General features: G+C 35.5%; 7 protein-coding genes across 7 annotated transcripts; 4 read left to right on the top strand and 3 right to left on the bottom strand.

Moving 5' to 3' along the window:
- The first annotated feature begins 11051 nt into the window (after positions 1–11051).
- On the top strand, positions 11052–12739 carry LOC126688569 (uncharacterized). Its single transcript, XM_050383306.1, has 3 exons — positions 11052–11238; positions 11342–11430; positions 11533–12739. The coding sequence occupies exons 1-3, from the start codon at positions 11173–11175 to the stop codon at positions 12326–12328; spliced, it is 951 nt and encodes a 316-aa protein (XP_050239263.1). The 5' UTR covers positions 11052–11172; the 3' UTR covers positions 12329–12739.
- A 1030-nt stretch (positions 12740–13769) lies between these two features.
- On the bottom strand, positions 13770–18116 carry LOC126688568 (uncharacterized). Its single transcript, XM_050383305.1, has 2 exons — positions 17090–18116; positions 13770–14266 (listed from the first exon to the last, which is right to left on the bottom strand). Exons 1-2 carry the CDS (start codon positions 17320–17322, stop codon positions 14209–14211), a joined length of 291 nt encoding a protein of 96 aa, XP_050239262.1. The 5' UTR covers positions 17323–18116; the 3' UTR covers positions 13770–14208.
- Positions 18117–30903: 12787 nt separating this feature from the next.
- LOC126688566 (actin-related protein 2/3 complex subunit 2B) lies at positions 30904–39079 on the top strand. The gene is made up of 10 exons (XM_050383303.1): positions 30904–31081; positions 34399–34465; positions 35115–35322; positions 36472–36638; positions 36882–36959; positions 37087–37219; positions 37587–37678; positions 37791–37847; positions 38067–38121; positions 38746–39079. Exons 1-10 carry the CDS (start codon positions 30933–30935, stop codon positions 38928–38930), a joined length of 1191 nt encoding a protein of 396 aa, XP_050239260.1. The 5' UTR covers positions 30904–30932; the 3' UTR covers positions 38931–39079.
- LOC126688567 (uncharacterized) lies at positions 35445–44696 on the bottom strand. Its single transcript, XM_050383304.1, has 2 exons — positions 43704–44696; positions 35445–36032 (listed from the first exon to the last, which is right to left on the bottom strand). Exon 1 carries the CDS (start codon positions 44571–44573, stop codon positions 43707–43709), a length of 867 nt encoding a protein of 288 aa, XP_050239261.1. The 5' UTR covers positions 44574–44696; the 3' UTR covers positions 35445–36032; positions 43704–43706.
- A 7382-nt stretch (positions 44697–52078) lies between these two features.
- On the top strand, positions 52079–53106 carry LOC126688565 (protein PROTON GRADIENT REGULATION 5, chloroplastic). Its single transcript, XM_050383301.1, has 2 exons — positions 52079–52485; positions 52826–53106. Exons 1-2 carry the CDS (start codon positions 52207–52209, stop codon positions 52928–52930), a joined length of 384 nt encoding a protein of 127 aa, XP_050239258.1. The 5' UTR covers positions 52079–52206; the 3' UTR covers positions 52931–53106.
- A 2713-nt stretch (positions 53107–55819) lies between these two features.
- LOC126688564 (eukaryotic translation initiation factor) lies at positions 55820–61687 on the bottom strand. The gene is made up of 5 exons (XM_050383300.1): positions 61413–61687; positions 60762–60930; positions 60515–60640; positions 56211–56276; positions 55820–56125 (listed from the first exon to the last, which is right to left on the bottom strand). Exons 1-5 carry the CDS (start codon positions 61628–61630, stop codon positions 56078–56080), a joined length of 627 nt encoding a protein of 208 aa, XP_050239257.1. The 5' UTR covers positions 61631–61687; the 3' UTR covers positions 55820–56077.
- Positions 61688–64284: 2597 nt separating this feature from the next.
- LOC126690130 (uncharacterized) lies at positions 64285–67540 on the top strand. The gene is made up of 3 exons (XM_050385263.1): positions 64285–64356; positions 66167–66959; positions 67101–67540. Exons 1-3 carry the CDS (start codon positions 64285–64287, stop codon positions 67538–67540), a joined length of 1305 nt encoding a protein of 434 aa, XP_050241220.1.
- The last annotated feature ends 3735 nt before the right edge of the window (positions 67541–71275 follow it).

Genomic DNA, 71275 nt, shown 5'->3' with positions numbered 1-71275 from the left:
ATTCATTTGAACGTAAAATAGAACCTGAAATCATTTTACGCCCAAAATGCCTTATTTTATGGTCAACGCGGAATACCAATTCCATTTGACCCAATTTTCAGTACCTACCAAACAGAGCTGCGGGTGTAAAAGCATTTCTAGAAATACTTTGAAGCCAAAACGAACGCAACCTTAGAGGGAATTGTTTTCACACTCTTGTTAATGTATACTCCGTACATACCATGTCAATATTTTTATGGTGATGTCCTTTTTTATTTATTATTTATTAATATTCACATTTGAAACTTGAGATGAGTCATTGTGTAGATACAATGTACAATAAGTAGTGTAAGGGGGGTGGGCTGTGCTAGTGGTGTTGGGCTGCCTCTTGCTGTACTAAGCCCAAGTTTTCTGGATAAGAGAGTCGGGATCGGCCCAGCTTCAGCTTAAGTTAGTCCGGCTTGTGCGCAAACTAGGTCAAATCTGCTAAGGACGTGCTCATGGCAAGTGAAACTGTTTCAGACAAATTGTGGCAAACAGACATAATAATAATAAAATAAACAGAAAATATCTAGCCACTTTAATGGGGAATTGACTGAATAGCCCTTAACATCAATTACAATAACAATACTATTTGTTTTCTTTTTACGGAAGAGAAGGGAAAAAGAATAACAGGGAAACATCAAATGTCAATAATCATGGGTTAATTGGAATACTGGAGGAATTCGACCGGATATTCAATCCGCGGGAGCAGAACCACAAAGGGGAGAACGTCCCTCCTCCAAGCAGTCAATCTCTCAGGAAAGAATCCTGCCGTAGAGGTTAACAGCCCTGAGGGAAATGGGCCTGAGTGGTCTGCGTAGGTACTTTCGAGTTTTTCTTACAGAGGGCCGGGTTTCATGAGGGAGAGAAAGGATTAATCTACCGGTGCATGCCCACCTTTCTAATTCTCACTGTTTCTTTTTCTTTCTTCTCACTTTGTTTTCTTTGCTATTTCTTTTAAGTTTTCTATTTCCTTCTCTAAGTTCCGTTGTTCCTCCCCTCTGTTCACGGCAAGACCGTCCTTTTATAGTGCCTGCCGTGACCCGATTTTACTATTTTGACCCTTAACTTCCTTTGTCTGGTCTGGGTGTACTGGCCGACCATCACTGTTCCACCTGTGTGTCGTCCTCCCATCGCCAGACAAGGAAGTGTATTTTGTTTGCTAATCTGCCGTGGCACCCTTTCCTGCCTCGGTCTGGGTTATTTCTCTCTCTCTATCCCTCATGGCATGCACCTAATGGTTCCAACTCAACTTGCCTCTTTTGGGTAGTAAGCCATCCCAGCAGGACACCTCCCCGAAAGAGCCTGAGCCAGAACCATAAAAATAGATTTTTCCCCTCTCCCCACCACCAAACCATGCCCTCTAATCCTCTGACCCCCCGACCTCACCATGCTCTGTATTGGCTAGGTACAGGCTGGTGGTGTTTGGGCCTTGCGCATGCCTTCATTCCATATGTGTCCAAAACTTGCCTACTACCCATTCGTCTGCCCTGATCTGGAGGCTCGTCGTCCGTGTTTTTTGACTTCTTATGTGGGCTATTCTTTGTTTTCCCACCCCATTCAAGAGCTGGGCTTTGTCTGATGATGGGCCTTACATTTCTTTGGCCCATTCCTTGGTTTCCTTTATTTCTTGCAATGTCGTACTGTTATTCCTGCTGGGCCTCTTTTGGGCCAGCCGTTAATTCCTTCTCTCAGTGGCTTGGCATGGCCATTGTTTTGCTTTTACTTATGGGCTCCTATGTCCCTTTGGGCATCTTTGGCTCGTTTGCTTTCTTTGGGCTTTCTCGGCCCTTTTGCTAATTCCACACTCCCATGGGCTTTTTACCAACTTCATTGGACTTCCCTGGCCCAATAACCTTATTCTCATCCTTGGGGTTTATGGGCCTGCCATGAACCCCTTACTTTCTTAGTTTGCATTACCTTGGGCTTGCGGCAGCCCTTTCTCGCTTTTCTACTTCATACACTGCCTATGGGATGCTATTTCTTTCTTTCTGGGCTTCTTTGAGCCCACTTGCCTCTTCAAGACCCATTTGTTTATTTCTTGGGCCTGTGATCCATTATTCCTGCCGCTTGGGCCTAATGGTTTTGCTATCTACTTTGTCAATTCTTTGTTGCCCTTGTTATTGGGCTTTCTTTCTCACAAATGGCCCTCAACAAGTAATATATGTGTGAATTAGTGCCTATTCCCGTTTGATTCCAAAGAAAGAATATTATTGGGGAATGACATGGGGCGTGGCTGGTTGGCCCGCCATAGCTTGATAACCTCCAAATTTTTCGATTAAGGCATTGTTTTGTTTCAGCTAAAATATTTTCCAAAAATATTACTCAATTTTCCACATTTGAGGTTGCTAAAAATTTTGGTAAATCGAAATAATTTGTTTATTAATCAGGAGGGGCTCAAGATGTTTTACTTTTACATGATTATCGCTTAGGGGTTTAATTTATTGAGATATTATGAATATTTCATCTTCAACTCAAGAAAAAAGTTGTTTATACTTATTTATTTTTGCATATGAGTCAAGTTCAAGACTAGGTTAAAGACCCGTTTGGTAACGTTGTTCTAGTAACGTTATTTGTATTTTTTGGAAATACGTGTGGGTGAAAAAGCGTGTGAAAATACGTACAATGTTGTTTAAACAATGAAAAATGTTGTTTAAAATACCATGCCAAACAGCCCCAGTATTCGTGAACAAACTCCGTTAAAATGAAAATTATTTAGTATTTACACTGACCTTCCCTAGATGGCAAATTAAAGTGTTTTAAAAATCTTAAATTTCTTATTTTACCCTCCTAACACTTTGTTTGTTTTGAATAATTTTTTGAATTTTTTTTTCTTATTTTAAGGTGTTTGTTTGCATGTAAAATATAGTCAAACTTGTAAAATATTTTTCATGGACTGTAAAATCCTTTATAAAAAGTTGTAAAACGCTTTACCTTAAAAGATTTGGTAAAACATATTACAAAAACGTACAATGGCTTTTCCTCACCCCATATAATGACTAGGTCACCAGTCTGGTGGGCTAAGGCCCTATTTGGATGGTGAGTTATCTATCACTCATTACTTATCACTCAAATATCATCACTCATCACTCATCGCCTTATAACTCATTTCTTATCACTTAAAAATCCCCAAGATACATCTAGCTATGTTTGGCACTACAACTCGATTGAGTTTTCATTCCCAAAACTCAAATATTTTCACTTTATGTGGGACCCATGGATTGACTAAGTTCAAACTCTCTTCTTCTCCTTTCACTTCTTTTTCTCTAATCTCTCAAACTCTCTCTCTCTCTAGCTGGATTGCTTCTTCTCATTTCTCTGCTCTTTCTCTAATCTCTCGGACTCTCTTTCTCTAGCCGGACCCAAATCAAAATTTAATTTTCCATAGCCACACCATAGATTCGAACCTCACACCCTCACCCACATCTCAAAAATCCAAACCCCACACCCAAATCTCAAATTCGAACTCCACACCCACAAAAAAAAAAAAAAAAAAAAAAAACCCAAACAAACTTGATCTTTCCAAGGAGATGGAGAGAGAGCTTAGCAAATTCTACCGTCTGTGCTGCCAAGATGACGACCCACAACCCAGAACCACGAGACTCACTGTCGAGACGGAGACGGAAATGGAGAAGAAGGAAGACTTGAGCTTCAGCTGGAATGGCAGACTGAGACGAAGAGAGTAATGGGTTGTGTTAATGGCAGATGGGTATGGAGAGAAGAGAGTGGCGTGGGAAGAGAAGAGGAAGAGGAGAGGAAAAAAAAAAAAGGAGAGATAGTCTGGCAAGGAAAAGACAAGACACAAACATGGGCCCCACAATATGAATATATTTACAAAAATGTCATTGTAACTCTGTTTCCATAACTCAAAAACACCAAAAATTTGTTTTCATTTTCACTAACTCATAACTCAATTTGGTGAGATATGAGTGGTGGAAACAAAAAATGGAAACTCATCCAAACAAGCCAATGTGTGGGACCCACAGATTTTGAGTGATAAGTGATGAGTAATTGAAAACACAAAATCAAAACACCCCCAAGTAACCAGTGTCAACAATTTGGTGACTAGAGTTACCACTTTGACAACCAGTGTCAGTGGTCTAGTACCATTCTGGCAATCGGTGCCAAAGATCCGATAACTGAAACTGTCGTTTTGGCCACACTAGTGCCGACAATTTAGTGGCCGAAGACATCGTTCTAGCTACCAGTGCTTGTGGTTCAGTCACGAGACCACTGATGGCTGAGCCATTGATTTTGTGGTTTGCCTAAAAATATTTTACTTATCATACCAAATACCTAAAAATATTTTACTAAAAATGTTTCACATGCAAAACATTTTACTTCAAAACAAACGAAACTATCACCCACACCCTTTCTAATAAGAAATTCATTATTACACTCACCTCCCTTCTAGTTGGTATTTAATGTGCTTGTAGTGCTGTAGTGGGGTAGAGATTGGAGAGGGGGTTGAATTTCATATTTTCATTTTCAAAGAAAATAAATACCAACATCTCTTGTGGTGGTGGAGAGTGATTCTAAAATTTATATTTAAATTCACCTAGACCAATCAATGAGTGGAGACTAGTAAATATTGTTGTAGATGTTAACGTTTTAGTCTCAAACCAAGTGGATTGGCTTTTCAGCTGGGTTCCCAGAAGTGCCAACAAGGTGGCTTGTTCTCTCGCCAGGTGGTCTTTGGCAAATTCCTTTTGTGGTTTCTTTGATGTTGAGCATGGGCATGGCCCTCCAAACATTGTAAATATTATTAGGGATGAGGCCTGTTTCTCTGTGTGAGCTTGGGTTCCTTATTTTCCCTTTTTCCCGTCTTATCGTATCTCCCTTTGTAGGTTATTTTTCCCATTGTGGTTGTGAGTGACAAATATTTTCTTACCCTATTAAAAAAAAAGGAGAGTAGTTTTTTAAATACATTTGCTATATTATTGTATATCATTTTCTCTCCCTAATTATGATAGTTTGTCAATGATGCCAATCACTACAAGGTTGTCTCGAATTGATTTTGGTGCCTTCGGATCCAACTATCTATGCTCTACTACGACTATTTGGAGCCTTGAGCTTACTCCAAAATACAAGTGCCATCCACCATTTGAATTTTGATAACCAAAATATCAAATAGCAACATTTTTTTTTTGCAAGTTATTTGGTTTGTCGAGGGTTCTTTTTATGTTTCTTGTACCTTAGACACACGTCTTGATGTTATTGGACAACGCTTAGTCTAGGCTTTTTCTAAGAAGGTAGTTGGGTCTAGCGCTCTGCGGAATGGGCTCCAAAGTTCCATTCTATCGCTGCCAGTTTGTGCATAAACGTTGAGTCCAAGTCCAAGGGAAGACGCTGTAAAGTGGGCTTATCCTCTGTTTCTGCTGTAGAAGGAACTTTTCTCCAGTTTCTGCCACAAGACTGACTTATCTGTTGTGCGATAAAACTTTCTGCTGTGCAGTAAAGCTTTCTGCTGCGCAATAAAGCTTTCTGCTATGCAGTAAAGCTTTTTGCACTTTTCTGCAACGTGAATGACTGCTCTTCATTTTTTACTGCAGAAATATTTTTCTACTTCATGTACATAAACAAATCTGAAACCCAAAGAAAATACCAATCAAGCAAATGTTAGTTTACATGGATTAACATATTCTTAAATATATACATACATATATTCGTAAATACACTTATACGTATTCACATATACATATATAAAATATATTTTGCAGAACATGAGATACAATGTATACATGTGCTTATGGCAGAATAATGATTAGTTTGTGTCAAGAGTAAAACACATAATAACAAAGAAATAAGAAAGTTTCAGCAAAAAAGGTTTAGCTAGTATAATAGCTAACACCGTAAAATAATAAAAAGGTGCTATAGCAAAATAACTAGTACAGCAAATAAAGATACCACAGCAAGACAACCGATGCAGCGAACGTGATAAAAAACGTGCTACAGCAAAATGACTAAATACAGTAAATATAAATTTTAATGAGTGAAATCAAATATATTTGCAATTGAAATGAAGTATTGAATTTTCCCATAGGATAAGTAAACCAAGAAGGAACCCAAACCCTAACTTAAACAACCTTGTCATAGGTTTTTGCTATCAAAGTTGTGCATTTTGGAGAATAGGTCTAAATGGTTACTAGCTATTACTTTTAGGGACTTCAAAGAGTGGATTTGCTAAGAGGGAGGGAAAAGATGGTCTATTGATGCATGTCCCTATTCTTGCCATGTTTTCTCTCTTCTTTTTACCACTTTCTTTATTTCTTTCTCTCCGTTCTTTTACTCTTAGTTTCTTACTACTCTCTTGCCATGAGTTGTTCCCCTTTTGGTCTTTTCTTTTCTTGGGTCCCTCTCTCTAGGTGACACTCTCTCTCTAAGTGCCTCCCTTAGGTGCCTACTCCTCTCTTACCATGGGTTCCCCCTTTTAGGTGATTTCCCCTTTATCCATGGACACCTCCTCCTTTTATAGTGAACTGATTCAATGAAATTTCTCCCTTTTACCCCTAAGGTTTCACCAACTGTTTTTGGCTTGTTGTGGGCATTCCTTCAGACCTACCCACCAACCCACTGGTTGCTTGGCCATTACCTCTGCTCAGAATACGTTTGCTGCACCACTACTCATTTCATGACAAAATTCCATTTTGTTTGTTCTTGCTGTATACCTCTACCTCTATATTCAAATGGATAAGGATTGGGTTACCTCACTACCTAACTCTATGGCATACATCAAATGGTTTCAACCATCTACTACTTATTTTGGGTAAGATACTATTCCAACAGGGTATATTCCCAAAAGACATTACGGTTGGAAACTAAATATAGATCTCTTTTCCCTCCACCACCAAACCACACCCACTGAATCCCCTTGACCATCGGCCCACCTCCCTTGTATTGGCTGGGTACAGGTTGGTGGTACTCCGGCCCTTCTGTGCTTACTCCACTATCTTCTGTTTTTGTCTTCTTTGTCGTTTCTGCCATAGCAAATTAGTTTTGTTTCATTTTGCTACATATTTTTGTCTTATTTCATCATGCGTTTCCTGCTATGTTTGTCATTTCCTTTGGTTTGGTTTTTCTTTCCTTCACGCAATTTTTGCTACTGACACTTCCTGTTGTTCCTTGTTTCTTTTCATCGTGCTTCTTCATATTAGTTTTCATGTCTATCTTTTTATACAAAAGGATTTGGGCCTTTGTGGGCCATATAATGTTGACTAGATCAAAAGGGTCTTGGGCTTAATTTATCTTTATTTGCCGAAACCATTCTGCCAGAGAACTATATTCTGCGGTAAATCTGTATTCTGCTGCAGATTTGTATTTTACTGCAGATTGCTTTCCCTTGCATTTCTTTCTTTGGACCTCTCTTGCTCTTTAGTCTTCTTAGTAGGCCTTTGGGCCTTGCTTTTCATTGAGCTTTCCTCCGTATGGGCTCTTGGGTATGGATCAAAAAATGGGCATCAACAGGTATCATATTTGCTCTATAAGACTTTCCAAATTTTCTTTGTAAAATGCGTTAGTAGTATCATAATAATAATAAAAATAATCTGCAAGACAATTTTAAGAGATATGTCAACAATTGTACTCTCTTTTGTTTCTACTTAATTTCTCTTGATAGGCATGATGTTGGTCTTCATTCATATCGTTGGTAAGGACCTTATTTGAATTCTTCTTGGTGAGGATATAGAAGATGGCTTAAGCAAACAAGAACCTTGTCTTTTCCATCTCTTAAAATGGATTCCCTTGAAATGGAACCTTGTCCAATATTGTCATTAACTTTCTCAAAATGTTGACTCTGTTGCATCTCCTCAAAATTATTAGTGAAATTACAATGAAAATAATATTTTGGTTATGACAAAATTTGGAATATTGGTTGAAAAATAAGATTAGACTAAAACACCTAGCTCTGTTTAAGGAGATTTAATCTCTTTATGGATGGCAAAGTCCAAAAACCAGTATAATAGTCCTTCTCTTTTAACTTGTCTTCTTTGCTAACTTTGTACAGGTGATTAAGCCCAAAATTTTATAAATAAATTTTAAAAAATTAAATAAATAAAAAATCTTTAGCTCAAGATCTCTCAAGTGTGAAAAAAATGGATTATACATGAAATATTGATGAGTTTACCACTCACAAAAGAAAGAGAACTCTTTTCTTTAGTATTCTCTTATTCGTCATTTCATTAGGAAAATTATTAATTTACATTGTATAATTCATGTAAGATATACATTGTAAGCTGGTTGGTAGTCTTAGAAGGCATTTTTCTTGTAATAAGTTCAATCTCCCTCCTATTATTGCTGATGTTTGTATGGATGATTGTACTTCTTTTGTTCCTCAATTTTTCTTTCTTAATAAAATTTCTAGTTATAAAAAAAAATGTGTACAATTTTATACAAATGTGTACAACATTGTACACTTTTTGTAAATATGTACAATGTTATAAACATTTATTTAGTCTACAATATAAATCCTACATGAACCGACCAATAATTGCCCTTTTCATTGTTGGTTTAGCCTGGATGCAAAGCTTTATATTACTTTTGTAACATTTTTTCTCAAAAAAAAAAAAAAAAAAAAAAACTTTTTGTAACATAAAATTTATTACTTTTGCAACTCTTCTTGACTAAATTATGCATATTTTCTTTACTTCGTCAATTCTTCCTCTAGTTTTTTCTATGATTTCAATTCTATTCTATATGCTCCTCCAGGGGACCACGCCATTTTGTTGCCATTTTGCAACGTTATTATATCTTCTTTTAAGTAAAGGACTACTTTCGTATTCATAGCACTAAAAGTCTAAAACCGAATTTTTCAACTTACGTTTATACTTTTTCTTTTTTTTTTTAAAGACAAATATAACGGAGGAAAATTTAAATATTTTTTGAATGAATAAAATAGGAATATTGGAAAAAGGAAAATAAAATTTGTTTGTTATTATATTTTTCCATCTCTAATGACAAGATTTCAACCTAATCACGTCCCTCAAATAGTACGACCAATTTACCATTAAATTAAAAAGACTTTTTTTTACCATAAAACTGTAAGGAATAATAAAAGTAACAGTGATAGAATTTTTTATTTTTTTTTTTTGGTATCTTTTGATGTTTGATATGATGGAAAATATTGAACAATTTTTTTTTTTTTTTTTAAATCAAAGAAATATAATCCAAAATTTACGGGATTAAACAAAAAGTCTTTCTCTATTCTCTTTTGCCCTTATTCGATCAGTTCCTTTGTGCAATCAACACCACTATCATCTCTTCTCAACCCAAAAAAAAAAAAAAAAAAAAACCACTATCATCACTATTATTGCCGCCACCATCAACATTATCGTTGTCACTTATCACTGCTACCATTGCCTTTTTTGTCAACACTCAACACCACCACTACCATCTTAGCTATCACCCCCACCACACCATCGCTGCTATCCTATGCCCACCACTACCACCATCATCACCATATTACCTCTGCCACCCCTACAACCACAACACCTCTAATGCCTCTAGCACACCAACATTTTTTTTTTTTCTTCTCAATATACTTACATGAAATATTAATGATTTTTTATATGAGCTAAATAGCATAAGATGCTTTGGGGATTTTTTTTTTCAAAATTGCAACCAAGCACAGCGAAACAAATCATTGTTCTTGCTTAAGAAAGCATTTTGTGATGAAAACAAATGAAATGTAATAAAAAGTAAAACAATTTCATTCAATAAAAATTAAAAAAAGAATGTACGTTTTTGGGACAATCTTATTGTTAATCTATCTATCTATCTATCAATATATATTAGAGAAAGTTATTATAATTTGAAATTAGAATCTAATTTTGCGTCATGTCTAAATTTATGTGAGGAACACATCATAATTATCCACTTAAGTTTGTGCCTATGTGTCCACTTAAATTTTTTTAATTTTTGTACTAAGTGAGTTAATGAGTGCAAAATACTAAGAATCTATTATTAATGAATTATAAAATAATATATAAAAAACCAATCACATGTCCTCAATAAAAATCACCACACATTCTATTTTATTAAAAATTAGAAAAAAAAAAAAAGATGATTAAAAGTAGTATTAAATTTAGGTAAGAATTTTAATATATGACTAATTATATTTACTTTTAAAAGATAATAAATTTGACTAATTATTTATATTTTTATGATAAAAATTGTGTTTAATTTTAAATATATATATGTATATATGTGTTACAAATTATTTTTTTAATAATTTGACTAATTATTTATATTTTTATAATAAAAATTACGTTTAATTTTAAATGCCATATGCTAGTTTATATATATATATATATATATGGAAATCCATTCCTCAAGGCATTTATTTTTTGGCCAAAAAATAAAAAAAAAAGTGTAGAGGATGGGACCACTCCTACGTGCCTAAAAAAATCAAGAAATAGATGAGCACCAATGCGGTTGTTAGTAGAGACACTGATCAGTCCAAGATTGGAGTCTTGTTGGCCCAAATCACTTGCCATTAGGCTACCAGTCACATTGGCCCTAATGGCAATTTGACTTTCATGACCAAAATTGCTTTAATATTGCAGCAGTTTAAATGCTCCACGGAGTCCAAAACCCCAAGTTCAATACCGTTGCTGTTTTACATTGAATATATTTCACTCACCAGTCACCACCGCCACCATTGAATAAGTTCTGGCTCCAACCTGTGACTTGAGAGTGGGCCAATGGACAGCTTGTTTTAAAAAAAAAAGCATCAAACAAACACTGCTCCTTTCATAAACTCCCTCACATGCCCAATAAAAAGAACAAAACAAGAGTATATAGCAACGGGCAAAAGTATAATAAGAGCCGCATTTTTTTTCTTCTTTATTTAGTTTTTTTTTTGTTTGCAATGTAGATCTCAGACAAAGCTGTTTTGTCACTTTTCTTTTTTATAATAAACTCGTGCACCCACCTCACCTGTTCCATCATCATTAAAGTCCAACGTTTCTATTTTCAAAATCCGTTGGAGCCAAGCTCTGCTACATTTTATATCAATGCCCCCCCCCCCCCCCCCCCCCATTTCACACACACTCTCTCTGTCTCTCTCTCTCTCTCTGGCCTCTGCCACTCAAATCATGAAGACCCTTTGAACTACATTCCTCACTCTTTCTGAACTTTTAGCAGAGAGCTTTGTTAATGGGGTGTTTTCTTGCATGTTTTGGTTTTTCCAAGAAAAGAAAGCGTCGAGTACATTCCAATAAGGTTTCATTGATTACTTCTTTCTTTTTCTTTTTTTCTATCTTTATTTGCGTTATAATTGTTTAATTTATTGTTGAACAAGTTTATGTTTTGCACTTTGTTGCAGAAACATGGAAGTTATAAGCCTTTGGATTCCTCTTTCCCTGTAAATCTTGACATCAAAGAGGACCCCATTTGCTCAGATTCTGGGTTCAGGTTAGACATTGACTCTCTCTCTCTCTCTCTCTCTCTCTCTCTCTCTCATTTCTGATATATATGTTAGATGATATTATTGTCCTTGTTCTGTTTGTTTCTTAGAGACAAGCCTAAGGAGGAGTCCAGCTTCAAAATCAGGAAGAAAGTCAGCTTTAATTTAAATGTTCAGACCTATGAGCCAATTCCAACTGATTGTAGTTTGTTGGAGAGTGATGAGGAGGGAGAAAAGGGAAAGAAAGGCGAAGAAACAGCGAAACGAGGCCTAATCCCTTCATTTTCTAAATGGCATTCAACAGCCCTTACTACGGGCGCGTACCCTTCAAATTATAGGTACCAAAATTGTACATACAACTATGACGATGAGGATGAATTAGAATTTGAGGAAATTGATTTGGATGATGATGATTACGAAAACGACATTGATGACTACAATGACAGTGATGATAATGAAGGTTATGGCAACAATGGCATTCATCATGGTGAAAGCCAAGAAGAGGATTCTGGGCAATTGGAGTCTTCAAATATGGAATCACAGGAAAGAGTTTCTTTGACTCGGTTGGCCAAGGATAAAATCAATGTAAATCCCCCGTCCGCTTCAAATGCTCGAGATAGAAGTCAATATGTACATTATGTGCTAAACCCAATAGAAAATCTCTCCCAATGGAAAGCAGTCAAAGCGAAAGCAGCACCACCTAAGCACCAGAGGAAGGAGAACATAGAATTAAAGGAAGAGCCACTTATATTCATTAGTTCAAAGCCAATTTTAGATCCATTGCCTTTCTCAAATCCAAGTCAGTCCAAACCTCTAATGCAAGAGATTGCTGTTGATTCCAGCCTTTCAAGCTGGTTGGTTTTACCGAAGTCTAATAGGTCAGAGATCACAACCCATTGCTCTTAAGGCCATGTCAGTGAAGAAAACTATATTGTATGGATCAAATTAATGGAGAGAAACAGAAGGCAGAGCAATTTTGGAAATCAGCAAATTAAAGGCCAGCAGAATTTCTTATTTCAGGTCCTGAGGGAGTTAATTGAGTCATATGGAACAGGAGTATCATATGAAGCTCATCCAACTTTTGCACAACCATTAAGAAAGGACAATCGGTAACTAATTTTGGTACGAAGATGAACAGCCAAAGCTAGTTTTTCTTATCTTTCTTGGCTATTCATATAGGGTGTGAACAATCTGGAGTGTTGTTTTTGTTTGTGTTTGTGTTCCTGATTTTTTTATTCTCCTCTGATTCTTTTGTGGATGTTGATGATGTTGGATAGTTTCTCTTGTATTGTTTAATATCATCCTGATTTATGAAAATTGCAAATACAAGAGTGATTTTACAAAGTATTGGCTTAAATAAGTGTCCACTTTGATTAAGAGAAGAGGCAGGAGTCAATTGTCTCCTCCTGGTATAACTTATAAATAAACTCAGTTAATTCAATCTGAATTTAAATCTAACTAATACACTGCCCATAAATTTTCATATTAATTAGCTGAGATTAATAATGAATGTCCACAGCTCAGTATATTTGGTAATTCCATTCATAAGTTAGTATTGATAACGTGGTTGTAAAGTTAAAAGGATCCCTCCGTGGAAACAATGATCCTGCAGGTGAGAATTCTCATATTCGGAAGTACTATTCTGACCCATCCTAGTGATTACTCTGGGAATTGGTTTCTGGCCACATAACATCTGAGTCAGTGTTGTGTTCGATACGCATATATATTAGTGAGCAGACCATGTGGCTGGAGAAAGGTGTTAAATTCAGTTTGAAAAAGCAATAATCATGCAGCATATAGTAAAATAAATGCTCAATTATGGAGCATATGCAGTAGGTATATGTCCCAGCTGAAGACATTTAGCATACGCAGAGTATATGATAAACTATTGGTTCACCATGGAAGTGACACCAGCTCATTAAATAACTATGAGAGTTTATGATAATTTAAATTAAGATATAATTGAATCATACAAGATTCCCTAGCTTCAATTTGATAAATTTCTCTGTTTAATTGAATGTAATAAATAATTTTTAGAGTGTCATAGAGGCTTTGAAAAGTTCAATATCCAGACCTATGTTCTTTTTCTCAATTCTCCAAGCAGAACTGAATGAAAAAACTTCTACATTTAACACATGTTCTAAGTTATTTAGCACATTATGCTTCTCTAAGGAGCAAGATAAATGCCAATTCAATATTTTTATTCACTAGGCATGTTCACATGAGATGAAACTCTCTTTAAATGCACTAAGGGACAAAGATAAGAAAGAGAACTATGTCTCAGCAGACTAATCATGTAGATGGAGTTGTCTTGCATTATGAAAAATTGTGCTGGCGAAAGAAGAAATGGAAAAACCGAAGCAAATGGAATTGAGGTTCCTGCTGCTTCATTAAATCCTAAATATTCATTTGGATGTATATTCTACAATACATTTCAATGTACGTGGCAAAGCATCGAAAAGCCCAATTCTATTGAATATGTTACAAATCATGGAAGCAATATTGCCATCATCCTCATCTGATTCTATCATGGGAAGGAGATCCATTCTCTGAATACGCCCTTAAGAAACTCATCAAAATCTCACCTAAGAAATGGTTAGACTTCACTTATAATGAATAGCACACAAATCATGCCAAACATAAGACTGGTTTTCGACCCTTGGTCCATCTTTACAACAAGAAGATGAGAGGAGGCCAATTTCTACTATAATCGTCAAATGTTGGAGAGAATGCCTCATTAATTTAGCCAGCAGATATTTTCTGAAACAGGGTGTACCGAATGATATCTACATTATGGTACAGATGCAAGAATCTGAATCCTCGTCATCAGAGTCACTTGCATCACTGCAGGCACAAACAGGGGACTAGGAATGAGTGATAGTTGTAGACTAAAATATACAGACAAGTATGTGATACAGAATTAAATCATATCATAAATTCTAAGGTTAATCTCATATGTCATAGCATTCTTTCACAACTTAAACAGGAGTGCATAGGGAATATATACTGCCTAGTTCTGGTATAGTTTTAAGGCAAAGAAACAGATTGGAAAAAAAATAGAGAGCAGCAGAGAAGAGTAATGTTAAACCCAGGATTGTTTTCTTTGAATTATTTTTCACCAGTTTCTTGCAGAAACTACTTTACATGTCAGGATGCATGAAAACTGAGTTATCTCTGAAGGCAATGGATCTATCTCAAACTGAAGATTTGAAAAAAAAAATATATATATATATGTGTGTGTGTGTGTGTGTGTGTGTGTGTTGTCTTCAATTCATCTAACTATGAACTATTAAGGTAGAGTGTGCTAAACCAAGGGGGTGTTTTCAATGAAATGTTTCACCAATTTCTTTGAGACATGATCAATACATGCTAGACATGTGAAGGTACTCATCTCCTCAACATAAGCAGTACATAACCATTAATGGATATTGTAAAAGTGATAAGTTGTTGCCATCAGTAGCACCTGGGTATACATATAAACCATGTGACAAACATCTTTTTTGGCCTTCAGAACATAACTCCGTGTGCCCTAAAAAGTTGGATGTATGTCTCATCCTTTTGAGGTATCACATTAGACAATCCAAAATACAAAATAATAGAAAAACATGATAAGACTCCTATTTCCATCTCAACTTTTGCTGCATCTGCCCCAGCCTTCCTCATAACAACATCCACCATCTTGTGGAAACAATCAAACACAGCGAAAAGTGGAGTATGATAAAAACAGCCCAACCCGAATTTATACGGATTTTTTTAAAAAGTAACTTCAATTTCCTCGAACTCAGTGTTTCAGTTTAGAGAAACTATACTATCCTCAAAATTAGGCTATGAAGATTAAAATGAGGCTCATGTTCGCAGAAAGTGTTTTAAATATGAAATGCTCTAAGCCTAAGATCTTTATAATACACTTGTAACCAATACATGAATTTGTAAATTCTTGTCAGAAGAAATAATGTTGAAGATGGAGCATAATCATTTTTCAAAGTTGAATAAGCTGGCAACAGCCTAAGGTTACTGCTCTGCTAGAACAAAATTATTTCAGCTTAACTAAATTCTGTCAATTATACTCTTCAGAAAGCACAAAAGCTTTGGGGAGTAAGGACAGAATCAATATTGTGACGAGTTTGATTAACGCTTTGGCAAAATAAACCATAAAGTTCCAAAACCCTGATGCATCTCTTTTTTTTTTTTTTTTTTTTTCTCTTTATAATACTTGATTCTAGCTCAATTTTTCATTGTCCAAACGCATCCATCTCATACACTCAATTGAGCTCCTATCTTTCTACAAACATGTTTCTGATCACAAAGTATCACTCTAAATCTTCTAGCAACTATCATCATCAGCGTACACTTAGAAAGCCTGTCTCCACATTGCATACTATTTTATCATAAAACTAATGCAGCACTTTCTTTACAAAATTATTTCCATGAATTACCAAATTTGTAGCCAGACTGGGAGCATAGAAGATATTAAACAAAGAAAGAATCATGAGAAAATGAATCTGAAAGATCAACAAAGACTTTCTTGTGTTTCAATGGACCAAAAATGGAATTTATATACGAATAATGAAATATCTTACATAAGCTAAACCCAGTCAAGTAATATTATATGTAGCAAGCATATGGTGTTAGATGCATGATCACACCACAATGAAGCCATAATTATATGCGAATCCAGAAAAAGAAAAAGAATAAATTGTTCAACCATCATAATTTTTAGAAACAAACTCACATCCGACTCATGATTTTTACCACAGCAAAAGGATGGGCCTGTGTACGGCACAGGAGTGCATAAACAAAGGCTAAACAGAGCAAGCGTAGCATACATAGACTCAAATAATCAATAAAAAATGCTCCAAAAAATTTTATGTCCCATAGATCAAACTACAAAGACAATGTACTGCCTAGAGCAGTTTACAACAATACAATGAAAAAATCAATATTCTTATTCACAGGTTGTTTAGTTGATGAAATAATTGTAATGCATTTTGGTCCAAGTCAATAATTTGAAGATAGAGATGATTATAAACTTTAGTTGAAATCAAAGAGCCAACATGGCTTTATTTTGGATGATACATAATAATAATAATAATATGCTAACCATAACAAAACATAAAATCAAGGTTTAGACTATACTATTTTCATTAACTATTTTTGTCAGTGAAAACTATTATCCTGCTGTTAGGTTGATCTTTCCACTATTAGAATAGAGTACTAAGCAACAACAGCTTATAACTGCAAATACAGCTTTGCTCATACTGCAATTGATCAACCCAATCCTCAAACTGCATTTCAATACCAGAAAAATGTACAGTATCATTAAGGTAATGTCTATTATTGGCACCAACTCACTAAGAACAATTGACCATCTTGACATGATCAAAGTTACTATTCTTTCTGGCCACAACAAGTCATCACCTATGGCTTGGCAGCCTTGGCTACTCACAGAATGTTAGGTGCAACTGCTAGTTCTTGCGTTAAAAACATACTGTAGCTAGATAAATAAAGTTGTCATCCTTCATGTATCAGCTACAACAAGTTTCCAAATCAAGAAACTCACTACTCAAACAACCAAGCCAAATCACAAAACAACAACCACAACAAAATCATCAAATTTCCAAAACTTTTGTCAAAAACCATGTATATTTATGTACACAAGTATATTACCTCGGATCGAATTCCAAAACCTCAGCGAGCTTTTTCCCATTCTTATCATTCCACTGCACTTTTCGCCTCGTCTTCTCCGACTTCCTCAACATCTCATCTCGCCGAGGCGGCAATAATGAATTAGACTCACTATCCTCCTCTCCATTAACATGTTGATCCTCAACCTTTGGAGATTCTACAGTACACGGAACCTCACTTTTGCAACCATTAACATCTGTAGCATCCGTTTCCATCAAAAAGTTAACACTATCCTCAAACTGTGAACCCAAATTCTTTGCCAATTAGCTCCGATGAAAATAGAGCAAAGGACCAGTCTTTGATCGAAAATTCGCTGGATATTCGTAATTCATCAGAAACCCAATTCACCTTTCACCAAAAAAGAGAAACCCAATTCACCCAATTGCATGAAAATCAAGATTTTACAGACCCTGTATCAAAAGATTCAAAATTTAGAGATGGTTCTGGCTTTAATTAATTTTTTTTTCCTTTCCAATGCAGAGACAGGGTCAACGCTCATGTGCAGCTTATGCTTTCAACGAAGAAATCGGAGAATAGAGAAAATCATAAATCTGAAACCATTAGAACCAAGAAGACCGTCACTTAGAGAGAGAGGAAAAAAAGCGCAAAATTTTGCCGAGAAAATGACAGAAAATTATGGTTTCAGAACGAATACTATACAAAAAATGAATGAGATAATATTTTGATTGAATTGGATGGGGACAGATCATAGATCTGCGAGAGAGTAATAATTTGATTGGATTGATAAGATAAGAACAATCCCCCCAGGTTTTGAGGGGATTAATATTTTATTTTTAAATATATATATATAAAAATAAATATTACTACTAATAATTAAAACAGGGGAAAAACAAAAAAACAAAAAACAAAAACAGATAGTGTTTACTTTTGTGATTGGTGAGTATGGGCGTGAAAATTAAGAATGTGGTTGTTAAGAGTTAGAGTTAAAGTTAAGGAATTGTAGGAATTCTTGAAATCGTCCGTGTCAGGAGAATGATTCTTATCGGAAGGCTCTGAGAGGCTGCTTCTACTGCCATACTGTTAGTTATTCTCGTTATAAATTAATCAAAGTCTTTTTTTTTTTTTTTTCTCTGTAAAAATATAATAGTAAAAGTCTTACTGTGTCTGTGGTTGCTTGCTTTGTACAAATGGGTCATTACATGACAGGGCTTTGTGACCAAATTGGGTGATTCTGTTTTTTTTTTTTTTTTTTACACGAAGGATTGCAAGTCTCAGCTCTAATTACAGAAACAAACAAGAAGTTCCAATCCCACGTCAAAAGAACCAAAAGCCAAAAGAATTGTACAACAACATTTGAATCTTTGGTAGACCAAAAGTTTTGTAACTCAATAATTTTTTATATATATCTTTCAAACATATTCACATTTTACCATATATAGAACTAACTTTATTTTTTGGTATTATTTTTTATAGATAATTCGATAGTTATAAAAAAGTGGGAATTTGATTATTTTTTTTATTGAAATATTATGAGGTGTCAACCAATTGAGTTACAAAATTCTTGGTCCTACCTTGTAATTTTCCTAAAAACACAAATGAGGGACAAAAAAGGTAAGACAAAAGTTATAGATAATAATATAAAAGGTAAAGAGAAAAATTGTTGAATTTAAAAAATGTCTTAAATATATCTATTTCTATGCTCCATGTTTTTTCATATTTATAATTATTGAAAATTTCAAAATTCTTTATATCCAAAGAGTTACTTATATTGTGGGTTCTAGTTTGTTTGATTGATAAAATTATTTGTCATCAAATAAGGCACTTGGTTTCAGTGCTGTCTATCTTAAAAACTATTTTGTATCTTGGTCTAATAATAAAAGTAATCTATATATCATATCTATATAATATAAAAAATTTAGTTTCTATTTTAAAATTTTAAGCACACAAATAAAAGCATGCACAAGGCTTCTGCTTATTTTATAGAGTAACAAATTAAGGATTATTTATTAACCATTTTTTATTCTTAAAATTTTTCTTCCCAAATCCATGATGTTAAGTTTTCCTTTTTTTTTTTTTTTTTTTTTTTTTAAGAAGCCTTAAATTTATGTGTTACGATTGAAATGCACTAGATATGTTATGGGTGAAATCTAGGTACAACTCCTTATATCAAATCTCCCTCCTCCATTGTTGTAACTACTTATAAAAGAAAAAACAAAAACAAATAAAACAAATTTAAGGTACAATTCCTTAGATGTAGTACATTAGATTCCCTAATAAAATTTAAACACATAGTTGTATTAATTTTAAATGTCTTTGAGAAAGACAGCAATGTTTATATTTCATTAGTCAATATAATCATGTGTTTGAATTTAATTAGAAAACCTAATATACAATATTCAATACCTAAATTATTTCCATACATTAGAGTTGTTAACTAGTGTAAGGTAGGGGAAAGTTTGACAAAAGATATTGCATATATATATATATATATATATATATTAATACATGGGAAAAAATTGGCTTTTGTCCCTTTCAAAAAAACAATCCAGCATTTTGCCCTCTTTTCCAAATTAATTAGGAAAATGCCCCTCTTTTGAAACTCAATTTTCTCAAAATCGAGTTAAGACCTATAGTAACGTTTTTAAGGATCCTATAGTGACGTTTTAAGAACCTATAGTGGCGTTTTGTAATCCGATTTCCATGAAGTCGAGTTAAAGGTAAAAAAAAAAAAAAAAATTGCATGTAACTCGACTTCATAGAGATCGGATTACAAAACGTCACTATAGGCTCCTTAAAACGCTACTATAGAGCTCCAAAATTTTATTTATATAACTCAATTTTGAGAAAATCGAGTTTCAAAAAATGGGCATTTCCCTGATTAGTTTGGAAAATGGGGCAAAATGCTAGAATTTTTATTTTTGAAAGGGGCATTTGCCCATTTTCTCCTTAATACATGTTTAAATCAACTTTAACAAATAAAATTTATAGAAGAACCTTCCTAATTCAAATTTAATTGGAGCTTGTTTAGAGAAGATTAAACTTAATTTAATCCAAATTTGCTAAGTGTTGAGTTGATTAAGTATTAATAAATAAAAAGTAAAATTATAGAATTTGTAGAAAAAAATTGTCTAATTTAATTATAATTTTTTTTTTCAAAAGATCTAATTTAATTTAAATTGACTAATACTACACCCACAAACTATTTTAAAAACTATTTATATAGTAAATTCTTATCTGGGTCCACAATTAATATAACTTTTTATTTATCAATAACCATTTATCACATTAGTAGTTTGTAAACAAGTATGTAAAATAATTTGTGTCTTTAGTATTTTCCATTTAAATTTGTTTAGTGTTGGCCGGTTAGGGTCCTTTAAAAAAAATTCTAATTAGTTTAAACTAATATAATGAAAAACTATATATTATAATAATGGCATGGTAAAATATGAATTTTCAAAAACTTTATATATATATATATATATATAGAGAGAGAGAGAGAGAGAGAGAGAGAGAGAGAATCATATACCTAAATCTAATAATATTAAGTATTTTTGGAGTAAGATTGAAAATTGTTCAATTTTTAGTTGGAACCTTTTTTTTTAGTTTGATTGTTCAACTTATGTTAATGAGCATTTTTATTTTAGGAAAATGTTAATGAACATTTAGTTAATAGTATTGGCTTAATGGATTTTTCATTCATATAATAATTAAATTGTGAAGAGGAGGTTGTTGGGTCCAATCTATTCTCATTTCTCATATGAATTAAGAAACTCAAATAAAAATTTTAATCAATCACTCAAAAATATTATCAACAAGCTAAGAAATCAACCACATACAAGAACACAAAGATTTACATTTCTCCTTACAAGGAAAAATTACAAGACAAATTCTAAATAATTTTACTTATTATAAAATCAATTACAATATACCTTCTTAAAATTATGTCTAACTTAAGATTCACACAAAATACAATAATATATTATTTCTAGGAATTTATGTAAACTCACACGAGATTTTCAGTCACTTTATTTATTTATTTTTTTTTTTTTTGAGAAAGTTCAGTCACTTTATATATAACAATTCCATGTGGTTGTGACACCCGAAGAAAATCTTATCATTGTCTTTACAGAACATACTAGTTTTCTTTTCCCTATTTCTTCCTGAGTGGCACCACCTTTTTCTCTCCCTAATGCGGCAACCCATAGTTTCACAAAATCTGTATACTCTGATGCTAACTGACTTTAGTCTTCCTTGCTCAGCTACTGTGACTTCAGGTGGGCTTACGCCTATTCCCATTAGGTTCAATCTATATGATGCACGAGTCAAATATTAGACGGAAATAATTAATTACTATTTTTTTCACTGCCAAAAACAAAGAAACAGAATAGAATTTCTAGCAAGCTGATAAGACTTGGATCTTATATTATCTAATTAGACCCAGCTGTGTGTAAAGGCAGTGTGTCGGGGAAGTAAATTTTGTATCGATGCCAGCCGTATCAGCGGTAAATATCATATCGACCATAAAATCAGTACTGACATTTCTTCTAAATTGCACCGAAAAAAAACATGGGGTTGTACTGGTTTGTACTGACAGTACAGAGGATTTTTTGCGTGTTTAGGCTAGAATTTAAGTTTATGCTGGTACAATAAAAATATGGTTTGGTTAATGTGTGTCTTAAGTCATTTATTTTTTAAAATATTTTCTTAAAAATTGAAAAAATTGTCAATATTTTTTCAATTTTCGAAAATTTTTTTTCCAAAAATGGTTAGTTATTGTGTGCCATTGGAGTACACATTAGCAAAATCCATAAAAATATAGTTGAAAATTTTTTAAAATTTTAAGAAAATATTATAAAACATTAATATGTCTATAAGATATACAACAAAAAATATATGCATATATATACACACATACATACATACAGGGGCGAAGGGGAGAGCCAAGAATGGCAATGGGGTGAGGTGGGGTGGGGTGGGGTTGGGCGGGGGTAAGTGGTTTTGTCTTACCCCATCTCTATCCTGTCCTGCCTCGCAAAACTTTATTTCGTGTTAATGTCACACCCTGTTGCATATCTATTACAATTTAAAAAAAAATAACAGTTTCATTAATATAAATATACTTAAAATTACAATTAAATTTATTGCATCATATCAAACTAATTTTTAGTAAGGGCTTAATAACATTACCCATAGTGTGTAACAAGATAATATCACAATAAAACAAAAAGTCTTAATATTCATGCATTTAAATACTTAGTAATACAAACTAAGTCTTTAATACTAATAGAGCAAGGCGGGCAAGGTAGGAAAAAAATTCTTGCCCCATCACCTTTGCAGGGCGGAGAAAACCCTCATGTGGTGTAGCAGAGTGAGGCAGGTCAAGGCAGGGCAAGGAGAAATTGTCATCCTTGGCTATTACCTCCTTAACTTTTCAAAAATCCTCCCGCCTCTTGTATTTTTGGTATAAATAAAATTAAATTAAAAAAAATTGGACATAAATTTCAATAAACCCCCCCCCCCCCTCCCCTCAGATTTTTCCTAAAAACATGTACTGCATTTATATAATTAACTAATGCATTTTTTTTATTCCCTCTAATTACTCTTATGTCATACATAGCTCATTAAATTAAATTTCATTTTCTTCTCCAAAAAAAAAAAAATTCATTTCATTTAATTTATACTATACGTAATTTAATTATATTTTATTTCTATTAAATTTACTTGTATATTTTTAAACATTTCAGGACTTCTTTTTTTTTTTTTTTTTTTCAAAGATGTAAACTCTTATTTGATGTAAATATTTTTGTTTAGGTAAGAAAATATCATATTTTAAATCAAAATTACAAACATTCCATGTATAGGAAATAAATAAATATTATGTGTGTGTTATTCTTTGAATTAAAATTTTTTTCATTATATATTTAGCTTGGCCCCCTTGGAAAAAAATTTCTGGCTCTACCTGTACTAAATTTTTTTTTTCCCCTTGTCAAGCCTAAACGGCCTTTAGTACGAATTGACTCCCTTTGTTGAATGATTGTACTTTGGTTAGCTTTTGATTTTTTTTTTTTTTTTTTTTGGGTTAATTGATTAACTTATTTGTTTATGTACAATTTTTTTTAATCTATTTTTTTTAATACAATTATATTTTTACTATTTTTTAGCAAATAAATTAAAATTTTAGTAAAAAGCTAATACATAAGTCTTCAATAATACATAAGAGTAGATAGGGGTATTGCACCGAATCCTAATCCCAACTCCCTATATCCACGTTATGGAGTACAATAGATCTGAGCTGTTAAATTAAAATAGAATCTTCATCTAGAATTTCATTGAGAAGTTGGCCACAAAAACATAGCAAATGCAACTTTATAAAAAATAAAAAAAGTAATAAATTTGACATTTACAACGGATTAAGAGGATTTAAATCCTAAACGTTTCTATTAAAAACATTATAGTTTCAATTGAATTATTGAGTTTTTAATATCAATACACTATTTTACCATCTTATTATTAGTGGAATACAACAATAAACAAGTTAAATTAAAAAAATATATATATCTTTTTTATCTAGAGCAATATTACATATAAAATATTTTTCACAACTGTTAAATAATCAAGTTATATTGATTCTCATCTAAATTTACTACTAACACCACTTTATTGTTTGGCATTTACAATTCACCACCACCTAGGTGGCTATAACATAATATGTGAAAAACTAGCCTCTTAGGGACAGACCCAAAGAGGGGCCCAAGGGGCCCGAGCTTGGGCCCTCAGGCCTCCCTAGCCATAAAATATTTTTTTTACTAGTTAAGTTGGGTTCACCTCTTCCGAAAGCTTAAACACCCCTCTCCTTCAATCAGCCTAACCAACACAACCTAATTACAACTATCCAACCCAAAAACTTAACAAAAACAAACCTAAAAAATAAATAAATAAATAAATAAAAAACCTAGCCAACCCAATATTAAGAAACAATATTATTATTATTATTTTGTCTTTATTAGTAGATGATTGCATCTTATGTATTTAGAAACAATAGTTTTCTATATTTGTCTTGATTAATAGTTTGTTCATACTATATATATGGATGCCTATCAAGGTGATTCCACTTAGAACCCAAGGGTTCAAATAAATCTCTGAACTGGCACCAAAAAAAAAATATATATATATATATATAATAGTTTTTTTATATTTTGTTTTGCACCCTTAAAATAAAATTTTGAACACCCTGACTCTAGAATTTTTTTAAGCTCAACTGAAATAAGTTTGAATATGATCATCTTAACAATATATTGACATTTTTAAACACAAAAAAAGCCCAACAACTAACCAATTTGATCTAAAATTTGACTTTACAGTAAAATATACAAGTCTTTGCAAACTATTCAAACAAACTTATGCTAAAAAACAATTGATACGCCTAAAAAATTGAACTTATGCCAGAGTCCCTTTCAATCTGATATAAATGAGTGCATGTATCTGAATGGGAAAGTATCTGTGCCAAAATATGCACATCATCAAACTGTTATGCATGACATGGACGCATTATGAAAATAACAATTTGCGTCAACTTCAACTTCAAGAAAATCTAAAATCGAATTTGTTAAGCTTAGAATATTTAGACACCAAAATAAAATGAATATAACCACCTTTTTGCTGAGAATAAATATAACCACTTGATTAAGGTCACTTCATACCACAATATCTATTTGTGAACATAATAAAGATTTTTTTTTTTTTTTTTTGAGAAAGAATTACAACACGCTGCTAACTCTGCAGCTCGAACCCTTTCCCCCCTAAACTCCCAAGCACTTTGTACATGGAAAGGTGTCAATTCAGCTACAAGGCCTTTGGCATAATAAAGATATGGTTTTCAAAGGAATCCTTCTAAAGAAAGAACTTTGGACTAATCCCGAAATATGAAATGCGCAAAACCAAAATGTTATATATAAAATAGGGAAATTTTCATTTTAACTCTATAGTCTAAGTAATAAATTAATCTCTGAAGTTGTTTCTATAATCTTCTCCACAAAAAACAGTTTTTTTTTTATTAAAAAAAAATCATGAAGTTTTAAAAACAGGGGTGGCTCTATAGCCAGCCGAGGGGTTCAAATGAACCTCCTGGCTTGGCCCCAAAAAAAAATTATATATAATATTTTTATTTTTTTTTTATTTTTGGTTTTGACCCTTGAAATAAAATTTTGAACACTCTAACCCTAAATTTTGTTTAAACCCAATTGAAATAAACTTGAAATATAATCATATTAGTGCTATTTTCACAATATTTTTACAATAAAGGTTAAGTGACAAGTTGTAATTGAATTTTTATCTAAACCCATAATTGACATCACTTTTTTACATACCTTTAACAACTTGTCATCTAGATTTTATTGCATAAATGTTTTGTCAGTAGCACTACTCTTAAAATTGCTCTTTTGTTAAGAAATAAATAAACTTTCTCTTTGGACTCTGGCTTACTTTATTGTTGATGGTAGAATGAAACTGTTTTTTGTTACATTTTTCTTCTTCATCAACAAAAAATTACACCACTTGTACAACCAACTGATTTATATTTACATTTATGATTCTTTTCTCATTCTCTCTTTCTCCCTTTTATATTTTCCTTTTATCTATTCAAGTAATTTGATAAGTGTTCTACATTTTTTCTAGTCCAAAAAGTCTTTTAATGCTTGCTTCAATTCCAAGAGAATGACCACATGTGTGGTTAAAAATCTATATACTTCAAAAGCAAAATCTTATATAAGTTACTATTTATTTTCCTCAGTTTAATGTTTACTCTCAGACCTACTCTTAGGTGTGTTACTATTCTTCTTTATCATATATTTTTATTTAATTGATATTACATATGATTATAATAAATTATTATTAATTTGACAAATAGTATGATTAGTTATTTATTTACATTTATTTATATGCATTCTATCGTTGTTTTCTTATCGATCTTTAAACTATTAATAATTTTTTTAGACTATTTTACAATATAGTTGTATTGTATAGTATTTAGAATACTATGTTAGATTATTGTATGTAATATGACAATTGTATATACCAAAATAATAATAATAATAATCATTTTATTTTATTTTTTACTCCCCACAACAAAATCCTAGCTCAAGACACTATTGACCCCCCTAAAAGAAAATCTTGGGGCTGCCACTGTTTAAAAAGGAATAAATTATACCCTCTGGTGGTGTCTAAAAATGAGTCAACTCCATACTCGTCCATAGTGGTCGTTCAGAGAGGGAAAAACAGAAAACAAGCTACTCGTCCTTGACACACTCGTCCATAGAGGTTTTTGGACAAGTTCGTTGCGCCAACTCTACAACTTTTGGATGACCTTCCGTCCAGGATTGCTTATGATGAGCTCAACGACGGTTATAGAAAATAGGAGCATAAAATATAACCTCCATGGCAGTTATGGAGGTGTACACCAAACTTTCCGGACTCCGTAAAGGTAGGGGAAGTTATTAAATAGATAATCGTTTCCTGAACTTATAAAAACACAAATCTCCGATAAACAAAGGTAAGTGTTTTCCCAGACACAATCCCCATAAGTTTGGAATTCCCTATTTCGGAATAAGAGACTAACTTTATCATCGGAGGGTTTGTGGCCGGTCGACCCTGGTTTCCTCTGATCTTTCGTTTCTTCTTTTTCAGGCCCTCAAAATCATCGAAATCTGTGCCATCCAGCCTATTGATTTTTTGAGTAATATCACCCTATAATTTCAAAACTAACAAATTAAACCTTGATGATTAAAAAAGTAACACAAATCGGTAAAAATGCAATTTATATTTGCTAAATTTGTCCAAAAATTGTGTTTTTTCTCAAAAAAAAAAAAAAATGCCCAAAAATCATTTTAATTCTTTAAGTTTGAAATTGGTCATTGTAGTCAAGTAACTTTATCCAAAAATCATTTTAGTCCTTTAAGTTAATTTGAAGTTGATCATTTTAGTTCAGTAATTTTATTAAAAAATCAATTTATTCCTTTAAGACTAAAGAACTGGTTTTTTATGACCAACTTCATACTTAAAGGACTAAATGAGAAGAACACATTCTTTTTAGCATGAACACCTTACCATACATAAAGGAGAATAAAATTAGGGTTTTAGGAGCTATTCTGCAATTGCAATTAGTCATATGCTATTGCTTATTAGCTTAGACTACTAAAGGGAAAATAATGGATTGTCATCCATGATACAGGTATGAATTAGCAACTCAAAAAAAAAAAAAAAGAAAAAAAAAAAGGAAAGTATATCTATCTTAAGTCCAATACTAGCTACAGGTTATTTTAAAAAGTATTTTGTGTATTGCCTCAAGTATTTTGTGGATTTGCTACCATTGCTTGGACAAGGGAAACGACAAGCTTTTGAGGACATAAATTACTATCTTAGGGTGGTAGAGACTAGAGAGATACTGACTATATAATGTAAATCGAAGACCGTGGAATGGGATTCATTCAAGGATTTAAAATAAAATTATTTAATCCAACTCTTTTTTTTTTTTTTTTTTTTTTTGATGAGATAATCCAACTCTTTTGGCTAAACGAGCATGTAAAATATTATTCTATATATAATATATACCCCATTCATTGATATACCGATCGAGTGCTAAAATGAATATATGCTTCTCTTCGACGTCATTTTTGGATGCCTCTCAATGTCATCTTATGCGTGGAGAAGTATTAATTGTTTAGGTGAGGAAAGATAGGCATGGGTTCCTTTCCCAACTACCTAACGATTGGGACATGTCTAGGTTTATCTTTGAGATAGGTGAGGGGTGTATTTATGGTGCACTAGGTTAAAATTAATTAATAGCAACAGACCTATTTCAGTTATCGGAAAATCATAGTAAAAAAAAGAAAAAAAGCTACGCTAAACATTTTGCAACGTTTTTTTTTTTTTTTTTTTTTTTTTTTTTTTTTTTTAAGGCTTTGTGGCCGCTGCAATAAAACTAATTTCTAGTAGTTAATGTCACATTATTTATGAGGTGCAGCTTGGTTATTTGAACTTGAGCTATATTCTGATTCGGTATAAAGTATAAGATATTGATGTATGATCAATGATTGGTGGATATATTTCTTATATAGTAATTTTAAATCTCTTATTATCTATGTAGGGGTAAAATTCCCAAATCAAATAATGGACCTTGGGCCCCATACAGAGTCTAGTCCTGTCCGAGGAGAAAGTGGGGCACCAAAAGGACTTCCGGCCCAACTCTGATGAGCCCAAACTTATTTAAAAAGTGGTCTGAGGAGGAATTCCTCCTCGGACGTGCCCAATATGGACCAAACATGCACCCTACCCATAATAAGGAATCACTCCAACGAATATTGGTAGTAAGGACAAGCCTCACAAACCCAGGAGAAGGAAGAGAGTATAGGATGTACAGGGAGAGATTACAGTTGCCGCATTAAATGCAGGGAAGCTACTTTTCTGGCCGCATTAATGTGGAGAGGACAGGCGAACAGTGTTACCTTGGCCACTACAACTCACAGAAAGGTAGGGGAGATGTCCGATGAGACGGGCGCTCAAGTGAAGGTCCGGATGATCAACAAGTGTAAGGCTCTGATTACTTTAAAGAGGCTATATAAGAGAAAGGCATCCCCATGAAGAGGGGATCAAAAGAGGGGAAAAGAAAGAACAGAAGAGAGAGAGAGAGAGACCATAGCCTTTGATCAGGAATAGAAGTGCACCCACACGTCTCCTCGGACCGAACATCCAGTGGACGTGAAGGAGATATTCTTACGTTCAATTGTTGCATGGCCCAAAATTAACTAACACTCACTTCGTTAAGGCCTAGTTCTGTAACTCGCTCTCTACAAATTCATTATCTAAGGTTCTTTGGGTCAGAATCACCTACTTGCTGGGCCTGGGCACCAAAAATTGACCCTACAATCTATATATAAAAAACAAAAATAAAAATAAATCTCTTATTTACTACCAATGTTAATAGAGCATCTCATATCTTTTAGAGATTAGATTGGATTATCCCATTGAAATTAAAGCTGTCTACAGGGTAGGAGCGGTCTGCCTAGCTATGCCATTGTGGGGTAATATCTTTGTGTTCTAAAACCTTGAATTTACCTATTCATTTTATATTCGAGTATGGAAGTCTCGAAGACCTTGGTTTTTTCTTTTAAATTCCTCCCTCCCTCTTTTAATTTTTATTGAAAATAAATAAATATATATAATATTATAAATTGTCTCTCTGAAAAAATATTCGGGGGTGTTTAACAGAGGAGTTTGAGTAATGTTATTTAAATAATTTTAATATTCGTGTGGATGAAAAAATGTGTGAAAATGTGTGTTAATATATTTAAAATGCTCTAAAAGTTACTTAAAATGGCCTAACAAATAGGCCCTCAGCTCCATGACTTTATTCATAGAGTTGATTCTTAGGTACGAGATCGAAAGTCCTCAACAACAAACAAAAAGTGTGTCATCCTTTTATTTATTTATTTATTTTTTTGTTTATCTTTTTCATTTTTTTAAGATAATGTCACGTCGGAACTCGGAAATAGGCATTTTATAAGCAAGTGTGGGTATCTCACTCACGCTTTGCAAGTTTGCGAGATGCACCTTTCAATGTTAAGAGTGGGCCTAGAGTCTTAGACTAGACAAAGTGAACATGAAGACCCTTTGCACCCAATTATTGATACGACTTTTTACTTTACTATCCAAAATATTAAGAAATACAATTAGTTATTTTATTTTATTTTATTTTTTTGCTGAATAAGAAATACAATTAGTTAGAAATGTAAAATCAGCAAACAGAAATATATTGTACAGATCAGTACTACGGCATTGGAGAAGGTAGATACAATTTTGGTATTACCGGCCTTATGTAAATAATATAGTCCCGTCTCAAATGGTTGAAAGTTTTTTTTTAAAAATTAATAAATAAAATTTCTTTCTTACCCCTTTATTTTATTTATAAAGTCAATGTCATTATTTTTCTAATAATCTTTATCATTTACACAATATTTCAATTTGGTTTATAATTTTTTAATTGTATCAATTTAGTCCCTAATCTTTTAGTGTCGTATCAATTTAGTCAATATCGCTATTTCTTAAATGGAAATTACCAACGTAACAAATTGTTAAATTAAAAAAAAATTAGTTTATTTTAATATGGCAATAAACTAATGAGGGTAAATTTGAAAATTTTTATATTTTTAAAATATAAACAATGTATTAAATGACGTTTCCTTAAACAGAACCATGTTTTAAGATGGAAGGAGTATTATTTATGGAACAAAAATAATTACATATTGATATTGTCATTACTCAAAAAAAAAAAAAAAAAAAAAGACTTTGTCATTACCACGTGGGTGAGTTTGTCATTACAAGCCTGCCGTACATTCGTCATTGTAAGTTCAGTATTAAATATAGATGGTAGAAGGTCAAGGCTCACGAGTTTTCTATAGATTGTATTTGCCAAATTCAATATAGACCTTTCAACATGTAAGGATTGGGGCACGTTTAAATTTGAAATTGTCTTGGAGTGGTTATTTTAATTCCAGCTATTACGTTTGTAAATTATGATTTGCCAAAAATATGAAATGTTAGTCAAAAGAATGTCTGTCACATAGTACAAATCAGCAAATGAGAGCTCGATATTATTGGTCTTTGTAATGGGATCCAAAAGCAAAATCTAGGAAGAAGAGGATACAGCCAAACTCTCAATTTGGCGTGGTTTTTACCCAAGTGAATGACAAATAGATTAGAGAATGATGGGGGAAGTACTTGCTTCAAAAGTTTCCAAACATGATTGCAACATTACTGAACTTAAATTCTACTCAATGTTCAGTTCATAACCTCCAAAACAAGTATAGTGCAAATGCAATATTCTATCTCAGTTCACTTCTACACTTCTAGTACTACCCATATTTGTGGAGAGAGAGAGAGACTGAATCAAGCATTTCTGAGGATGGCATGCTTTGAAAGAGCATCTCCGGCATTGAAGGATGTCCTACTCAAACTGTACCGGTAAGAACATTTTATATATTCAAATGTCTTGTTAACCATGTTTGTTCCTAACAAGTATCATAATTCACGCCGCAATTGCCTTCGTAGTTTGTTTTCCAGCCAAAAAAGATTTCTTTTCTGGTATATAGGAGATTTTTTAAGAGTAATACTAGACCCCAAAAGAGATAACTGAGTGATAAACTCATTGGTCTGGAACGTGACATAAATCCGGAGGTTTCAAGTTCAATCTATCACACTATCAGTCCATGGGATTTTCAAGGTGTTTAATTGTAGAGACTAGAATAGTTAGGCCTTAGGTTAGCGATACTAAGGATACAACAAACTTTTCTACAAGCCAATAGTACTATTAGTACTCTCCCTCTTTAGTGCCATTTATGTTCCCTTCATTCCAAAATATTATCTTACATGAAAGTTAATAAGCATAGTTATAATAACATTTATAGCTTACTTTTTGCTTTATTTTCCTAGTTAGTAACCCTTTTTCATTAATTTAATTTAAGTTTAAACCAAACATAGGTAATTTTTAAAACTTGCAAATTGATTTTAGAAGAAAATGTATTAAATAATGCTTCTTAAAAAAATTTAAATCTTCTTGAAACTAATCATATGTCCATGTGATGTGAGTTTAATTAAAATCCATATGTAAAGTCCATGTGATATAAGTTTAATTAAAATTCATATGTAAAGTAAACGAAGATTTTTATAAAGTTTTGAACAATAAGATAGTTCATAATAAAAACAAAAGAAAAAATGCCTTTTAAGTCATATATACAAGGGAAGCAAATCATCATGATTTTATCGAATAACAAAGGAAAAGTGAGGAAAGAAATTTCATCCAAAAAAAGAAAAAGGAGAAAGCGTCATTGGATGTGAAGCCTCCAAACTGATGATCAAGATGGGGCCCAATAGCTTTAGAGAAAATGGGAATGACAAGCAAAAATTAAAATCATCAGTAGTTTTGAAGATTCTTGTTTGAGATTTAGAAATGTGAAATGAAGAATGAATTGAAGAAAATGCATTCTTATTATGTCCACACACACACACACAAAAAAAAAAAAAAAAAAAAAAAAAAAAAAAAAAAAAAAAAAAAAAAAAAAAAGAGGGTTATCATGCCCAAAAGATACAAAATGAATTCTCATGCCTAGAAAATATGTAAGAATGCATTTCAAAATTCTAAGTAGAGATATCCAGCACTAGCTTGATAACTAGGTAGCTCAAATAAGCCCTATAAATATAATGCTTGACATTTGAGATATTATTATTTGGAAACATATATAAGGTCATTCATCACAAAAGTATTGTTCATCGTTTGGAGGTCTTTTGTTTTTTTTTTTTTTTTTTTTTTTTTTTTTTTTTTTTTTTTTTGCCAAATGATAGACGCTTGGATTATAAATTTTAAGGTGTTATTTTTACTTAACAATTTTTTTTTTTTTTGGATGATTCAATAGTTACAAGTTACAACAATGGGGAGGGGAAATTTGAACCTCAACCGGAAACACCAAAATGTGTTAGTAGAGCTATAAGGCTATTGACATTAACATTATAATTTGAGAATTTCTAAAATTATCTTTTGTTCTGACTTACAAGAGAATTGTTCCAGAATATATGAAATTTATTGAACTTTGGATTTTTAAACATTTAAATTTTAAGGTTGAATTTCAAAAAAGATGTCATTATATAAATTCTACTAATGTTACAATTTTCATACATAAGTGTTTACCCTACCATTAGTTTTACAACCATAAGGAATCTTACTTATAATTAGTCTTTTATAGTTATATTGCACACACAAAATAAATGTATTTTTTTTTAGTTTTTTACTGGAAGTGAGGGTATCCTTGAGTAGAGCTGTCTGAATTCAACCAGACCTGACGAAACCGTCTGACTGTTGCCATTCGATTCGATCACCATGGCAGTTGATGACAGTTTTGCTAGATGAAGATCCAACGTAGTTGATTCGAGTTTCAATTTCAACCTTTCTAAACTATCAGAGCCAATTTGACCGACACCCCTCCCTTCCACCATTTTCCAAGTTCTCCATCCATATTTAGCGGTGATCTCAAGATCTCCAACCAAATGTAGAAATATATATCTTGAGATCTTTGACCAAATCTAACAGAATTCTTAAGATCTTCATTCTTTTCCACTTGAAATGATCATGTCGAGTTTGAGTTGAGCACCAACCCAACTTAAACCGAACCGTTACACCCACTGAGTCATGGAAATATTAACACCATCACCAAAGTCATTCCAAATATAATGTTCTAATAAATATACAAATTTTGAATACATCTCTCCAAAAATTCATTTGACAGAGTTGATTTTTCTACATGTAGAAACTCCATTATTTAAAAAAAAAAAAAAAATTTAAGTTTTCAAATTATTCATTCAAACACAACTTTAAAATGGTAAGCAAATATAGGGAATATAAAGTACATTCTGATCTTTTGTAGGAAAAAGTAGAGCAAAGGAATGATGTTCACAAAAATATCACCATATGCGACAACCGAAAATGTGTAAAATGGGGCTTCTACATGTGGGGGATATGTAATGTAGGGGCAATTATTCTTAGAAATTTTGGCGGACATGAGAATGTGTCATCCAGGTGGACAACAAGACAAGCAACGAAATGTGGTTCATTAATGGTGGGTGGGAAATAAAGCTCTGCATGCTTCCATTAGCATAAAATAGTTGATAGCTGCATCTTCCACCATGCAGCATGAAATGATGAAACAGTCATTCCTGTCTTCACCATTTCTGATTGTCAAACTCAAATGAAGGGGACAACACAACACAACACAAACGATTCTATAAAGGATGCGTCACATCACCGAAACGAGCAAAAGAATCACTTATCATTGCCTAATAGTCATACTTCGTAGTTGATGGGTGAACTTCTTTAGATAGCAAAATTTGCTTTTTTTTTTTTTTTTGGGGGATAATTCTATAGTTAGCAGAGAGATTTGGTATTTGAACATTGAATTTCTCAATTAAAAATACCAGGACATGCTAGTCCTAAGCCTTGTTAAGGAGGAGAGCACTTCGGATTCATATAATTGAGTCAATCAGTTAAGATTAAATCTTAATTTAATTGAAATCCGTATACCACACAGTTTGTAGAATCCCTATCTTATGCTATAATATGTCTGCTTCCTACACTAGAGTATGAAGAAGTTGCCTGACAATTTGATTAACTGTTAATATATGGAGCGCCAATAAATTGCAAAAGTTTTAAAAAAAATATTTATAACCTTTCTACAATTAAAAAAAAAAAATCATAACCATTATGATGATCAACTTTATTCCTCTCATAACAGCGCTGAAAAGCCCATGGAGATGGACCATCACCTGCATGAATTTGGGGCTGTGAAATACCGTATACAGGTAAAACCACCCTCGGCACTCTTATTGTACATTTACCTGGATATATTTTAGTCTATGAGTTAAACATCCAATTTTTTGTTTCTTTCACCAGTAAGTCTATAACACATAAAATACATTTTCACAACTAGCTAAGTTGTCTTGCCACTAATATTATTTACACCTGGATCTACCACTAACATCAGCAAGTTGTGAATTTGTGTGCATCTATAAACTCGTGATTCCTTTACGCAGTTTCAGTTTATGCATTCTCGTGGATGCATCAAGAAATTATTTCATCATGCATAGAACTTTCCTAGCTCCACATATGATTTTGGTATTAAGGTCATACCCAATGCACAAAACTCTCACTTTTTGTGAGACCAGGGAGAGGTCATGGTTAGGTACTAAGGACAAAAATTGAAGAGACCTAACAATTCAGTTATTGAGATTTATATGGAAAATATCATGATCTTGAAGCCAATAATAAATATTACATCTTTGAGCAAGAGTTAGGAATAAAATTGAAATTTTCAGAACCCAATTTTAGGGGAGACTGAAGAGGCAGACGTTTTGGGGGATGAGAAATCTTTGCACAGTAGTCATTTTGGTTTTAAAGTATTAACAAATTATTTAAGAAATATTCTGATGATTCTCCTCTAATGTTGAACAGTCTTCTGCATCAGATCCACATCATGCCTACTTGTCAATATCGACCCCACTACTGTCCCAAGATACTCTGCAATCGCTTGGGCTATCCCATTACACTAGAGAGATGGTGAAGGGAATTAGTTCTGATGCTGTAGAGATTGTTGAACCAGCAAAAGAAGGATACCTGCTTACTCTAAGACTTAACTTTGATAAGATTCCAAGTGGCAAAGGTGTGTGGTAATCCTTTACATCACTTCATTGATAGACAAAAGCCCACACCCACACCCCCCCCCCCCCCCCCCCCCCACTCCTTTTTTGATTTAGTTTCAACAATTTTGATAGTACTGTGAATGGGGATTAATATGCATTAGCTGTGGCTTGGTTGCCAAAAAATAGAGATAAAAGATTTCGAATTTTAAGAGCTATTTGGATTTTACAAAGGTAATTGACAGAATTCTATTTTACCTCATTAAAAAATTGTTTTCCACCTGTAATCCACTCAGATATCATGAAGAGCATAAAGATGAAACGGTATGCTACTATACACTAACTACTCAAACTAAAAGATAGGATGTATGAGCATTTGAACAGATTAACATCAGGGATATGACGACCCAGGTTATTGGGCACTGGGGTGAAGTTAAAGTAAACAGGAGATTAATAAACTCTCTGCTTACTGCAGCAAAGGATAGACATAAGCATAAACTTTTACAATGTGAATTGAGGGAGTAAACATCTAAAAACAAAAGCTAAGACATAGGAAGAAAGAGCACACACCTCCTGCGCATCAAGCAGACAGATTAAAGCTTCAAGAGAAATACCATTTAATTAGTTTGGCAGCCACCTCACTAATATTGCAATTTCAGGACCCGGGAAGCGAAGTCCAAGAATGAAGAAATACTAAACTAGTCGAGGAAAACTGACTTACCTCCTAATAATCCTGCAAAGAAAGTAAAAGAAATTGGGTAGAGCATGGAAGGGAACATTAACAAAATGAAATTTTAATAAGTTGAGTTGAAAAGTAGTTGATTACCTGATTTACATGTAAGGAATAAACAGTTTTTAAAAAGTAATAAAAAGATAAAATACAATAGAATAGAAGCCTATTGTGGGCATGGGCCTTATCTAAAGAGTTCGTTTGGTAAAATTATGATAGAGTTTACCTATCAAAAAAATAATAATAGACTACAAGCCTGAAGAAATTCAAACAGAAATATATACTTTATTATTAAAAACTGCAAGATGTTCAAGTATTGAAGCTTAATTTAACAAACTTTTTTTTTTCTTGCAAGTGATTAGTTATTCAGTAATAAATTAATGCAGGAAGAATTAAGCTAAGATTGCAATAATTGTAATTGATGCATGTTTCCTTGTTCTAGACTCTGTCAAGGTAATTACAGAGATATCTGCAGTGCAAGCGGTACTACTGAGTTCTCAGCTGAAAGAAATGTTGCAGAATGTCAATTCCCAGGTTACATTTCAGGGGATGTATAAACCTATAAAACTAGTCTACCACCCAAGGGAGCCTTTCTTTGTCGTCAGACAGGTAATTCCCATGTGTGGTCAAATTCTCCATCCCAAGTTGATTCTTGAAATAGCATTACAAATTCTTGTGCCCTGGTACCATTCAATGTCTCTACACAACTAGCTTAACCTATCACAAAGTTCAGCCAAGATTCACATTTTAAATTCAAGCCAATATTGAAAAGTTTAAACAGCTTAAAATTATACTCAAATTTCTTGTGCGATTCCGTTTGTCTAAATGGAAGGGAATTCATGTGTTTGACAGCCAAAAAAAATCATAGCAGTATTCCCGATGCGTTTCAAAGAAAATTCAGATGTGATTATTGCAACAGCCTTCTTTCAGGTTTGTGGCTGATATAGAAATATATGTAATTATATATTGTTAATAGTTTTAGCACTTAAGTTAGTCTCTTCCACCACTATCCTCAGAATGACTGAACTCTTTCTTCAATATTATTTTTTTCCTGCAGGAACTTATGGATGTGGGGAGTTCTAAAGAATGGGCCAAAGCACCTCCTTGCACCTGGTCACCCATTCCTCCTCCAGAACTGAGAGGAGAACTTATTGAAGATTTGAGCACAAATGGAGGATTTGTCACTTTTGGTATCCTCTTCCCAATCTTAATAACAAAGCAATGGATAGACTGATTATAAACCACATTTTGATAAAACAATTTTATTACTAACTGGCCCAATTTTAAAAACTAACTAGAAAAAAGAAAAAAGTAATTGTATTACTACCAACACACAACTTCAAACAATTACAAATACTCTAGATCTAAATCTTTCATCTTTAAAACTCTAATAAGTACCTCTAATCATGTATTATAAAGACAACTTCATATCAAATTATACGATGCTTCTTTTAATTTAAGATAACTGTGGCTAACTTTAATCTTTCTAATTTTCCATATACCAGATAAATTTTAAGAAGAATCAATCTAATAAATTTATGCATAACATTTTTATAGATATTTTGCCACGCCACGTTGAGGGTAAAAGACTAGATAAGACTGTATGGAGTCTATTGAACTTCTATGCCTATGTTAAATACCATGTAAAGGTAACATTTCTATCAAGAATTTTTTTCCCACTGTAAATTTTTATATGATTCTTCTTAAGGTTGTTAAGCATTTGTCCTCTTACATCTTTGGCTGACAAGATTGCTCAAACAGTGTACCAGAGGTTTTATTCAAAGAAGGATTAGGAAGCGTTTGGAAAGTTTGGTTGAGGTAACCTAAGTTGCATCAAGAACTCTATGCTCCACCAATAGCAATACCCTTTTTTTTTTTAATAAAAAAATGTTTGTTTCTTTTTCATGAAAGTGATTTGCAACTGAAACCAGTCACGATATTGCAAGAGCAAACTCCAATCAAATCATTGTCAGACCTCACAAAAGATAATTAGATACAGGAAGAAAGTGACACTGACTCTCTCTATGTTACTTTCAGGTCTTGCAGAAAGCAAGCTCAGAAGAAGAACAACAACAAATTAAAAAAGATAAAGGTATGCATTAAAGTTTAACCTGACATATCTTTAAGAAAGACCCAAAAACAAAGGCACCGGTTTTTTGTTTTCCCCAGATGGAGGCATTGTCTTTTGATTCTGTTTGATGTAAAAGTTGAGACATGAACTTAGATGAATCAAACAACTCACACCACATCATTTAGGAAAGTTTTTTTTTTTTTGGGGGGGGGGGGGGGGGGATACATTTTAAAGTTTAAACTTTAAACCCTATAATTTTGGCGTGCAACAAACTAGACCCTGTAAATTCAAAAGTACTAAATTAAACCATGAAATTTCAAAAAGTAACAAATTCAATCCTGATGTTTCAAAAAGTAACAAACTAAACATTTAGCTTATATTCAACTCCACACAATACTGTTCCACTTAAATCAATTGAGATTTAATTTGTTACTTTTGAAACTATAGGATTTAATGTGTTAATCTTTAAAAATCTTAGGGTTTAATTTGTTACTTTTGAAACTATAATATGCTAAACCCTCTAAACTATAGGGTTTAATTCTGTTTAGTAGAAGTCTCCTGCAGAGTAATAGTGAAACAAAAACAAATAATATTTCCTATGATTTTTGGTTAAAGTTTTTATTGTTTGTTTGGATGCAAATGCAGGATATAAGTATATGGGAAAAATGGTGTCAAAATCTAAAAACTTCAAACGAAGATGCGGCAACTTAAGCAGGAAGATCAAGAGAATCCGTCTCCGAATTAAAATCCGTGGATGTGGGCGGTTTCACCGACGATGGTTAAGATTACCAAATTTTTGTTCTTCAAAAGGATATACCAAATTAGAATAAAACCTCTTTCTGTATTTTGTATGTTCCAGTGTATGACTGCAGTTGGGAAATATAAACAAGTGCCATATATGAACTTCTATTACTTCCTTGAATGTAAGAATTCTGTAATTTAAGTGCTTCACATTATCAATACCAAACAACCTTTTTTTTGATAAGTAAGTAGTATTTTTTATTATTAAAAAAAAAAAAAAAAGAAAAAAAAAAGAAAAAAAAGAGAGATTACTTCATGTTCACGATGATGAACAAAAAGTATCTAAAGGATTAAAAGGAATCATATAGGAAAATTAATGGGGTCCTGGAACTCCAAAATAGAATGACAATGAGTAAAACCCCAAGCACAAAACCAATCAATCAAGGTACAAAACAACAAAGACTTCAATTGATCAAGGGATTGCTCCTTATCCTCAAAAGTACAGCTATTACTTTCCTTCCACACTATCCACATCAAAAGTACACCAATTCCTCTGTCCAAGTAATAGATCTGCTACTGTCGAAATCATTACCCACTGAACCCCAAATATTTTTCTCTCCACAAGACATAGACAACATCACAATGAAGCAATAGGTCCGTTTATCCATGACACCAAACACATACAGCACCAGTCAACTAAATAGAAACCCCTCATAAGAAGATTATCATTAGTCAGAATCTTAAACCTAGCCGTTGTCCACACAAAGGACACCCTCTTGGGGGCCCTAACAAACCAGTGAGTCTTCCAAGGGAATGGAGACATGCTTGTACCACGAATAGCCTAATAATAAGAGCAACCATAATCTCCTAAAAATTTTATGTCTAATTCTCTTACACGAATGATTTCTTAGTCAGTCTTGAGCTACTTCCCTTAAAAAGTTACAATCTGTCATTCTCTTTGAAATCTATAAATAAATTGGGTACCTAGGTCTTCAAAATAATAAAAATATCTTGGCTTTACTTCAGATAATTAAATAAATACTGTCATGTCATGTTATTCAAATTCAAATCTGTTAACATTGTGGCAAATGGAACAATTTGAAAACCAGTCAAACCAATTACATCAAGATGTGACTGTTCAAGTAAGCTAACCCTACAAATCATAATTTTCTAGACAAATTATAACCACCAAAGGATGTGGAAAATAATGAATTGTTGAAATGGCAACCATGGGCATCTCACTGTGATCTTAATATTAAAAATAGATTATACTAAAGCAGTATCAAAACATCATAAAGAGATGTAAGTTTGTTAGAGACTTACAGAAAATTAATTTGCTGGCTCCAAGTCTTTGCACACTAGGGAACTTTGTAGAATATCTTCAGCTCCGCAGAAATGCTCTCAGTTTCTAGTTTCTCATTATCCTTCTACTGACTGTGAGTCTGTTTATACTTGACTTTCAGGAAATGTACCCACCAAGAACTGCAGATAGCTTCCTTTCTATGATATATAGCTTCTATACTATTATAAAGACCGTAGCCAAGTTTGGTCTCTTTTCATTCCAAAAACTTCCTCAATAGAACGTTCTTACAAGATCAAAAGATTATTGAACAATGATGTGGAAATAATAACAATAACAAAGAAACTTATCTCCTACATCTTTACACAATTTTGTATTAATTGACTTCCCTGCATCTCTTTCTCCAAAAATAACTCTATTTCTTTACCAACAACCACTAAATCAAATAAATGCCTTCCCTATCCTTCTTCATTATGCACTCCTAATTTCAAACCTTGGAAAATTACTTTTTATTGCTCTATCAAAAATCAAAACCTATATCTTTGAAACTATTCAACCAAATCCATTTAAAGTCCTTTCAATGCTCTCAAATTAGACATCCTACCAGAGTACAACATCTACAGTCTTTATCTTTTCTTTTCTTTTTACTTTTTTTTTTTTTTTTTTATCTTTTTTTTTTATATAAATCAATGCACATATCCTTGAGATGAAGTAAATGACACAAGGTAGGTTCAACTGAGGGTAGCACACAATATAAAATCCAACAATATAGACGTGGTTTTTAACTATAGGAACCGTCTGGTATTCAGGATTGGACTAGTTGGATGAAAATAAATTGGATTGTATTGAAAAACTATTATTCCTATCTTATGTTTGGTTCTCTCTGTGTGTATTCTTTTGGCTCACACCACCCCCCCCCCCAAAAAAAAACTGAGTATGTATTTGTTCTTTCAACCAAAATTTTTGTTTCCTTCTTGTAAACATTAAAATCTGTTTGGCTAACAAAAAAAGCAACCCTTGAGCAAATCTGCCATCCCCTTCATGTTCCCTCTGCACACACAATGAACAACAGCAACATCATTGCATCCACCTTCTCACATAAAAAAATTCTAATATGGGATAAGATCCCTTCTATTTAAATCCTCCAACTCCCTCCAATTTTTAGCTAAATATGAGACACGTGGCATTTCTTTGATTCTGTGTTGTTCACATGGGATTTCTAAGACCACTGGATTTTTTTAATATCACTTGTCTTACATCTGTATTAAAATTGGAGGATATTTGAGGATTTAAATGGGACGCAATCCTATCCCTTCTGATATTCATCAAAGGAGAAGGAAGGAGAGAGGTGGCGTCAACAGCAATGGCAACTGGATGGACAGAAGATTAGAGACTTATCCTGCCAAATACCATACCTTCCCATGGGATCAATAATCCCATAATTGGGGATTATAAATCCCGTCAGACTAATATATTGTAGGATTGCAATGCACCAAACGTGGGGTTCATGCAATTTAATCCCAATCCTAGACCAAACAAGGTCTTAGAGAAAAAGGATGACAACAGGCAGGTTGACTCATAAACTTACTTATGTTCCCTATGAACAACCGAGTTAACATGGAAATGAAATATCTAGATACAAAAGACAGTAAAACATGCCCCCTGTTCTTCATTGCAACATATGATTTATACCTGCAGTTTGTTTCCATAAAATACAATTAGCCAAAAGAAAAAAAGAAAGAATGTAAATTTGGCTTCAAAAGTGACAGTTATGTGTAAATCCTTTGCCTCTCATAAAATTCTAGAATCCCAACTTTTAGGTTTAAAAGCACAGTCTATTCAACAATCAAACCTACCATAAGTTTGTGCTCTTCCACACATATTGTCTATTTGCTAGTTTTTTTTTTTTTTTTTTTTATAAGTAATAAGGATTCATTGATATCAAAATAAGAGAGACACCAAAGTACACAGGAAGTATACAGGGGAGAACAATTTAAAAACAAAAATTACAAAAGACAAGTAAATCCAAAATAGTAGAAAAAGGATGGTTTCTCCACACAGAGAACCAGTCAAATAAGGATCGGAGAAAAAGAAGCTTGAGATCAGGCATGGAACGCTCAATGTCTTCAAAACACCTACTATTTCTCTCCTTCCAAATACACCACATCAAATAAAGAGGAACGACCTTCCAAATATCTCCATTACAATGGCGACCAAAACGACCTTGCCAGCAAGCAAAGAGCCCAACAACAGACAAAGGCATGACCCAACTAACTCCAAATAAACCAAAAACCATATCCCATAGCTCCGAAGCAACCGGGCAATGAAGGAGAAGATGGTCAACACTTTCACTATTACACTTGCACATAAAACACCAATCCAAAGTGCAAACCTTTCTTTTCCTTAAATTGTCAATTGTCAGACATTTCCCCAAGGCTGCGGTCAAACAAAAAAAGCCACTCTAGAGGGGATCTTCTACTTCCAAATGCTTTTCCAAGGGAAAAACTGCTCACTATGTCCAACAAGAAGATGGTAGTATGCACTAACCGTGAACCCCTTACTCTTACAAGGCAGCCAACATATTCTAAAACACATTTCTACAATACAAGATATCTATGTCGGAAACTTAAATAACTCTTAATAATACTGTATGCCTAGTGTTATATACAAAAACACATGTAGACAGTTCTGTTTCTGTGCTTAGAGGTAAAGACATTGCATCTACAATATATTTAATTGGTAAATTACACACCCAGTGGGTTTTAACAAACAACCCAACTCTCCACAAATTTTTCTAAAAGGAAGACCCTTCACCCATTTTTCTAAAAGGAGGAAGTGCTATTTGAGCTAGAGCTCATTGACATCGAGAAAATATGGATGAGATGAAGAGCAGGAATCTTTTTCTTTTTCTTTTTTTTTTTTTTTTTTTTTTTTTTTTTTTTTTTTTTTTTTTTTTGCAGCACTTGTAAACAAAAAGCTCCATCAAAATCCATCTTACGGTTCCCAACTTGTAGAACATGAAACTAGAAGCTTCTAAAACCATCCATTACCATCAAAATCCTCACCATCACCTTCTAAATTGTAGCAATAAAAATAACATGACCACTCACTAACAAGAAAAGAACATTGGAAAGATAAAAGACATCATTCCAATGGATGTGGATAGTATTAATCAGTTTTACAAAACAAATTTAATAACAAAAGGGCCTTAGCTATGAAGTCAATGTAGGTGCTGAAAATAGTTACAGCACATATGGTAATCTATAGAGTTTCTTATCCTGAACCTTGTTAAAATATTTACATAACCATGACCAATCATCTTAAATATGTACATATAAAGAAACTCAATGCAACTCAATGAAACTACAAGAATAATTTTGCAACCAACCTTATACAAAAACCATAACTATAATTAATAGTGAAACAATTTTCTGTGCGCCAACAAGAAGTTAACAAAAGAATTAAACACTACCTACCTACAAAGAATGAAAGCCACACTAGCTTATATAAAATCAATTCTTTTGTACCAAAATACAATAAAAACAAGAATAATAAGCCATACACTTCATTCCAACTCAAGCTCAGAAAGCGTCCGCATCTGCATTGGATCGGATTCAAGCTCTGCAAGCAAAGGCCCACTGGCCTCACCACGCCTCAAATCTCGGTTACTTGACGACAACCCAAACAACACAATGGTAACAACAAACACCAAAACTGCATGCACAGTGAACAAAAGATGCATCAAAGCAACACCTCTCAACCCGTCCTCCTCAAGATCACATTGCACATCAGCATCTCCTTTAGCCAGCATAACCGACATTTTTCGACACCCTTTTAGACCAAAAGCATCAGTGTACAAAGACAAACCCGTTTGCAAAACCCAAGTACCCTTCAAAACCAATCCAAAAGATAACAAGAACTCGGCAAAAAAAGCTGCAGGCTTTACCGATAAATAAAAGCAAGAAGCGGCACAAAGAAGCGTCAAACCACCCAACAAATCATAGACAGAGGCAAAGACACCTGTGATTCCTTTACCAATCACTGAAAACTCGATGAGAAATGAAATTCCAGCGAATAAGAAGACAAAGGATTCGTTGATGAGTAAAGGGTCGGTGTGTTCACGAGAAATGACGAGAAGGATGAAGACCCAGAAGAGGAAAAGCGTGAAGGCTTGGTGGAAGAATGCAAATCGGTAAGTGGGGTGGCCTGAGAAAGTTAAGAAGAAGAAGAATTCAGAGAAAGAGGCAATGGGAAGAGCAATGATGAGAGTGTAGAAATCGAAGTTTTTCCATCTGGGTTCGGAGAAATACCATGGTTTTGAGCGGTAAACAGATGGGTTTTTCAGGTAGAGAGAGGAGGAGAATAGGAGGCGACGGATACCTAGGGGGATGAGGAACAAGAAAGCTGAGAAATGGGTTGCTAGTGATGCCATGATTACCTTTTTTTGTGTTTTGTGTTTTTTGTTTTGTGTTTTTTGTTTTCTGTGTTTTTTGTTTTTTGTTTTGTGTGTTTTTTGGATTTTCTGTTTTCTCTGTTTTCTTTTCAGTTTGCTTTGCAGTTTGCTATTACTTTGATAAGGGGGTGTTTGTTTGACCAGTCTGTTTCTTTTTTATTTCTTTTTTATTTTCTTTTAGGATAGAATATTAAAACCGCCCTTCATGTTTGAGTTTAATACCAGATACCTCCAAGCATTTTCAAAAATATTCAAACTAACCCCTTAAGCATAAACAACACTTAACACCGTTATAAAATTCTATAATCCTTTAAATACTATGCTTCCTTCCAATAGTTTGTCTTGATTGCATAGATCTCAGCTAGCAATTATATACATGAGGGAGTTTAAGGGTAGCTAATGAAAATAAATAAATAATAGCCAAAGATGAAGAAAGAAGCTAAAGGAGTGGGAGAATTTTCAAATAGTGTTAAGTGATGTTTGTACTTTGGGAGCAAGTTAGATATTTTTGAAAAGTTTTGGTGTTGCTTGGTGTTTGGGGACTTTTTCAATTCACCACATATCTCACCAACTTGGGTTTAGTTCAGGGAGCCAAATTCGCTACTCACTTCCACATGGACAACTAGCTTTCCACACGGACGATCAACTCATAATAGTTTATGAAATCATACTTTAGCTTCAAATGAAGGGTAAGTAAAAGTAGCATGATGAAGGAGAAAGAGACACTTATGTTTAGTGCACTCAAATCCCTATAGAAAATGTAGTGAACCATCTGTTGAATGTGTTGGAAAAAAAATGCAATTAAGTGTAAATTGAAAAAATGTGTATAAGTGTAAGTGTTAAATATGCTAAAATAGATACGAAAGTGAAAGTATAAAATAGTAACACAAAAACACACAAGGGTTATGAGGTTCTTTATCCCAAAAAAAAAAAAAAAAGGGCTATGTGGTTCAATATAATGACCTACGTTAATGAAGGAAACTTTAAAAGGACTACATTTTTTATATATGAGTACAATACAAATCCTATGTTACAATGAATCCAATATGACGTATTTATAATAGGCTTCACCTGAAACTAACCGCCTATTTGGAAGAGTAATTTTATGTGTCTTCGTAGATATCCTAAGGTTTGGTCCGCCTTATATTCAAATCCCCTCTATGTTATAGAGTTTTTGGAATCACTTCAATAACTGCAAAATGAGAGAGAAATTTGTTGTATTTATTGGATATTAGCATGTGCTTACTTTGGACAGTGACCACTTAAAAGAATGGTGGTTATTATTGAATTTTCCTCTAAGTTCCAAGTAGCATGCTAGCCAAAGGCCATGACAAATGTTTCTATAAGAAAAAATTGATCTTACCAAACTACTGAATTTTTTTTTTTTTTTTTTTTTGATGAAACTGCTGAATTTAAGGCCTTAGGACAATCAACATCAAATGTTGATTTTTTTTTTTTTTGGTGGTAAATTCATCAAATGTTGATTGAATCCTTTATAGGGAGAGATAATGCATGTTTTGTATGTGTGATGGTTCAATGGTGTTTAGGCTCTTTCATGACTCATGAGTAGCTGTGTATTGTACATTTAATCAAGTATGGAGGCATTAGTCTCACAAGTGCTTTATGGAGAGATCTTTGGTGAGCCCAAATTGATATGAAATGACTATTTTGCCCTCCAATCCACATCTCCTAATTTTCCTTTTTGCTAGGCTTCTCTTCCTTATATGCGGGCTTGGTCCATACAATGTGCTTCCTGGCTATAGACTCTCACCTTCAGTCGAAATATGCTTGCTGGCAATAGGGGTGGGCTCTGTGGACATTTTTTTTTTTTTTTTTGAGAAAGGGCTCTGTGGACCTGACATGCTCACTTTGCTAGCTATCTTCTCTTAGTTATAGACCAAAATAGTGGGTCTTTACTCTTTAGGCTGGAATTTGAGGGCTCTTGTTATGCCAATCTTGTGTATTAAACTTGATTAATTGTATGGGCTACATTTAGGGGTAACGGGCTGGACTTTGGTTGCCCCATTTTCAACCAATATCATATGCTAATTTACATGGGTATTGTCCAAGGGCTCATCTTTGTTGGCATATGGGACTTGTGGACCTTGGGCCTATTTGATTTCGGATAATTGCCCTCAATGCCTGACATTAACACAAATCTTAAAGGTAATTTTTGTATTTTATTCTTTATTTATATATAATATATATATATATAAAGAATTAGTGTTCTAGACTTTAGCCAAATTATTTCATTTCATATATATGAGACACTTCAAAAACCTCATAAATTGATAGTGTAATTAATAGAATTTTGGGACTTTTAAATTTATGACATGTCCTTCAAATTTATTGAACCTACCATTCGAATATCACCAAAATACATTTTTTCTTACTACTTGCTTTGTTTAAGAGTGCACACCAACCAATATTTCCATATAAGAGAATTGGCCTAAGAATAAGATCAATACGGTTGCTAGAATTAGGAATGTTTGATTAATAGGCGAAGGGGAAACTTATTATAAATTCCTTGGTAGTTGCGGTTCTTATTCATGGTACTTTGTAGTTGGTACCAAAAAAATTAAATTCCTTACACTTGCACTACTATAGGACATCCCGGAATCTGCTGCCAAAAGATCGGTTTTTTTTTTTTTTTTTTTTTTTTTTTTTTTTTTTTTTTTTTGTGTGTGGTTTATCAAGGATGTTGGTGTTGAGGCTGTTGCTCCTCCAATAAAACTAATCTATAACCAAGAAGTCTTATGCAGTAAACTCAAAAAAAACAAAAGTCCTATGCAATTGCAGTAAAAGCAAAGAGACAACCAAACATATTATTAACAATTACTTTATACAAGTGGACCTCTCCATCCAATTCCTCAAGCAAGCAGCTATGAAAACAACATTCAAATACAACTACAATTATATCAAGCCGCAGATCAAAGAAAGAAGAGCTTTGGTAGATACACCGAATTTTACACAGAAAACTTCACACTTTTTGGATCCCAATTTCCAAGTAAAATGAATAAGAGTAAGTTTAGTGTCACAAACTTTTTTACAATTTTGTCACAACTTTACTATGTGACGACTTTTGAGTGGCGAAATCATAGACCCATATGGACCCACTATTTTATTTCCACTACTCACAAGTCGCTGCATAGTAAAGTTGTGGAAAGTTTGAGACATTAGACTTAATGAATAAACCTAAACTTTTTTGCTTAAAATTTTGTGGTTTTAGATTTTGGCCAGAAACAAGCCCTCAATATTAGTAGTCAATTGTGCTAAAAGAAATTATATTTTGACACATCAAAAATGTTATTTTATCTATTTTAACACATCATTTAACAATACACTCTACGTCACATCTTATATTCTTTTACCTTTTTATTTAAATATTCTTTTTTTATTCTTTCTAATTCTTTTTTCATTAATAGAAGTAGAGAAAGTAATAAAATAATACCCAAAGTTTTAGCATATTAGCCATACCCTTCTAAAAGTAGCATCTGCCATTTTTTTTTTTTTTTTTTTTTGGCATTTGGCATTTGGCACATTTAATGTAAGTGTTTTTTTTTTTTTTTTGAGTGCTAAATGCTAAAAAAAGACAAACATGAAGGTTGCATTTGGTAATATGTAAAATATTTTCCAAGTGTAAAATATTTTCAAGTGAAAATGTTTTACGAAAGGAAAATATTTTCAGTTGTTTGTCTGCTTTATGGAAAATATGCCATAAAATTATTTTCAGTGTTTGGTTTTGCATGTAGAAACCTATTTCCATCAACCCAACCACCACAATAACCACCACAAACCTAGCCATCAACCACCACATAACCAATTAAGTTGCAAAAATCATAAACAAAATCAAAACTCATTAATCTCAAAACCAAAATCAAAACCCATCTACCAAACCCACAACCCACCACCCTTGAAACCCACAAATCACCCAAGCAACCAATCCACCAAAACCCACCCCCAGTCGGCCACCATCAACACTAGAACTCAACCTAACCCACCACCATTGAAACCCACAAATCACCCCAACCACCGATTCTCCAAAACCCAAAAACAAATATATTTCCAATCAAAAAAAAAAATCCACAACAATAAGGCCAGATCAGTAAGGGAGGAAGGGAGGATAGAAAGGTAGAGAGAGAGCAGTAAGATCGGTATAGGAGCAAGAGCGAGAAAGAAGGATGGAGAGAGAGGAAGAGGGCTTCAGATTTGACCTTGATCAGCAGTGATAGGCACGGCCACAGACAGTGGTGGACCGAAGCCCGAGTTCAGGTGTCAGTGGTGCTCTCTCCCTCGTTAACGGCCTCTGTCTCTGGTGGCCAGTGCTCTCTCTCTCTCTCTCTCTCTCTCTCTCTCTCTCTCTCTCTCTCTCTTCGATTCGGGTAGACCATGGAAATGGTTTGAAGGTGTTGGTGCTCATTTTGGAAAAGTCCAATAGCAGGAAGAAGCCCGACAATATGGGCAGAAAAGAGTTAGTAAATTAAGAGAAAAACCATTAAGCCCGAATAGCAAGAATGATGGATCATAAGCCCATAAAATGATAAATGACCCTCGAAGGAAGCAAGCGGGCCTAAGGGAGCCCAGAGAAAGAAGTAGTAAACCCATGGGCAGTAGAAAAGAAAGAATGGGTCAAAACAGGCCCGAAATAATGAAAGAAGTGAGTAAGAGGTTGATGGAAAGCTCATAAACCCCAAGGGTAAAGGATATGGTAATTGGGCCAGGGAAGCCTAAAAGAGTTAGCAAAAATCCATGGGAATGCAGAATTGGAATGAGCCGAGGATGCTCAAGGAAAGAAAATGGGTCAAGGATGCTCAAGGAGGAAAAAATGGGCCGAGGAAGCTTGTAAGCAATGGAATGGGTTAAGGAAACCCAAGTAGCATGAATGCAGACCCAATAACAATGCTGGGTCACTGTAATCAAGTGAAAGAAAAGCATGCAGCAGGCCTTAAAGAGGCCCAGCAAGCACGGATCAAATAACACCACAGCAAGAATAACAGAGTAGCATGACAGGAATGTTAGCAAGTTTACGAAAGAAGCAAAGAGTGGGCTAAAGAGAGAAAAGCCCACAATCAAGCAAGGCCCAGCCCTCGAAGGAAGCAAGCCATAAAGAATGAAAGATCAGAAAACAGTTCACGCCACAAGAGGTCAAGGATAAGCGGCAGAGTGCACAGATGAGCCTCCAGATCATAACAAATGCATGAGCAGTAGACAAGCTTTAGACATACACAAAAGTAAAGCACGTGTAAGGCCTAAGTACCACCAACTTGTATCCAGCCAATACAGGAGTGGTGGGTCATGGGTCAGAGGTAAGTGAGGGTATGATCTGGCGATGGGGAGAAAAGGGAGCCTACTCTGGGGTTCCTGCTCAAACTCTTTTGGGGAAAATATCCTACTAGGATGACATATCATCCAAAAGAGGGAATGATGAATTGGAACCATTAGGTGCATGCCATGAGGGATAGTGAGAGAGGATGCCCACCTTGTTCCAGATGAGAATGCCACGGTGAACAAGCAAACAAAAATAGTTTTCTTTGTCTGGTAATGGGAAGTGGCATAGCCAGCATAGGTAAGTCATGGTGGCCGGGCAGCTGACAAATCCAGACCACCCACACCCAAACAAAAGTGGTTAAAGGGTGAAATGGAAAAAAAAAAAAAAAAAAAAAAAAGTCAGGCAGTATATAAGGAGCCTTCGCAATGTACAGTGGGATCATCAACAAAGCAACAATCATAACAAGAGATTCACAACATTACAACAACAACAGTTACCACTATAACACACGAGTAAGAACTAGAAAGAGTGGAAAGTAGAGCAACAAAACAGAGAAAAAAAGAAAAAGAAAGTTAGGAAGAAAAAATAGAGACAGAATAGAATGGCAAGCATACACCAATAGGCTAACCCCTTCTTTCCCTCTAGAAGCCTATCCTCTGTTAAGGATTAAGGATTTTCTGGGGCATAAGCTATTTAGGCCCGTCCTCTCAAAGTAGGTAATTTCTACAGCAAGATTTTCCTGTGAGGTTATTCACATTAAGGAAGTGGTTCCCTCCTTAGTCTTAGTTCCGTAATGCAACTAAGCACGACATACTGACTATTCCTTCTTTGCTTTTATTAATTAAGTATCAGTATTATTTCTCTTTTGCCTTTGCCATTTCATTTATAATATACTTCTTGGTGTTGTGCCGTCTTTTTTCTTTATTTTGATTGAGAATCCTTTACTTATTTTGCCTAATAGCAAGTATATTTCCTTTATTGTTGTCATATTGTATTTGCCTACCATAACTCTTTCTCATCTGCCATTGGCATATGAACAAAGTTTCAACGAAGGGGCTTTAGTTTGCGCACAAGTTGGTCTAAGGTGAGTTGCAATTGAATTGGTCCTGACTCTCCTACTCGGAACCTTTGGGCCGTAGTGTGGCAAGACGCAGCCCAGCCCACAATCTCAAAAAGGCCCACCACAGAAGGTAAATCTGAAGTGTAAACAATTTTACACTCAGGCCCACCTATTTTACAGTCAAAGATCCTAATTTTCGGGTTGACTAAATTTTCAGTCCAAATCAAACACTAACCATCATGTAAAATGTTTTCTCAATTTTCATTATAGCCGAAACAAACACAGCCAAAGTTAAGGACTCTCCACAAACTATGTTTGAAATGCAACATGAATGCCTTATGTCTTAATGCAACATGACCATGGTAAATTACCAATTTTCCTAAAAGCTTAACCATAATTCTAACTTACTACAATCATAAATCCTCCAATCAAGTAAGACCTCTCCCATTTCAGTTGTCAATTAATTTACATGTTCATTGTTGTTCAAAACCTGTTTTTAAGGCACATGATATTGGAGGAGGAAAAGGCATAAGAGACACACCATTTTTCTACATTTGACACATCTATTCTGTATCAAACACGGTTTAAGAATCAAAATTGAATCTCTTCTCAGAACATTCCTATACCAGACTCATCAAATATTGAATCTTCGTATTTTCTTCATCGGTACGTTGCTGACTATGTTGTTGCTATCTCACCAACCTTCCACAAAGCATGTTCTTCACATGCATGCAAGTGTTAGGAACTAGAAATTTAAGACTGACAGTTCCTACCATATTGCAAGATTCAAGGTCAAAATCTTTTAAAGTCCTTCTTTTCTTTTGCACCGTCCAATATTGTCAAAATTTGATTATGTAAGCTATATTCTTGCCAAAAAATTAAGCCTCCAAATGTTTCCTAATTGATTTTGAACGGTTTTTAAAGGGTAGCTGATGGGCCCAGATGAAAGAAAGAACCGCTAAAGTTTTAGATTCAGATCTCCAAATAAATGGGGACCGTATAGTAATAAGACTATGCAAGTCATATTTGTGTTGTTGTAAGAAAACTAAACTAAAATCCAAGCCACCAGTATGTGTGGCTCCTGATGCTTCTTGAGTTCTCTCACATTTCCATCCAATAAAAAACCAAAGGCTCTCAAATTTACACCAAGTATTAATATCCCCTCCTCCTTCACAAGCACATAAAACTCATCAGGAATATCTATCACTAGTTCTAAGTTCTAACAAGCTAGAAAACCAGCCTCCAATTTTCTTTGAGAATACTACTAGTGCTTGTGTTTTCTAATGGCTACTTCAATTTCTGTAACTGGGTTTAAGGGAGGTTTGTGTTCCTCCTTACATGGTAGCTGGGGAACAACTATGGTTGGTGAAGATTACGCCATGCTAGCCAAATCAGTGCCAAACCATGTTAGAGTTGGAAAGCCCACAAGAGCACAACCTATGATGAGGAACGTCAATGAAGGCAAAGGTCTCTTTGCTCCAATTGTAGTTGTTACTCGTAACTTAATTGGCAAGAAGCGTTTCAATCAGTTTAGAGGAAAGGCAATTGCTTTACACTCGCAGGTACCACTTTTTCACACATTCATATATATTTAATTAATGGTTTTTGGCTAGAAAATTTTGCTGAGTACTTCCCAAATGCTAATTATAAGCGCCTACTCAATTGGAACTACAAAATAATAAAATAAATTAGTTAATTGATCTCTCTTTGTACAGTCTCTGCCTTGATGCTTGTATTATTCACAAATTTACTACCTATTTTTAAGATGAAATTTATTTTTATTTTCAGTTTTCTATTTTATAGGCTTTTTGGAAGGTGTGTGGATTATTATTATTATGCATGCTATAATTATTTGATGATGTTAATTATTGCTAATTATTGGTTGCCATCAAATGAGTTCAGGTTATAACTGAATTCTGCAAGTCAATAGGAGCAGATGCAAAGCAAAGACAAGGTTTGATCCGACTGGCCAAGAAGAATGGAGAAAGACTAGGATTCCTTGCATAATGGAAAATTGGATATAATTTATTCTGTCATGAGAAATGTTTAAGTTCATACTTCCTTAGATTGGCATGTAAACTAGATTCACTGTCTCAATATATATGCACTTCTCACTTATTCAAATAGTTGTAATATTTCTTCAATTAATGGTTAGAATAAAATTTCATAAGGATTGCCTCTCAGTAATACTACTTTATTATCTACTGTTAACAAATTGTCATTTTGGTAGCAACCAAAAAATAATAAGGGAAAAAGGTGTACTATAAACTTATTGCATCCATAAAGGCTGGAGAATGCAGTATTTACAATCAGGAATGATATCAAGTAAGGAAAAAATAGTTGAAATTTTTAAAGTATGACTTGGGTTTTGAAATCTAAAAGAAGATGATTGTGCGGAATTATGATTAAATGCAAAGGTAAATTTCAGTATCAATGGGGAAATTTATAGAATTGGGCCAATTGGCACATATTTTTATTGCTAAGGGCAGTATGCAACATTTATTCTTTTTTTTTTTTCTTCTAAGAGTGCATATTTTGAGATGTTCCACTTAAAAGTAATCTCTCCATTTTCCCCATATCTGTGCATAGGTGCCTACCAGAGTAAACAAATATTTTTCTTCCTATAACATAAGCAGCTGTGCCGGTGAACGAGCCAAGCCAAGTCCGATATTCAAGATTGTTAATTTAATATTATTTTAAGCGGGAGTCGACCTCAAAATCTTCATTTTCTTATCAAACAAACTCAAATGGTTCACAAGCTTGATTAATTTTAGAGTCTTTTTTTTTTTCCTATATACTTAATAAACATTACAACTAGATTTTTTTGATCCAAATATGCGAATAATTAATAGGTACTGATAGACATTTTTGCGACACATTTTCTATAAGCCCGACTCAACCAAGCCTAACTTCGTTGTGTATTATATTATATTTTATTATTTTAAACAAAGTTTTAGCCCATGTGTTTGGAGTGTATGGATCAATTTTTTTAAGACTTTTTGCATGAGCTCAGCCCATGCGTGCTACCAAGTGGATAAGGGACGTTGATAGCACCTCAAGCTCATGGAAGTCTTGTACTTGAAATTTTCACCCCAAAAGAGCTCTTAGTCTCCTGTAGTTTGTGGCCCAAGTTTTCCATGCTCTACCCTTTTCTTTTTTTTTGGCGTAAAACACATAGTTGATCCTAAATGGCTAGTCTTGTCTGCTGCAACAACCAAATGTAGCCTCCAAGGACCTGCCATGACTAAGAAATATCAACCCATGAATTTAGGCCATTTCATTTCCCAAATTATGTAAAAAAAAAACATGTCAACCCTCTTAAGCAAATCAAACCATAGGCTCCTTGAATGATACCTTGAGGTTCAAAGCCTCTTCTATTGACAAAAAAATCAGTCACTAACAACACCCCAAACTCAATGCAAAAGCCCCAATCAGATTCAAAACAAGCTAGTCATGTTTACCCTTAAAGCTGAAACTTTAGAGAAAAACCTCATTCAACCAGTAAAGATTCTAACAATTCTAAAGCTTGGGGGTGAAAATACTAATACAAGGGAACATTCCTTTTCTCCCTCACAACCTCTCTCAATTTCCTCTTCTTGCAATCTATGAGTCAAAGTTTCAAACTTGATGTTCTAAGTGTATTTTATGCATTTTGATTTTTCTTTTGTTAAAGCATCATTAGCCTTTGTTCATCACATATTTGAAAATTTCGACTGAACTTTCTACAAATAATCACTTCTAAAGAACCCAAAGGAAGATTTGGGTCATTTTTACATTGTTGGTCATTGTTGCAAAACGTCCTCAATAATAAGCTAAAATCCAAACTGCTTCTTCTAAGTTTGACTAAAATTCATTTAAATTTTCTAACTTTACTTTCATCTAATTAAGTTCTCTAAGGATCTATTTGGATAAAACTTATTTTGCTGAAACTGAAAACTGAAAATACTGTAGCAAAATAATTTTTAAATGTATAAATAGTGCTGTGGGACCCATTTTTAATGAAAAATTTGATAAAAAAATGAAATTTGTGGGTCCGTGAATAGTGCATAGATGCATTGTTCACGAAAGACTGGTCAAAAGTTGCGGCTACTGTTCATGTACCGTACATGAACAGTACCGCTTGTTGGGGGAAAAGGCGTGAAATGAAAAAAAAAAAAAAAAAAAAAAAAACGCAGAAACTTAAAACATAGCAAACGTGGATCCAAACTGTGCCTAAATTTCAAGTTTATTCAATTCAAGTTTTTTGTCCAATTTCGTTAAAAAAAATTGTTATTATATATACAATTAACCAATAAAAAAATTATTTTTTAGAAAAATTATCACATAAAAAATCTATGAAATATTTTTTTTATATAGATAAATAAAAAAAATATTTTTTTCACGTGAAATAATTATTTTTTTTAGAATGCCTAATGATTTTTGTTTATAAACTTTTAAAAAGCAGATTCAACAACTTTGTATAATTAAAAATTATAGCTAATTTTACTATAAAATGGACTATTTATATTATCAATAAACTACAAGTACAAATAATAATCCAATCTTATGAACTTATTTAATACTATCACAATCAAATATCCAATCCCTACAATATACATTTATAAATATCAATATCAAATAAAGTATATACTTCAAACAAGCCTAACGTTCACAGGTACATTATTATATTTGAGCTCAACTTGTTTAATATTCGAGTCTAAACTTAAACATGAGCTCTCATTTGCTAAATAAATGAACATAAAACAGATTTTTTCCAAGATGAGCATGATATGTTCATAAACAACTCGATTCATTTACAACCATAAGAGATACAATTGTGAATCGCGTATCATAAATGCATATCAAAATCAACAATGCGTGGTTAGCTTTTCTCAAGTTACCATAGTAGGAAGAACAGAAGCAAAATGCAATATCTATTTAACATTCAGTTACAGGTAGAGGGCAGAGCAAAACAGCCAGTTATATAAATGGAAATTTTCCAAAAAATCAAAACATGAAGAACGTTATAGCATTACATCCCTTAAGTCTATTCACTGAAAGAAAATGAAAAATTTCTGTGGCGCGGTGTCATTCAGTGATCATAACAAAGATAACAGTCTTCATCCCAATTCCACAACCAAAAGAAGGAAAACCTCACAGCAAATAATTGCATGATCACACACCATATCGAGATTTAGCTGATCTGTCCCTTTTGGAATCATCCTGTAATGACCAAGGCAGTTAGAGATACCAATACGCACACAATGGACATAAATGCATTCATATTTGCATATAACAAAAAACTTACATGGAAGTTGTAAGTTATTTTATCGGTGATGTCAATGATCTCCTTCCACTTCCTCCCAATGCTCATCTACATATGAAAAATATATACATTCATCACATGCCAGGTCAAGCATTTAACATAATAATCCATAATTCAAGCATTATTATAGCAACAGTACATAGGGAAAAATTCAGTTTCTTAGGGTAAAAATATAGAGGTTCTTGGAGCCAATTATGGTTAAACCAAAGAGCAACAATGGAGAGACACCAAATTCAAACTACAGCAAGAAAAAAAAAATCATTTTGTCAGTGCAAACATTCAAGTTGCTATAACAAAATGTCATCAGATTGGTGCAGCCAAAAGAATGTACAAAACTATGTATTGTATGATTTGCAGCAAAACATATAAACAACAAAAACAAATAGAGAGAATTTTGATTATGCCATAGTGACAATTGTAAGAATGTAAAGCATCTCTCAATTAGATATACCTATTCTCAAGTTACAAGGATATATATTCTCAAAAAAAAAAAAAAATACAGGGGTATAGAAAGGAAATGTCCTGCTATCAACAACAGTGGACTAATGCAGAACAGAAATGGCCTGCCAACCACAACAGGACTGATGCAGCACGGATTTGCAAAAAATAAGAAACAAAAAACCCTAGGCTTCACCACCTAAAGGTAACATCAACACCAAGCTGTACTAAACTGTCTAAACATCTCTAGTTAAAAAATTTATTCAAAATGTACCGTCTCCATCCATTTCTAGGGAGAATTATCTGATGAGACAGGCTTATGGAACAACCCCCCCCCCCCCCCCCTCTCACAACATACGGGCAAGTGTGTGGGGCCCACCAAATGTGAGGGGGATGCTTTATAAGTCTCATGGAAAATTTTCTCAATTACTAGAGCCTCTTTTTAATAGGCTTCAAGATTTAATTAAGGCACAATTACATCCCAAGAAATCATCAATCATAATAAAATCAAATTCAAAAATAAAATACAGTATCTAAGAAAATAATGAAATAGTAAACTCTGAAATAATTTTGGTTGGTTATGCTCCCTGCATTCATTCTCCCTTGGTAGGAGAAAATCAACCTTGAATTTTGAAATGCTTAAGGATAATAATTTTGCACTCAAAACCTACACTAATTCTTGAAATACTGCTAGCAGCACTAAGAAGGAAGAAAACTTTTGCACTACCATATCACTAAATTCACATGGAAGGTAAAAATAATGGATGGAATCAATTACAGCCTTATCCTCGAGAAACACCACCTTAGTAGGCCATTTCACTTCATACACCACAGAGGACTGATGAGTAGTAGATACACCATACTCATTTTTCACCAAAATGTGCACCCTCTAATTCATGGCTCTCTTGTTTTAAATTCTCCTCATCAAGTAGTGATTCTTCAATAGGCTATATTAGGTCTACCACACATGGTTTAGGATGTCTTAAGTCCACATTTTTTGGCACTTTTCTTTTTCAGCACTAAGTTTTAGTGGTGGTCCTTGATGTTCCTTCATCATCAAGATTTCATTACCAACACTATATTCTCTCTCATTTGTGAAGCTGTGGTTGCTACTGTCATTTTTTGGAGGAAGGACCATTGACTTGATCTTTTTCATACAAGTCTTGGACGGCTTTCGGGATGGCTTCAACTCATGCTAGACAAAAGCGGGCTTAGTAACTGTGTGAAAATTAATCTTGTCCTTTTCAAATTATGCCATGTATCCAGTAGCAGGTTTATCACTGTCTTAGACCATTTCCTCAATTTAAAAAGTTATCATGATAAGATTGGGATAGGTATTTCCCTTGATAGGATTAGGGAACATATTTCTCTTTGAGTTTTTTTTCATTTATACTCAATCAGTTATGGTAGGATTTTTTTTTTATTTTTTCCTTTTTAATAAGGCTTAGTTCTTAATACTATACCAGTAATTTTTAGCTCTACCTATGAACTTCATTGTGGCAAAACTAACCTTATTGTCCGATAAACCTACTTACTCAAAGAATTGGTCCATCTCATGTGACCAATTAGTAAAGATCCATGGATCTTAACAACCATCAAAAGTAGATGCTTCTAACATAACCATCATGCACTAAAATAATCAGCTTCAACAAGTTGAAATAAGACTCCACTAGCTGACCTGGGATAGGCTAATTCCTAGCCTGCGACCCATGTCGAACTCGTGTTGTATGAGCCACTTTATGTTATGATTTTTCAGAAATTGCTTGTGTCACTGTGTCATAACCATATCCATGTTTGTGCTTCTTAGGTCTGAGCTGAAGAAGAAATGCAAGTGGGACCATGTACTGTGAGCAGTGGACCAATGAATGTGAATAAAAGGTGCTGGTCCTACCTAACATATCTAGGTTGTTGGGTGTGGAACTAAATCTAAGGGGCCTCATGTTGGGACTCTAACGGGCTTAGTGGCACATTGTTGACCAGAGGTATGAATCACATATTAACAACAATTCATTTTTTCCGCAATGACTGATGCAAGCTAAACCCACACTTACACAATCTCAGCTCCCTTGGATGGAACTCTGCTGGGTTAACCTCAATGACGATGTGGTGATGTAGCTTGATAGCAACAAAAGGGAAAATCAAGATCGGCAACATGGCTGTACAGCCTGTACTTTCCAGCATAGCTATCGTGATGCGTCTGGGCAAAAGGACAAGGGCAACAGTGCAATTTTTACGAGAAGTTGAAGATTAGCAACGTGGGTACAGGGCCGAGCCCAAGTAACAACAAATTGGTCGGGGATAAGCACTGGGTGAAGGGGCCTTGGGTATGGGTTGGACTAATATGGGTCGGAATTATTTGGGTTGTGGGTAGGGCAATCTTTTTTATGCGTTTTAACTTGGTGATGGTGGGAGGCTGTCATGGTTTTGGGAAGTGACAGGGATTTGTGTGTGATTGCGATGGTAGTCCGGCTCAACTTTGATAACAACAATTTGTTTTAGGTATGGTTTATGGGCTTGAGTTGATTGGATTGTTGGAATCTGGTCATAGAGTTGTGGTTGAGGCTTCTGGTGCTTGGCATGGTTGACATATTTATGTAAGATAAATTTGGGTTCAGAAAGTGGTTTACGAGGCTTCGTTGTTTAGGGACTGGATTTTGTAAATTGGATCATAATTACGCACTGACAAGTTGATGTAGAACAGTATTGCAAAAATATAAAACAAAAAACCCTAGACTTAACCACTTAAGGGTACTTGGAATCGCCAAAAAGCTGTAGAGAAACATCTTTAATCAAAAAGTTTTTGCTCAAAATGTAATATCTCAAGCCACTAATGTAGGCTTTAGGGATTACATTAAGGCACAATTACATCCCAAGAAATTCTCAATCATATAAAAAGCAAAATTCAAAATGAAATTTGGTTTGAAAATTAAAATTCAAAAATAAAATATGATATCTCAATAAAAATCTAAAATAATTTGGTCTCAATCAGCAAAAGTGAGAGCTTTTTGCACTAGGGCCTCTTTAAACTACCCTCCAAAATACCAAAAAAAAACAATCCCCTTTTTGTATCTTTCCATGCAATGTCTCCTATGAAATCAGACATAATTTATAAGTGAACTACCACAAACTTAACAAATGCTATGCAGAAAACACCCACTTCAATTGCAAGATAAAACACTTTAAGAGCATTTAGCATTAGTATTCACCACCAATTTCATCACATAATCAAATAAAAAATAATGAGGAATCATATTTTATTGGTAAGTTTACATATGCACCCAGTGGATTTCGAACTCACGACCTTACCCTCCATCCTTTCTTACAGGGGAGGAGGTGTTGTTTGAGATAGAGCCCATTGATAAATATAAAAATAAAAAATGAGTTATCTTAAGTATTAGCAATAATAAAACCTAAAACATGAACGGAAAGGAAATTACAACATTACCAATACAGACAGACGTGTTGAGCACTTCAATAAACATTGAAGGAAGCAACATAAGATTTTACATACGAATATAGTCACATAATATGCATATCAACCTTCTCCTTCAAGGTTGCAACATACAGCAACATAAACCTTAATGCACACAGTAACAAAGAGACAAGAAATATAAATAAGAGTCCATAATCATCTCTTTTAAAGAGAGAGAATGAACAAAACCTTCACAAGCACAAAGGAGTTTTTCTGAATAAATGCATGCATGTGCAAGCACACAAAAACACATGATTAATCAGATGCAACAACACGGCCTTCATGAATCATCAATTCAGCCGAAGGTACACAAAATGCATGCTTGAAAGCAATTAAAATCAACAATAAATTTGATTCCCGGAATATGAGGTTAGACCTGGGTTGCTTCATTTGCAGCTGTCTTGGTCCATAATGCTAATTTGTCCTGCCTTTGGCGCACACTCGCAACAACACCACAAATCTCATCAGCCTCATCAAATTGCTCTCCAATCAAAGCCATCATCTATCCAATAAATAAATAAAAACCTAGTAATTAGCACAAATGCCCACAAGTTGTATTCTAAAAAGACCCAACACTCAAATATCCACAGAATGAAAAATACAGGGAGAGTGAGGATATTTACAGTTTCAAGCCACATGGTATCAAGGCCAGCCTTTCTGTTGCTGGTGACGGACCACTTTCCTCCAGCAGCACACTCGGGATCTTCCCATTTGGGTTCAATCCCAGCTTTGAACAAGTGAAAATCAGCATTTGCAGGCAACTTACTGGGCTTGAATATCTGATCATACAAACTGCACTCAAAGATTTCACATTTTCCATTTAACTTGAATGAAAAGAATCAAGTCTCAAATTCTCTTTTTACTTTGGTCAATATAAACATAATTAAGATTAGCAATACACAGAAAAAAAAATTATTATAATTAGAATACATGCCAAAAAAATTCCTGGGTTTCTATTAATGGGAAAGAAAAGCAAGAACAAACAATATTGAAACAACATAAATCAAAAAAAAAAAAAAAAACCAAAGCTATAAACCCCAGTATAAATATTGAGTAATACAAGGAAAAAGAAATTAATACAAAACCCACTATTGTTCTGGATCTTAAAAAAAAAAAAAAAAAATGAAAAGCCTCGAAAAGCAAGCTATATTTCTATTCTTAACACATACAAAAACGAAAGAGGGCAAAGATGAAGAGGAACCCAGATCAAGAATCATAGTAATAGACACAAAAACATGAATAAATCAGGGAATTGAGGAAGGTTAGAAAGGTACCACCAGAAATCTTCGACGGTGTCGAAGGTGTAGACCTTGCGGAGAGAGGTGCCCCACGCCGCACCTTGTTTGGGTTTGGACTGGTTGTCGAACCAGAAGGTCCACTTCCTCTCCAACCTGTGTGGCTCTTTTGTCACTGCCGCAGGCACTGTCTCTGTCTCCGCCGCCGCCGCCGCTGCCGCGGTAACACTGGGTTCCATCGCTACCTCGCTCGCCATTCCTTCGTGAGTGATTTTCTTTTCTTTCTCTTTCTATTCTTAAGCGCGTGTGATATAGGTTTGTATGTTGTTTTCTGAAATTGGGCCGGTTTGTTGGGGTTGATTGATATAGGCTTTTTGGATGATGGGAGTTTGAATTTAGGACTGGCCCAAGGCCAACTGCGATTTTTTTTTTTTTTTTTTGGGCATAAATGAATATTAATACTTTGGGCCAAATTTGCTAAATAGCACAATTTTTTTTGAGAAAACAGTAAGAAAATTTCATTAATGTAAATCAGACTGGTATACAACATCCAAATCACTAGGTAGATATTCTACCCATACATTAGTATCTATAGATGAAACTGCTCTTCTAGCTAGTGCATGAGCTAGCTTATTTCCTTCCCTTCGAACATGCTGGAACTGACAAGACTGTAATGCAGCCCCTAATCTCCAAGTATCTTCAACCACATGCCCATATAAAGTGTTACCCTTTCACCTGTTCCCTAAAAAAGCATATCTTCTGGGCTAAATAACACAATTTTAGCAAGCTTTCAAGAGAAACGCATTCTAACATAGTTATTTAATTATGTAGCACATTTTAGAAACTCAAGTTCTATGCAGCTCACATGGCATGCCAAGCAATGGAGCCCATATTGCTTGGAGCTTAAGTTCCAAAAATCTGCTACATAAGTAAATAACTTTGTTAAGGTGTTTTTTTTTCCCCTAAAATTGTGCTATTTGTCAAATTTGGCCAATATTTTGACTGAAATACATTGTTGATTCTTTAAGTTTACTTACCTAGCGTTTACTTTTCCCATTGTGCAATTGGACTAGTTTGTTGTAAGTGATTCATATCGGCTTTTCGAATGGTGGGTTTTTGTCTTTTGGACAGTGGCCCAAAGTCAACGGTGTGACACTTTATTTTTTTTATTTGAATAAGTATATGTTAATTTTTTTATAATCTAATAGTTGGAGGAGAAGGTATTTGAACCCTAAACATCTTCCTAGTCTTAAAATATATATATATATATATACATTGGCATCTCCATTAGAAACATCTATAGATAAATAAAAGGATTATTAGCACCATATATTAATATTATTGATGAAAGTGGAGGAGAATATCTCATTCTTTTTCCACTAGCAGAGAGAGAATAGTGGAATTAGGGATAGTTCCCACTAAAAAAATACTTGAAATTACATGTATTACTTGGTCTCATTTTCGAAGAGAATCAAAATTCAAATCTCCCTTTTCTATATTTTTTATAATTGAAGTGATGTCAATTGTGGTTCCCTGTGACTTGCACTAATTCAAAATTTATCACCTTAACAAATGCTAAGAAAAGTTATGAAATTCATGATATCTATAGTACTGTTTGAAAAACAAAATGTAAATTGTAACTTTTTGTTAGTCATTTCAGTAAATTTTGTCTTATCTATACTACTATTTAAGGGGCTTCTCCTATTTAGACTGAATTTTTTTTGTTCTAAAATACCCCTACACCCTACGTTTAAGTAGAAACAAAACTTGAAAATAACATTGTTAAAATACATTTCTAACTCTCATGCCTTCAAAATAGGACCAGTCTACAATGTTAATTATTGCTTCAAAAAATCCAACTGCTATCTCAACTCCCATTACACACCAGTATAAAAAATAAAAATAAATAAATAACTCCCATTGCAAGCCAAAAAAAAAAAACTCACTGCCAAAGAGTTTGAGAAAAAGGAACCCACACGTTATTCACATCTCCCACCTTCCTCACTCCACAAATAATATTCAAATTAAACAAACTCATGAGTTATAAACTTATCATGGGCAAAGGTTCTTTCTACCTCCCTCTCTCTCTCTCTCTCTCTCTCTCTCTCTCTCTCTCTCTCTCTAGTACACTTTCTTCAACAAAACTGCAATACCCAAAGGTTTGCCTTTAAGTTTTTCTTTCATATGTTTTTCTATGGTTTCGCTCCAATGATGTTAGGAGAAAATTTCCAACCAAGTTTTCCAAGAACAGTAGTTTTTAACTTTAATTCACTGTAATGTCAAATTTCAAAGTTGTCCAAGGGAATTTCGTTATTTAAAAAAAAAAAAGGGATATTGAGATGAAAGTTTTTCATTAGTGACAAGAATCAAAATCAACAGGAACTTGCAATTCAAATCAAACAAAATTAGAGTCCAGAATATTAGTACGTTACTTTTGCTCTATATTTAGTCTCTGTTAGGAGTATTAGGATGGTGTTATTTTAAAGGTTATCAAGTTTTGATATTTATTCTCTGCAGAATTTTTTTTTTTTTTTTTTTTGGGACTAATATAGGACTGCGTTTATTTTCATATGAACTATTGCCTCCTATCCTATTTATTTAATGTTTGCTATTTTTCTTATATTTAATCCTCTTTTTTTGTCTCTATTTTTTAGGGTCACATATCAACAATTTTGTTGAATTGCATAGCAGGCACATTGAGTTCGGGTGAGAGACTATGTTATTGTATGATTCAAGGCTTATATAATAAAGTGGTAGTCATCTATCAAGTGGTTGTTTAATAATGTACTTGTAAGGGCAGTTTTTGGGGCTCAGGCCCAACAGGTGGGTGGTTCTGGCCCAAAAGTCCCTCAACAATGAATTTGTAGAGAGTAGGTTACAGAACTAGGTCTTTGACAGCGGGAACGTAATTATGAACAAGCCATGCAACCAGTTGGACGTAGAGATAATCCTCCAAGCTTTTGGAATAACAGTCCGTGGGGCTGTATCTTCTGCTTTTTTCTCTAACTCCTTTCTCTTTTTTATATCTTTTTCTTCTTCCTCTCTGCCATCCCTTGGCCATGGGGATCTCTTTCTCTTATATAGCATCCTTCCCAAGATCACGACCCTACACTTGTTAATCATCTGGGCCTTTACTTGAGTGCCTGTCCCATAGGACATCATCCCTCTTTTCTGTGAGTTGCACTGGCCAAGATGATTTTGTGCGCCTGTCCTTTCCACATTAATGCGGCTGGAAAAGTAGCTCATTGGCATTTAATGCGGCAATCGTGGTTGCCCCCCTCCCTGAACGTCATGCACTGTTCCTTCGTATTGGATGACTTTTCGCCATGTATAGGGTTTGAATTGGACACACACTTGGCGAGTCCGAGGAGGTACTCCTCCTCGGACGCCCCTAAGCAGGCCCGGCCCAACATGGTTGGGCCGGGATATCCTGTGCCCATGTCTTTTCTTCTTGTCGTGGTTGGGCTTAGTACATGTACTATGGCCCAACGTCGACTGACGGATTTTACCCCCACAATAGCCCCTCAAAATTCCTGCCTTTTTTCTGGGTCCGAGGAGAAAAGGCGGAATTTTGATACTCACTAGACAGTTCGTGGTGAATCGCTGCTTCACACGTGTAGGGGGGGGGAGCATGCCTTCACGTGCCTCATTAATGTTGAGGGCATTTAATGACTCAGGGGAAAGTAACCGCAGCTTTCGAGGTTCTACACTTGTCCGATCCAACGGTTAAAGGCCGGATCTACGGTGGACAGCGTTTCACTCGCCTTAGACGTAAGTGCGTCTGTTCAACTCCTTCCGAGTATAATAGGTTTTGAGGACGTTTGTCCCTCACTTTTGACGAGCATTCCAATATTCAAAACGTCTCAGAGCTTTCTCCTTCAGTCCGCTCTCACTTCCGCTGCCATTCTCTTGAAGACTCCTTCGAGCTTCTTACCCATAAGTGCGCGCTTCTTCTCCGTTATTCTTCATTAATCATACTGCCTTCAAGTCGTTTTTAGGATTAGAGGGGATGGGTAGGCTTCAGAAAATGGTAGATTCTCCGGCCGGTATGGCGGGCTTCAGGGCGAAGTATTGTATCCCACCGGAGATAGGTTTAGAGTACTGTCATCTGGAGGACATTTTGTTCAAGCGGAGAACAGGGGAAGTCGCAATTCCAATGATAGCCTTTGTGGAAGGAGGAATGACTATTCCAATGGGGAGAATAACTAGGAATTACCTACGTGGTCATAGATTGGCCCCCCATCAATGCACCGCTAATCTATTCCGGATCCTGGGGTGTGTCGAAACCCTGAACGATCAGATGAACCTCGGCCTCTCATGGCACGACGTGGTTCATCTTTATGAATGCCATAGGCTCGGCGACTCATACTATCTAAAGTCCAGGACTGACGAAGTGAGGTTGATATCCTGCCTTCCGAAGTCCAGCAAAGGCTTGAAGGACGACCATTTGATCGTCTCCGGACCATGGCATGACAACCCTCACTGTCCGACTAGGGCGGGAACGCCAGGTGGGGTGTCGTAGAACTAGATTCCGTGGGGAGGACTTTAGTTTCAAGCTCCTCCCCCTCCTTTTTCTTTTATTTTAAACTTGTTGACTTGGTTGCATGTCTCCTCGGACTAACATAAACCTTTTAACGGCCTTCGCAGACAAGGAGCAAACATCCCCTCGGCTGAGCTTGGTCAATATCCCGGCCCTAAATTACCTCTTGAGGTCCGAGATCTTCGTTAGCGAGGACGGACAACTACGGTCGGCTCCCTTGATTTTGGACTTCACTCCACTCACTTGAGCCCAGGTGGAAGCCGGACAAGCTATAAGGGCTGGCAGTCCGAGGTTGGCACGCATTGACGTTTCCATACCAGGGTTTCTCGCTGCCACAGACTTGCCTCCTGTTCAGTTACCTCCCCAACGTGCCTTTCCCCCAGTAGTTATCCCAGAGGAGGAGGCTGGCTCTTCACATTCATCCTTAGAGGATCAGATAGACCAGTTTCAATTTACTGAGGAATGGAAGGCTTCGGTCAGAGTAGTAGAGCTCTCCGACTCTGACGCTGAGTTAGACCGCGCCTCAGCGGCTCCTGGTACTGGTTTGGTCATCGCACAACCTGATATCAGTGAAGACACAGGAGAAGAAGAAGGAATGGATCTCCAGCCGAGGACTGGCCTCAGGGGTCTTCTATCTAACAGGTCCAAGGGGCAGACCTCCAAGGAAGTCTCGAAGGGACAGACCGTCCCCAAAGCTCCCGCTCCTCCTCCCCCTCCCTCATCGGATGCGGCGCTGCAGCCTATGCCTAACTTAAGGCGAAAAAGGCCTGTAGAAGAGACGGAGGAGGGAAAGGTTGCCCGTGAGAAGGCCAGGCCTAAAAAGAAGGGCAAGGAAACGAAAGAGCCCCGAGAGAAAAGGACCAGGTCCACTGAGAGCCGAGAAGAGGCGGCCATTCTGAGGGGACCACAAACGTGGTCTCCTCGGATCGAGTTAGACGGCGCTCCAATCCTCTGGGATGCGACCCTATGGGAATCCCAGCGAGAGCAGGCTTCGTTCTTGGCCGAGGCGCTGCAGCAGCCTCTTCTCTTGCCCCGTGACATGGAGGGTCTCAGGAAGACTCGTCACCCAAAACTTTTCATGTCACTGAAGAGGGACATGGCCATGGTAAGTGGAATCTTCTATCTTGTCTTTGTACTGAGTACCCTCTTATTGTCTTGTTTTGATATCGTCTTCATTTCCGCCCGAGCGCAGGTCACTCAACAAATTTATGTTGCTGAGGAGTGGGCCAAGAAGGCCCGTGAGGATATGCATAAAGAGGCTCAGTCCCGTTCTGCAGCTGAGAGGGCCGCTGGAGATCTCAAACGAGATTTTGATCGTCAGGGTAATGAGCTAAAGGAGGTGAAGAAGGCCAATGCGAGTGCAGAGGCTGGCCTGAAAAATGCTGAAAAGCAAGCTGACGAGCTGCGCAAGCAGCTCCGTCACTCTGAGGAGAGACTAGCAGCGGAGCAACAGGCGGTTTCGGAGCTTAAGGCTGAGCTTGCAAGGACCAAGGAGGAAGCTCGCTTGTCCAGGGAGGTTGCCGAGAAAGCTGTGGTGGCTTCATATGAACGTGGAGTCCACGATGCTGAGGAGAGACTGGCCGAGGAAGTCGCCACCGTCTGCAGGGAATACGTCACTTCGACCTAGGGCGTGGCCATGGATCGGGTAGCCGTCCCCGTAGATTCTGATCTCAGGAAAGCTGAGAACATCTTTTTCCCTGCAGAAATACGTGAGATTCCTGGCGAGGTCGCCTCCACTGAGCCTCTTCCAGCAGATTCCTCTGTTCCCGAGACTGGGGGCACGGAGCAAGCTACGCAGGGCCAGTCACCCGAGGACAGTCTTCGCATCTGAGAGATCCTTGCCCAGGCACAGGAAATCGCCCCGGAGAACCCAGCAGCGGATGATCAGCCTGCCCCGACTCAAGGCCCTTAGGGACGTAGTATAGGAATTCGCTTGTTTTGCTTTTTGTGCCTCGTTTTGTTTGACCCTTGCTAATGTTTCTGAACTGAGTTACTTTGAACATTATATGACAAAAGTTATTTCATTTCATATATCGTTACTTTATTCTATTTTGTTTTCATCATGAATGGATATTGGTTTTGCCATTTTACTGCTGAAAGTCAAGCAATAATGAATGAATACGTTAGAATGGCGATACTTTATAATTGGGCAAAAACGATTACAATGCTGACTTCTCCCAAGTCCGTGGCTAAGAATCCGTGCAGGACTTAGGCTCCCTTTAACGCTTATTGAGAATCGCACAATGGTTAATTTCCCCCAAATTTGTGGTTCGAAGAGCCATGCAGGATTTGGGTTCTGTTTAACACTTATTCAGAATCGTTGCGTGGTTAATTTCCCCCAAGTCTGTGGTCCGAGGAGCCATGCAGGACTTGGGTTCTGTTTAACACTTATTGAGAATCGTTGCGTGGTTAATTTCCCCCAAGTCTGTGGTCCGAGGAGCCATGCAGGACTTGGGTTCTGTTTAACACTTATTGAGAATCGTTGCGTGGTTAATTTCCCCCAAGTCTGTGGTCCGAGGAGCCATGCAGGACTTGGGTTCTGTTTAACACTTATTGAGAATCGTTGCGTGGTTAATTTCCCCCAAGTCTGTGGTCCGAGGAGCCATGCAGGACTTGGGTTCTGTTTAATACTTATTGAGAATCGTTGCGTGGTTAATTTCCCCCAAGTCTGTGGTCCGAGGAGCCATGCAGGACTTTGGTTCTGTTTAACACTTATCCCAAATAATTGTACAGTAAAACGGTATCAAGTATAGTGTTTTTCATTAATAAAAGTACCTTTTCAGGTTATTTACATTCCACGGACGTGGCACTACACGTTCGTCCAAGTCTTCCAAAAAGTACGCTCCAATGCCAGCCACTGATGTGATACGGTATGGGCCCTCCCAGTTGGGTCCAAGCTTTCCCCATGTAGGGTTCCCCGCGTTGCCCAAGACTTTCCTCAGCACTAAGTCCCCGAGCGTCAAGGGTCTCGACTTCACCTTGGCGTCATAGCCCTGCTTGAGCTTTTGTTGATACTAGGCTAGGTGCACCATCGCGCATTCCCTTCTCTCTTCGAGGAGGTCCAGGCTTTTTTCTAGAAGCCCGTTGTTAGCAATGGGGTTGAATGTAGTAGTCCTCTGGGAGGGAAAGTTTATCTCTAATGGGATGACGGCCTCGGCCCCGTAGGTCAACGAAAAGGGGGTTTCTCCCATGGATCGGCGGGGCGTGGTGCGGTACGTCCATAAGACATGGGCGAGCTCTTCAACCCACCTCCCTTTCGCGTGGTCCAACCTTTTCTTCAGCCCATTCACTATGGTTTTGTTGATGGCCTCTGCTTGTCCGTTACCCTACGGGTAGGCTGGTGTAGAGTATCGGTTGACAATCCCCAGTTCACTGCAATATTCCCTAAATGCCTTGCTATCAAATTGGAGACCATTGTCCGAGATTAGGGCATGTGGGGTACCGAACCTGGTGACGATATTTTTCCAGATAAACTTCTTGACATCAACATCCCTAATGTTTGCCAGCGCTTCAGCCTCGACCCATTTCGTGAAGTAATCGGTGCCGACGAGAAGAAACTTCTTGTTCCCGGCAGCTTTGGAGAACGGACCTACTATGTCTAGGCCCCATTGTGCGAATGGCCAAGGGCTGGACAATGGGTTAAGTACCCCACCCGACTGATGTATATTCGGAGCAAACCTTTGGCATTGGTCACACTTCTTCACATATTCCAGAGCCTCCTTATACATGCTCGGCCACCAGTAACCCAGCGTCATAGCCCTGTGGGAGAGGGACCGGCCCCCCGTATGGCTTCCACAAATCCCCTCATGCAACTCCTCCAGAATGAGTTCAGTAGCCCCTGGGTGCACACACAGCAAGTATGGCCCTGAGAATGAACGTCTGTAGAGCTTGGAGTCCTCGGACAACCAGAATCGAGGAGCTCTCCTTCTGATTTTGTCAGCCTCGACTTTGTCGTCCGGTAAGGAGTCGTACTTCAAGAACCGGACAAGAGGGTCCATCCAGCTTGGTCCCTCACCGACGTTGTGTACCCGAATACCGTTAGCCTCCTCTTCCGTGGGGCGGCAGAGGTCCTCGACCAAAATAACCCGCAAAAGGGGCTGAGCCGAGGAGGTGGCCAGTGTTGCCAGAGAATCGGCATGGGTATTCCCACTTCTGGGTATATGCGTTAAACGGAAGTCGTCGAAGTGGGCTTGTAGGCGTTTAGCTCAGGCAAGGTACCGTTGCATTCTTTCATCTTTCGCCTCCAATTCCCCGCTTACTTGCCCCACTATGAGCCTCGAATCCGAGAATATGCTCGCGCATTTTCCACCCAACCTCCGGATCATGGACATCCCCTCCAGTAGTGCCTCATACTCGGCTTCGTTATTCGTTGCTGGGAATCCCAGTCTCAACGACTTTTCCAAGGTTATACCTTTGGGAGAGATTAGAACGAGCCCCACCCCGGAGCCCCTTTAGTTTGCTGCACCATCGATGTATGCTCTCCACTTATCGTGTTCTTGCAGAGAAATCGTGCTGACCAATTTCCTATCGTCACTCGGTGATCCCGACACTTCCACCCCTTCCAAGGTAGGCTCCGCAAATTCAGCTACCAAATCGGCGAGGACTTGACCTTTTATGGCGGTGCGAGGCATGTATCTAATGTCGAAGGCGCTCAAGATGGTTCCCCATTTAGCTACTCTCCCCGTGTAGTCGGCGCTACGGAGGACTGATTTCAGTGAAAGTTGGGTTAGCACAACCACTGTATGTGCCTGAAAATAGTGGGGGAGCTTCTTTGTAACTTGCACGACAGCCAGTATTGCCTTTTCGAGGGGGAGGTACTGGGTCTCCGCCTCCTGTAGCGACTTGCTTACGTAATACACGGGCCGCTGCGTGCCGTTGTCCTCTCGGATTAGTACTAGGCTCACCGCATGAGCGGCGACTGCGATGTATGCATACAACACCTCATCGGCCTCGGGACTGGACATGATCGGTGGTCGGGCGAGGTATTCCTTGAGCTGTTGGAATGCTAAATCACACTCTTCAGTCCACTCGAAACCCTTCCACTTGTGCAATAGGAGGAAAAAAGGTCTGCATCTGTCCGCTGAGCGGGAGATGAAACGGTTTAAAGCTGCTATCATGCCGGTAAGCTTCTGGACATCTTTGGGATTCCGAGGAGGCTGCATACTATGAATGGCCCGTATTTGGTCGGGGTTAACCTCGATTCCCCGGTGGGTTACCATGTAGCCAAGGAATTTCCCCGATCCCACTCCAAATGAGCACTTGGATGCGTTCAGTCGCAGCTTGTATCTTCTCAGGATTTGAAACACTTCGTCGAGGTCTCTGATGTGGTCGGTCACCAATTTACTCTTTACTACCATATCGT

Source organism: Quercus robur, chromosome 6 (assembly GCF_932294415.1).
Source record: "Quercus robur chromosome 6, dhQueRobu3.1, whole genome shotgun sequence".
Taxonomy (NCBI): domain Eukaryota; kingdom Viridiplantae; phylum Streptophyta; class Magnoliopsida; order Fagales; family Fagaceae; genus Quercus; species Quercus robur.
The sequence above is the reverse complement of the archived record's forward strand: the minus strand, read 5'-3'. Positions and strand labels throughout refer to the sequence as shown.

Coding starts and splice junctions, on each gene's coding strand:
- LOC126688568 (XM_050383305.1), bottom strand. CDS start 17,322: ATGGAAACGGATGCTACAGATGTTAATGGTTGCAAAAGTGAGGTTCCG. Junction 14,267..17,089: donor GTTTTGGAATTCGATCCGAG/GTAATATACTTG, acceptor TTGTGCCTGCAG/TGATGCAAGTGACTCTGATG.
- LOC126688564 (XM_050383300.1), bottom strand. CDS start 61,630: ATGGCGAGCGAGGTAGCGATGGAACCCAGTGTTACCGCGGCAGCGGCG. Junction 56,277..60,514: donor CTGCAAATGAAGCAACCCAG/GTCTAACCTCAT, acceptor TTTCATATGTAG/ATGAGCATTGGGAGGAAGTG. Junction 56,126..56,210: donor AAATAACTTACAACTTCCAT/GTAAGTTTTTTG, acceptor TGGTCATTACAG/GATGATTCCAAAAGGGACAG.
- LOC126688567 (XM_050383304.1), bottom strand. CDS start 44,573: ATGGCATCACTAGCAACCCATTTCTCAGCTTTCTTGTTCCTCATCCCC.
- LOC126690130 (XM_050385263.1), top strand. CDS start 64,285: ATGAACAAGCCATGCAACCAGTTGGACGTAGAGATAATCCTCCAAGCT. Junction 64,357..66,166: donor GAATAACAGTCCGTGGGGCT/GTATCTTCTGCT, acceptor ACTTGAGCCCAG/GTGGAAGCCGGACAAGCTAT. Junction 66,960..67,100: donor CTTGCCCCGTGACATGGAGG/GTCTCAGGAAGA, acceptor TTTCCGCCCGAG/CGCAGGTCACTCAACAAATT.
- LOC126688565 (XM_050383301.1), top strand. CDS start 52,207: ATGGCTACTTCAATTTCTGTAACTGGGTTTAAGGGAGGTTTGTGTTCC. Junction 52,486..52,825: donor CAATTGCTTTACACTCGCAG/GTACCACTTTTT, acceptor AAATGAGTTCAG/GTTATAACTGAATTCTGCAA.
- LOC126688569 (XM_050383306.1), top strand. CDS start 11,173: ATGGGGTGTTTTCTTGCATGTTTTGGTTTTTCCAAGAAAAGAAAGCGT. Junction 11,239..11,341: donor GTCGAGTACATTCCAATAAG/GTTTCATTGATT, acceptor ACTTTGTTGCAG/AAACATGGAAGTTATAAGCC. Junction 11,431..11,532: donor TGCTCAGATTCTGGGTTCAG/GTTAGACATTGA, acceptor TTTGTTTCTTAG/AGACAAGCCTAAGGAGGAGT.
- LOC126688566 (XM_050383303.1), top strand. CDS start 30,933: ATGCAATATTCTATCTCAGTTCACTTCTACACTTCTAGTACTACCCAT. Junction 35,323..36,471: donor TAAGATTCCAAGTGGCAAAG/GTGTGTGGTAAT, acceptor TCCTTGTTCTAG/ACTCTGTCAAGGTAATTACA. Junction 36,639..36,881: donor CTTTCTTTGTCGTCAGACAG/GTAATTCCCATG, acceptor TGTGTTTGACAG/CCAAAAAAAATCATAGCAGT.